Source organism: Salvia splendens, chromosome 2 (genome assembly GCF_004379255.2).
Source record: "Salvia splendens isolate huo1 chromosome 2, SspV2, whole genome shotgun sequence".
Taxonomy (NCBI): Eukaryota; Viridiplantae; Streptophyta; class Magnoliopsida; order Lamiales; family Lamiaceae; genus Salvia; species Salvia splendens.
This window is the reverse complement of record NC_056033.1, coordinates 35,773,933-35,844,895: the sequence shown is the minus strand read 5'-3', so window position 1 is coordinate 35,844,895 and position 70,963 is coordinate 35,773,933. Positions and strand designations below refer to the sequence as shown.

The following is a 70,963-nucleotide window of genomic DNA, read 5'->3' as shown; positions in this document are numbered from 1 at the left end:
AAGAGTTTGTAGTACCTGGACAAGAGAAAAAGGTATGCAAGCTCGTAAAGTCCCTATATGGATTGAAACAAGCGCCATTGCAATGGCACTTGAAGTTTGATAATGTGATGTTATCAAATGGGTTTAAAATCAACGAGTGCGACAAATGTGTCTACATCAAGAGCACTAATAACGGTCATGTTATAGTGTGTCTCTACGTTGATGATATGTTAATCTTGGGTAGCAACACTCAAGTAATTAACGATACAAAGGCCATGTTAAAGAGAAACTTTGACATGAAAGACATGGGTCTAGCCGATGTAATTCTTGGAATGAAGATTCTAAGAACGAATGATGGAATCATCTTAACACAATCACATTATGTTGAGAAGATATTGAATAAATTCAAAGCCTGTGATGGCGTGCCGGTTAAGACTCCAATTGAACTCGACGTTCACTTGAACAAAAATAAAGGCGAGCCCGTTGCACAAGAAGAGTATGCACGGGTCATCGGGTGCATTATGTACTTGACTAATTGCACTCGACCTGACATTGCTTGTGCCGTGAACAAGTTGAGTCGTTACACGAGCAATCCAAGCAAAGAGCATTGGAGAGCTCTTGTGAGGGTTTTGAGATATTTAAAACACACTCAAAATCTTGGGCTACACTTCTCGAGATACCCCCCGGTACTTGAAGGGTACTGTGATGCCAATTGGATATCCGATAATAGAGACTCACTTTCAACAAGTGGATATGTCTTTACTATTGGGGGTGGTGCTGTATCGTGGAAATCCACAAAACAGACCTGTATAGCCCGATCAACAATGGAATCGGAGTTCATTGCCTTGGATAAGGCTGGTGAGGAAGCCGAGTGGCTTAAGAACTTCCTTGAAGACATTTCATGTTGGTCTAAGCCAGTGCCACCAGTGCTGATCCACTGCGATAGCCAAGCGGCTATTGGAAGGGCAAACAATGGTTTCTATAAAGGTAAGTCTCGACATATACGTCGACGACATAACACCGTGAGACATTTGATCACAACAGGGGTGATTACAATTGACTATGTGAAGTCAATAGATAATCTAGCGGATCCGCTAACCAAAGGGTTAAACCGTGATCAAATGAACAAGTTGCTAGAGGGAATGGGTTTGAAATCCACAAACTAAAGAACTATTATAGTGGTAACCCAACCATGATGACTGTAGATCCCAAGAACTTGGTTCAAGGGGACAACTAAGCTATGAGAGTTCATGAGAAACACTCAACTATATCTATTCCCTAGAGAGCAATAGAGTGTTAGAACTTGCCTAGTGGTAAAGGCTAAGTCTATGACTTTTAATGGTTCTTAAGGATCTCAAAGAGATGGAGTTCTCAAAGAGACCAAGTATGGTAAGGTACTTGACTAAGAATCACCTATGTAAGTGTGAAGTGTGGTCGCTTCATAAAACACACTTATGAATCCAAAGTGGTGTCCAAGACCGCAATGGACACAAAACGTGAGAACGGATGAGGTTGAGGTGTTTAAGCGTTAACACCATTGTCTCGGTGCACGCCGTGGGGGATTAGTTCAAAGCATAGCGCTACTAAGCCGCCTGTGTATCCGATGGTGTCGACTATGGAGGGTTCAAAGTCAACAACTACATATCCTTATGCTTATATACCTCTCGAGGGTTGAGCTTGTGTCTGCATGCATATGCATTTGGCTATTTCCACTCATGTGGGGGATTGTAAAAATCATGGATTAAATATGCCCGGTCAATGGATTTTGACCAAATAATAAATGTGACGAGACATTTAATTTTGTGAAATTAAATGACATAGCGTCGATCTACATTTTACGTAGATAAATGTAGTATATTCACTTTCTCAAATCCGATTTCCGGTGAGTGAGAAATAGTGGATTAAAGTTGGGCATAATTAGCTTTTAAGTAAAGCTTGGAGTTTGAGCTTAGAGAATAATTAACTAGTGTTAATTATCCCACATTGGAGGATTAACACATCTTTTAATGTGTATAAATTAAGTGACTTTATGTTACTTAATAATTATAGTGGACCAAGATGGGTGAAAGAGCCCACATGCGCGCACACGCGCGCGCCGCCGCCGCCCGCCCGCCCGAGCCCGAGCCTGTGCTCGTGCACGTGCTCGCGCTCGCGGGCCGCGGGCCGCGAGCCCGGGCCCGGGCCCGATCCCGATCCCGATCCCGATCTTGATCTTGGACTTGGACTTGGATCTTGGCAATTGGTCTTTGGGTGGTCTTTGGGCTTGGGGCTTGGCCCAAACTATTCTTTTTGGACCACCGCCGAGTCAGCAATCCAAGTGGCTTGACACGTCGTCAAGCGAGGCACAGTCACGGCTGCCACGTGAGAAATCCACACGCTCCACACACGGGTGGCACACTCCAGCCACACGCCTGTAACCGACGTCGGTTACGAATTGCCATGATGAGCCTTCAATGGCTGGTTGACCCTGCATGGTGGCTTGGCCTATAAATAGGCTAGTCATACCACTGCATTAGGACACACATGTTGGGGTACAAACCCATCCCACATCGGATGAGTAGGGGAAGTTGGAAGGTGTATATAATTCCTGTCCAACCCCAATTAGTTAGAGGCCTTTTGGGAGCGACCCAAAAACAAATCCGTGCGGGCTTGACCCAAAGCGGACAATATCAAACTAATGTTGCAGTCGACGATCCTAACAAGTGGTATCAGAGCCCAGGTGGCTATGGGTTGTGCCTGGATGAGCCCCGGTTAGGGTCGGGCCCTGAAAGACTCGGGTTAGAGTCGGGCCCAGGATGACCCAGGGGCCAGGGCTGGAACGACTCATGTTCGTGTCGACTGCGTTCCCGATGTGGTCTCGGTTTGAGGGGAGGTTTGTTGGGGTACAAACCCATCCCACATCGGATGAGTAGGGGAAGTTGGAAGGTGTATATAATTCCTGTCCAACCCCAATTAGTTTGAGGCCTTTTGGGAGTGACCCAAAAACAAATCCGTGCGGGCTTGACCCAAAGCGGACAATATCAAACTAATGTTGCAGTCGACGATCCTAACAACACATACAAGCATTCTCTGCATAAGCTCTCTCCCTCTTTCTGCATTGTTCTTCTGTCGAAGCTCTGCCCTCTCCTCCATCCCGTTCGCCGGAGCTCTACTGATTGCGGTGCTGCATCAATAGAGACGTAGCCGTTTTACCTTTGGGGACGACACGCCAAACCGAATAGCACTACCGGGGCGTATCTCGTCTTGCGGGAAGATGCCTCCTCGACTCGGCTAATCATACTGGTTTAGTAGTTTCGATTCTACGTTGTAATTTTTAAGTTCAGTTCCTCCTTTTCCTTTCTTTTGGGTTGTATTACGCCCGGTTCTGTTATCTCTTGTAATCCAGAAACCAACAACAGTGAGAGTAACAAGATCGTTCTTGCTGCTGGATAGTAGCATTAGAGCGTTCAACCACATTGTCATCTACCCATAGTTTTATACAGTAATTCGCCTCCACCTTCTGTTGCTACTTGCTCATCATCCAATCGGTGAAATGATAGGTTTTCAAACAATAGTTTGTGTGCAGCAACACCACCGGCGTGGCTGCTATTTGCTTACCTTCAATCGGTCAAATAGTGTATGGGATACATAGGAGTACTACTTGCTAACCTTTTTAATATGTAAATATTAATAGTAGTGTTTTTTTTTCATTTCAAGGTAAAAAGATAGTTCAAATAGTTCAATGTGTAAAATCAAAACAAATTGAACATGAATGTGCTGTCATCAATTTCAAAATTTACGTGCAATTCATAAATTAAATAAAAATATTATATTCAAATGTGAATGTCACAAGATAGTATGGCAATGCTCGAAAGAAAAAACTGTCGCACAATAATATAAGAGCAACAACAGTGGTGCGGAATTCCCCACGGAATTTCTAAAAACACCTATTGCCATGTCATACGGACTTCCAACTGCACTGCCACGTCATACGGAATTCCCACTGCACAGTGGCGGAATTCCCGAAGGAATTCCCACAATAAAAAAAATTAACAAATTAAATAATTTTCGGAAGTAAGAAATTTACAGAATTAAATAGTCTACACAAATAGGGAAAAATATTCCATTAAAAAAAAAAAGAAAAGTACATTTCACCAAATTAAAAAATACATTTCAATAATGTTCACCCCCACATCAACGACGACCCCTCCGCTGCCATACTTTTTCAATAATATCGTTCTGGAGTCGAACATGGGCTTGTTTTTGGCGCATGTCGGCGAATGCACGAACTCGATCGACATCGTCGTGGGGTATCCCCATGCGGACATTGCCAGTGGCCACGTCGTGGCTTGGACCCGTAGCATCCGCGTCATCGATGGTCCAATCAGTTAGTGCTGGACCTTCATCTTCGACAATCATGTTGTGCATGATAATACATACGTACATGATGTCGGTGATGCTGTCAACATACCATAGCCTGTAGCACCCCGAATGCCCGCTCCACATCCTTGCGTGCTGCCTCCTAGCGACCCGCAAAATATATCTTCTTTTCATCTGCTGGGCACCTGATTGTCTTCACAAAGACGGGCCACATCGGGTATATCCCATCCGCCAAATAATAGCCCATGTTGTGCTGGTTGACGTTGGCGACGAAGTTGACGGCCGGACCAACTCCCATGCACTGGTCGTTGAAAAGGGGTGACGACTGGAGGACGTTGATGTCGTTGTTCGACCCGGCTACTCCAAAATAGGCATGCCAAATCCACATCCGGTAGTCAGCTACCGCTTCAAGGATCATCGTGGGATTCTTGGCCTTGAAACCAGTAGTGTACATCCCTTTCCAGGCAGCGGGGTAGTTCTTCCATTCCCAGTGCATACAATCTATGCTGCCTAACATCCCCGGAAACCCGTGCTGATTCCCGTGCATATCCAGCAGAGCCTGACAATCTTCGGGGGTAGGCTTCCGAAGAAACCTATCCCCGAATATCTCTCTAATGCCCTGACAAAAATACTTCAGGCAGTCGCGCGCAGTTGTCTCGCTGATGTGGAGGTACTCGTCGAACATGTTGGTCGAACCTCCATATGCCAACTGCCTAATTGCGGCAGTGCACTTCTGAATCGGCGTGTGGCCGGGTTTACCAGCCGCATCCTCCCGCACCCTAAAATACCTGTATTGACCCTCCAAAGCGCCCACGATACCCATAAAGAGTGGCCGATGCATCCTAAACCGTCGCCGGAATAGGTTCTCCTCAAACCATGGCTCCAGCGCAATGTAATCCTCGTACAACCGCCTGTGGGCAGCGAGGTGATCCCGGGTCACTATAGTGCGACGATGGATGGGTCGAGGCACCGCCGGCGCCGAGGCCGCTTGTTCCTCTGAAAGCGTAAGAAAGTAACAGAGAGGCTCTTTCGTACGTATGCACAGAAATTGATCAATGCAAGCGCTCGGTCAAGACACCATGCTTCTTAAGTCCACTGGAGCACAGGGTCCAGGAACTCAAGAGAACATACAGTGCTTCAGTCGTTGGGCACTCTCAACTCCCCTTTCAAAAAATAATATAAATCCCTCAACCCGAATACTATGAATTAGTATAGGGAAGTGGGGTCGATCCCACAGAGATGGACTCGCAAAGTAGTGCTCAGAGGCTTTGGACAAACAAATGGCTGCTGCCACGCAAAAGGGTTGAGAATTTTAAACTAACTCTAGACCTAGGCAGGAAATGTAAATGCTAGACCTAGGACATATTAAACTTGTAAATTCAGACTTCAACGGCAAGAAACATAACCACTTCCTAGACAGTGTAAACAACTACCTAATCTAGCTAAACAGAAGATAACTGAAAGTGGGGACCATAATTCCAAAAGTGGCAAGTACGGAAAAAAAACTGCAGATAACAAACTCTGACGCTAGCTCGCAGCGAAATGTATCCTCTCAACCGAATTAAACTTGCAGATGAACAAAACAGAGCACAAAGCGAGATTCGAACAGAATATAGAAATTTGGTCGTCGGAAACTTGCCACAAAACGGAAACACATCAGATCTGCGTACACTAGACGGAATGAAAGAAAAACTCGTAAACTAAGCATGAAAATCAGATCGAAACTACTCAGATTCACGTCAGAATACTTGATCCACTCCGGATCCAAGACATCCGAACCCAACAACCAACAAATCCAGCAAATCCAACCAAAGTTCTTCCACAATCCAACTCCAACTTCCCAGATCTGACCATTAACCTATAATAACTCAGAAAACAGCTGCGAAACGCATCCAACTCAGACAATTTAAAACACCAAAATCTCAATAAACGAAGCAATCAAACTAGAAATCAACACAATCACCATAACGGAAAATCAAACTTGCATTTAAACCAGAAACTATTTGGTGAAAACAGAGAACCGAGCTTCGAACAACGAAGCTCGGCAGAGTAAGTAAAATACGGAAAGCGGAAAATAAATTATTTCTTCGCTCCTAACAAGAGCGGTGTTACACCATATCGGAAGCTAAGATGAAACCCGAACGTGTGAACTGAGATCTCCTCAAACTAGTATCAAGTGTGTGTGTGTGGGAAAGTGAACTAGGCAACAAGCTGTGGTGAGGTCTCCACCGAGAAGATCCCTCCAGCTTGCATGCTTCTGCCTTTTATAGATGCGGACATAGCCCTTGAGTCTTCGTAGAAATCCCTATTCTACCCTTCAACTCTAGAGCTTCCTCCGTCGAGCAATTCTCTTCATAATCGTTCACTAAATCGCCAGTTCCTCGACCTTGTGATTTTTTGGTCTTCTTTCTTGGACCTGGCGAATTCCTTTACACACCTGGCTTAAAACGTGCGTTAGCCCCAGTAAAATCACGAATTAAATCCCTAGACCCATGCATGAAATTAGCCTTATCAAACTGCTCACACTTAAACCATGCTTGTCCTCAAGTATGAAAGACAAGAAAAAGAAATAAGGCGAATTTCAATGCACGGTCCCCCCAAGTACTATTCCACAAACAAAACAGGCTCCTAGACCTAGACAACTACAACACGAAACACATAAAAATCACAAAAGAAAAGAAAACACATAAGCGCATAAACTGGTATTTTTCTAGCAGCCATCCCCACAAGTTTAAGGTCAATCCAAGCGTTTACAGCCTCAGATTCCTCCCCCTCCCTTCTTCTGTCTAGTCAAGTTGTCAGTTCGTCAAGATAGCCTTTTGACTTCCCAATTGTTAGAATCACTCGATCACTCATTCCTCACCAGGGATGTTAGAATCGCTCCTCACCAGTTCGTCGGGTTATGAGAGTTTCTCCTTCCTACAATCCTCCTTGTACTTTTATTTCCTGGGTCAGGTTACTACTGCTTCCTGCCCCTTAAATTTTTTTTTTTTTTTTTTTCTCTGGACTTCGTCCAGCTTATACCTCCTTTTCCTGGACTTCGTCCAGCTTATACCTCCTTTTCCTGGACTTCGTCCAGCTTATACCTCCCTTTCCTGGACTTCGTCCAGCTTATACCTCCAGAACCCTATTCCCAATTTTTTCTCCTTCAGACTCTTCTCCCTAAACATCCAGTGGCGGCCCCCTTTTTATACCCGTTAGCTCAAAGTGTTTTGGCTTATAACTCACTTTTATAGTAGGGCTGCACAACTAGGTTATCTAAGGCATCCTCTATCGTTCTTACTTCATCCAACTGACTTTGATTTATTAAGAGAAAAGGATTCACAAATTAGCATGTATTTTCTCTTCAATTACTCTCCCTAAGGGGCTTTTGCTATTTATTATACCAGTTATGCAAACACAGAACCTAAAAAAAAAAACTGCAAACTCCTAGGCCTAACAGAATATGTACAAGACACTAACTACACTAACTGTTTCCCCCCCTCCCACTTCATCCATGCTTGACCCCAAGCAATCCCAATGAAGTGGAAAACAGGACAGTTAGTGGCGACATGAAACGAACACAACAAAACACAAACTTCTCACACTCAGACCAAGCATTGGGCTGAGTGGGAGAAGGGACAACATACAACACGAAACATGTTATGACATACAACCCCTTCTCACACTTAGACCAAAGATTGGGCTAAGTGTGGAAGGGTTCAACACGTATATACAGAACCTAGCATGCTGGCAGGTATAAACAGAAATAAAAACGAAAGCACTTTGAAAGAAAAGAAAAGAAAAAAGTTACTTGGGTTTGAGGGGAAATTTAATTCGGTGTCTGGCCCCCGCGGGAGCCAAACTTTGGTGGCACCGTCGGCTGGGTCACCTTTGCTTTCTTACTGGCCGGCATCTCCGGCTTCTCTGGTCTGTCATCAGTGGGTCGGGGTATGGCTGTTCTCAGGATCACGGGTCTAGCAGAAGAGGGGGTGGTGTGAGGCCTCGGGCCTTGCGATGGTTTCTGCGCGGATACACTTCCTGGACTCGGCGTTGTAATGTTGCCGCTAGACCCAGGAATAATTTCTGATGTATCCGGGAACTTTTTGTGCAGCCATTTCAGCATTGTCGTCATTAAAGCAACACCCTCCGCCATCTTGTTGGTTTGCTTAGTTGACGAAGCCACCCAATCGGTGATACGTCCCCTCAGGACTGCGGCCTCCTCCCTGCTTCTTCCGAATTCCCTTCGGATCTCGGTCATTTCCTTGCGTACCCCGTCGATTCCTTTCCTTTCCTCCTCAACTTCTTTCTGCACTCCCTGAACCATTAGCCTGACTTCGTCCTCAGCGGCTTGATCCTTTACCTCCACACCATCGGGTTCCTGCTTAATTTGTGCCTCTGACTTACCGACCTCATAAAAACACACCTCCTTCCCTCGGGCGATCAGCAACCCCTTGTTGAAAAAGAAGTCGAAATTGAAGACTTCCGGAGCTGAGCACATTTTTACTTCACGGCAGGCCTTGCTGATTTTGATTACAACGTTGCGCTGCAAATAGGCCCCGAGAAGATGGCACGTGTACAGATGCCTGGACGGGTTGGAGGTGACTTGATGGCAGGCCTGGGCTAACCAATAACCCAGATGAACTCGTACTCCTGTAGCCATGCACCACGTAAAATATAGGTCGGCGGTTGTCAGGGCGTTGTTGGCAGTGCCCATCAAGTTGTAGCTGACAAAAGTTTGGGCGAATCGCAGGACCCGATTCTCTATATGGTGTGCCTTCGAAAAACTTGTTTTAAATTGACCCACTCTTGAGTGAGTCAAGAACTCCCACGCGCCTTGTGCCTGAAATCCTGGCGTCAACTTCGGCGGACCAACCATTCTGTCGTTCCACAGGCCCTCATCATCTTCTGTTCTCGTTAGCAAGCCCATCCGCAAGGTCCACTCCCGGATACTCATCATATGTTCTTCATTAAAAAGCCTGAAAGTTATGGATTCCGTATCCAAGTCGGCAGTGGATTTGAACCGGAATGTGGAGAAGAATTCACGGGCCGCGTCAACCGGAACTTCGAAAGTGCTGTGCTTTAGTAACCAATCAAAACCGATTGCATCTATAAACCCCCTGAACTCATCGTTAGAGCTAATATGTTTGAGCTCCGCCGGGTGGTACATCTTACCGGACTTCGCAATCTTTCCCTCAGCACTCTTTTCCTTGTATACGGCCACACGTTTTGGATCGTCAAATTTTTTCATATCGTCTAGCAGCTCCCTTGTAACCCAAATTTCCGTCGGCTCAAAGTTCAGAACATCTTCTTCTTGCTCCTCCTCTGAATCACTGGACCTGGCAGGACTCTCGGGCTCTGTGGCGTATGGTACCTTGGCGGGTGGAGGAAGTGGAGATTCAGTAGATTTCCCCCTCGCCTTCTTGGTCGAGGAGGAAACAATTTGTTTCCCTTTCCTCTTCTTAGCCGTCGCGCGGCGCCCTTCCTCTTCACTCTCCCTACCACTCGGTCTGGGAGAGTCTTCCTGCTCAGACACGGCTGTCGCTAGGTCCAGCGTTTCCTTATCCTTTTGTTGTGCGGATTCGTCAATGTCATCAAGTATACTTCGACGTGTCCGTCTCCTTGTTCCCCTTAGATTTAGCTGCGAATCGGCCTCCTCATGGACCTCAGTTAGATCCACTATCATGTTGAGTCCTGCATCAACAGTTTCTTGAGCATCCTCAGAATCGAGTGCTCCACCTTCCTCTGCTAATAATGGGGTTGCCCCCGCGATATAAACAGGGGTTTCCAACCCCTTAAGATTTCCTTCAGGTTGGGCATCAGTGCCCACAGACTTGTCGGGAGTCCTTCCCGCAACAACATCTTCCTCAGCAATTTGGGCTTCATCGCCCTCAACTACTTCTAGGGTTTCCCCTTCCACATCCTTCTCAGAAATTAGGGCGGCTTCGCCCACTTGAACATCATCACCATCAACAACGGCATCTTTCTCAACAGACGCCTCCAGAACAGGGGTTCCCCCCTCAACATCCTTACTAACAGTGATAGCGGTGTCCTCAACTACCGCCACAAGAACATTTACCCCCTCAACAACACTCTCCACTAAGCCCACAACAGAAATATCATCACCTCCATCCTTTAAAACGGGGGTTTCCCTCTGAGAAGCAGAAACTAACCTGGGTTCACTTACGGCCAATAAATTCAGTCCCGCGGCCAGATCTGTCTCTACTTCGCGAATTTCCGCAATGGAAGGTTCTGGAACGGCGGGTACTGTAATGTCCTCCGGCCTGGTGGTGGTTTTTGGGACTGTGTCCTGTGCAGAGGTGGTTTCTTCTGGAATAATGGTAGCAGCCTCCGGTGCGGTTTCTTGTACAGCAGTGGGCGGTGTCTCGACAGCTTCCGGTTGTGTCACGGTGGTTGTTGGACCGACTGGCATGGTTTGTCCCATTGCGAACATCGCGAACGCCTGCATCGCTTTATCGGCCCCTCCGAACTTCTGAAATAGTTCATTCATAAACTCCGCCGCACTCTTCTCGGCGGATCCAGAGGCGCTGCTAGCTTCTTGTTTGTTATCCATGGTATTCTGCAGAAATTTTTGAAAAGAAATTTGTGCGAAATTTGCAGATTAGGGTTAGAAAGAGAGAGAGCGAAATTTGGGGTTTTTTTATTTGAGAGAGAGAATATTTGGAGAGAGAATGAGTAAAGAGAAGATAAGAATGCCAAAACCGATTATAGTGTAGGCATGGGAGAGGACATCTTTCTTTTGCAGGCGGTGGCAGGTGGTGACGCTAGCGACCGTACGCCTCCCCATAAAGTGCCATGTGAAATCCGAACCGGTGCCAATTCCCTCCAAAACTCCTTTACCCCACCATTCCTTGCTCAAGTAAATCCCTACTGCCAAAACACACTAAAAGAAAACATCAAACTAAAAAGAATGAAACGCCAAACTCCCCGGGCCTAGGATATGACAGCATCAAAATCATTCCCGATGGGTCTGGTGTTTCGAAAATATTTTTGAAAATTTTTTATTTATTATTTATTATTTTTTTTTAAAAGAAAGCAATTAAATATTTACAAAATTTGTTTTTAAGTGTTCTCAAAATTTCCTGGATCAGGGTATGGTCAAACTTTTAAGTGCTAGACCCAGGAGATATTCTAAGAACACTTCCTTCCTAGACTGGTTAGGTGATATCAAAGAGTGCGCGTAGTGGCACTTCGTCCACTACACACAACTCCGAGCTATCCCTAAAGACCTTTATCCTATGTCCATTGACAAGAAAGGGTATGGAATTTGGTGCACTTCCCTGGATTTCAACTGCTCCGTTTGCTCGAAGTCCCACGATGATGTAAGGCCCAATCCATTTAGACTTTAACTTTCCAGGCATCAACTTGAGCTTGGATTGAAACAAAAGGACTTTCTGTCCTACCCTGAGTTCCTTGCCCCGGAGATTTTTATCATGCCAAAGCTTAGTTTTTTCCTTATACCACATGGCAGATTCATAAGACTCAAGCCGTAACTCTTCCAGTTCCTGGAGCTGCATCTTCCTCTCTTCTTCACAAGCCTGCGGGTTCATGTTGATCTCTTTGACCGCCCAGTATGCTCTGTGTTCGATTCCCACGGGCAAGTGGCACATTTTTCCGAATACCAACCTATATGGTGACATACCAATAGGTGTCTTATAAGCTGTCCTATAAGCCCATAATGCATCATCCAGTCTCTTACTCCAATCCTTCCTAGACGGGTTCACCGTTTTTTCGAGAATGGCCTTTATCTCCCTATTTGATATTTCTGCCTGGCCGTTGGACTGAGGATGATAAGGTGTAGACAACCTATGGTGGACTCCGTATTTCTTCATGAGAGCCTCTATTGTACGGTTCTTAAAATGGGTTCCTTGGTCTGAGATAACAGCCCTAGGGATTCCGTACCTGTTGAAAATGTTAGATCGCAGAAATTTGGCTACTTCTACAGCTTCGCAGGAGGTCGTAGCTTTTGCCTCTATCCATTTCGAAACGTAGTCCACCGCCACAAGTATGTATGTATTCCCATATGAAGATGGAAATGGACCCATAAAGTCCATACCCCAAACATCGAAAATCTCACAAACAATCACCGGGACTTGTGGCATTTCGTCCCTTCTAGAAATTCCTCCGGTCTGCTGACACCTTTCGCAATTCTGGCAGAATTCGAATGCATCCTTGTGTAATGTCGGCCAGTAGAAACCACTGTCTAAAACCTTCCTTGCAGTCTTCCTAGGTCCAAAGTGACCCCCACAAGCTAGAGCATGGCAATGATTCAGCACATCCCTTTGCTCCCACTCCGGAATGCATCTCCTAATTACCTGGTCAGCTCCCATTTTCCACAAATACGGATCGTCCCAAAAGTAGTATTTGGCTTCACTTTTTAATTTCATCTTCTGGGCCCGGGAAATTTCGTCGGAGCTGGGCACTTCTTTAGTGACCAAGTAATTTGCTAGGTCAGCGAACCATGGTTCTGCATTCGTCTGGCATTTCCCTTTTTCAGCACCTCCTGGACCTGTCGCTGCCATTACTTCTTCAAAATCGATAGGTCTAGGAGAATCGTTAAGATAATAAAGATGTTCTTCCGGGAACGCATCAGGTATTGCTTCATCCGTCTCACCTTGGTGAATGCGACTCAAGTGATCAGCCACCTTGTTCTCCGTTCTCTTCTTGTCTCTGACTTCCCAGTTAAACTCCTGTAACAGTAACACCCAACGGATCAACCTTGGCTTAGACTCCTTCTTTGCCAGTAAGTACTTTATCGCAGCGTGATCTGTGAAGACTATCACCCTTGACCCGAGCAGATATGGTCGGAATTTTTCAAAAGAGTACACGACTGCCAACATTTCCTTCTCCGTGGTGTCGTAATTTTTCTGGGCTTGATTTAGCGTTTTTGACGCATAGAAAATCACGTAACTTTTTCCGTCAACTCTTTGACCTAGCACCGCCCCTACTGCATAGTCACTCGCATCGCACATGATTTCAAACGGCAAACCCCAATCAGGTGCTCTGATGATGGGGGCAGATACTAATCTGTCCTTCAGCAGCTGAAAAGCCTTAATGCACTCCTCATTAAAAACAAACTCAACATCGTTGTGCAACAGATGAGTGAGTGGCTGAGCAATTTTGGCAAAATCCTTTATGAATCTCCTGTAGAATCCTGCGTGACCTAGGAATCCCCTTACCTCCTTTTGATTTGTCGGGTGGGGCAGTTTTGATATCACGTCCACTTTTGCTTGGTCCACCTGTATGCCCTTTTCCGATACTACATGCCCTAGGACAATTCCTTCAGGGACCATGAAGTGGCATTTCTCGAAATTCAAGACCAAGTGCTTCTCTTGACATCTTTTCAGTACTACATCCAAGCTCGCCAGACATGAATCAAATGAATCCCCGTATACAGTGAAGTCATCCATAAAGATTTCAATGCAATCTTCCAGCAGGTCTGAGAAAATACTCATCATACACCGTTGAAAAGTGCCTGGTGCATTGCAAAGGCCAAACGGCATTCTCCGATATGCATACGTTCCGAACGGACACGTGAAAGTTGTCTTCTCCTGGTCCTCGGGGTCCACGTAAATTTGGAAATACCCACTGTATCCGTCCAAGAAACAGAAATATTGCTTGCCTGCTAATCTCTCCAGCATCTGGTCAATGAACGGAAGGGGAAAATGGTCTTTCTTGGTTGCCTCGTTCAATTTTCTGTAGTCAATGCACATCCTCCAACCGGTGACTAGCCTGGTCGGTACCAACTCATTCTTGTCATTCTTGACAACCTGGATTCCCGACTTTTTGGGTACCATATGTACTGGGCTAACCCATTCACTGTCTGGTATGGAATAAATGATTCCTAGGGATAGCAGCTTCAATACCTCCTTCAACACCTCTTCCCTCATATTGGGATTCAATTTGCGTTGAGGGTCTCTGCAGGGTTTCGCTCCTTCATTTAGTCGAATGTGATGCATGCACAGATCAGGGCTAATCCCCACCAAGTCAGAAAGTGTCCAACCAATAGCGTTCTTGTTCCTTCGGATGACTTTCAGCAGCTCCTCTTCCTGTTCCTTGATCAAGTTGCTGTTGATAATCACCGGAAAAGTCTCATTCGCCTCAAGGTAAGCATACTTTAGGCCTGGCGGAAGTGTTTTCAACTCCTTCTTGGGAACATCTTTTTCCTGAGGCAAGGGGTTCTTTTCTGCTGCTCCAGTCGTCGTCCCCTTAGTCGATCCAGGAAGATCTTCCTTGCTTGCCCCATAAAGTGTCTCCCTCGATCTGGTTAGCTCGGGCTTGGTGCAAAACTCCAGAATTGCTTCTGCTAGCTCTTCATCCGACAACTTGCTCGTATTCATTGCTTGGCACCAACTGGCCACTTCCCTATCAACAGCATGACTCATCTCTGAGTTCTCAATCTGTCCCTGCATTAATTCAGTCTCGAGGTATTCCTGGACCAAGGGGTTAATGACATCTACGGAATGCAAATTTTCAACATCAAGTGGCTTCTTCATTGCCTCATCTATGCTGAATGTATATTTATCCCCATTGTAATCGAGACAGATAGTACCATCAAAGACATCAATGATAGTCTTAGCGGTTCGCAAGAAAGGTCTCCCCAATAATACTCCGCCAGACTCTTCAGACTCATTATCGCTCATCTTAATCACATGGAAGTCAGCCGGGTACAGGAAGTCGTGTACCTTGACTATTACGTTCTCGAGCACTCCTTCAGGGCAGATGCATGACCTGTCCGCCAATTGGATCACAACCTTCGTATCCACCATACCTACTCCCACTAACCTCTTGTATATGGACAGGGGTAACACATTTATGGATGCTCCCAAGTCACACATAGCATGCTCAATTTTTACATCGCCGATAGAAATGGGCAAAGTGAACATACCCGGGTCATTGCACTTCGAGGGCATCCTCCGCTTCTGAATCACCGCGGACACATTCTCGCCTATCAAGATTTTTCCACTAGGTCGAGCCTTCCCAGCTATAAACTCCTTGATGAATTTGCTGAAAACTGGCATTTTCAAAGCCTGTAAGAAGGGTAGATTTATCTCCAGTTTCCCGAAAATATCCATAAGATCCATTGGCTCATCCCTCTTTTTCTTTGCCTCTCCTCGGTTCGGGAAAGGTTTTGGTCGTTTCCCGGTTCCGGAACATTCACCTGCTGAAGATTTATCAACTCCTCTGTTCTCTACCAATTCCGGCTCTGGATCTAGGAAAAAGGGTTCGATTGTCCTGGGCAACTGTTTCTCTAAATCTTCTGCCCGAAGTTCATCTCTAACCGCAGGGTTGCTCTCAACCGAGTCCCTTGATTCAGTGGTTGTATCCTCTATTCCCTTATCCTTAATGGGGGTCGTGACCTCTCTGTACCTCATGACCGGCCCTTCGTACTCCTTCCCAGATCTTAGTGTGATCTGGCTAATATTGGCTCTGTCAGGTGGTCTTACCGATGCAGGAATCTTGCCCTCGTTTCCCCGCATATCACTCAAGGAAGTAGCTATTTGAGACAACTGTTTGGCCAACATATCCATTGCTGCCTTCTGTTCTTGCTGCGCATCCTGAAGCTTGTAGACCACATCATTGTTCGACTGTAAATTGTTCTGAATGTGCTGCTGGGAACTGACGAGGTCGTGAACCATCTCATCAAGGTTCCTTGGTCTAGAGCTTGGCTGACTGGGACCTGGCCCTATATTCTGGATTGTTCCACTTCCTTGGCCTGGGCGAATGTGCCCTTGACCTCCTGGATTGTTGTTGAAATTACTTCCTTGACCTGGGTAAGGTGCTTTGGCATTCCTTTGATGTGGTGGTACATAAGAGTTCCCTTGATAATTCTGATTCTTGTCTCCCCAGGTCGAGTGATCTCCTTGGTTACGGTTATTCCAATTTCCTTGCCCCTCATGATTTCTCCAGTTACCCTGCCTCTCGGGCTGCGGTGCGGACTGTATACTCAATTGGGGTGCTGGCTGGCTTTGCTCATTTTCAGACCATCTAAAGTTCGGGTGATTTCTCCAGGGTGCATCTCTTTGTCTTCCTTGGTTCCAACTTCCATCAGGATTCCAACTTCCCATCGCGTTCGCCTGGGCCTGGTAATCACCTTCCTGAGGTCCGTAATATTGCTGGAGTTGATTATCTCCTGGACCTAACATCTTAGCCGTTTCCTTTAGTGCGGCTGTATTAGTCCTTTCGATAGCATTCAGCAAGGCTTTCTCCAGCCTATCAATCCTTGCTTCAACTTTGTCATCCTCCAGCTCCCTCAATGCATTCGCTGAGCCTCTTCTCACAGCATTCCTCGTGCTGTCATACGCCTTCTTGGCGTCGATTAATCTTCCCAAAATCTCTCTTGCCTCGCTTCCTCTCTTCCTTGTAAAATTCCCCCCGCTCGAGGAGTTCATCAAATCCTTAGACTCGGGAGTTGCCCCTTCATAAAACAGAGAGTATGTCTCCGCCTCTATCATCCGATGATTCGGGCACGCGTCCAGCAATCCCTTGAACCTTGACCAGTATTGGCTCAATGACTCATCGTAATCCTGCTTGCATTCCACTATCTCCTTCTTCAGAGCGTTCGTCTTGTTGGATGGAAAGAAGTAATCTAGGAATTCCAATTTAAAGTCCCTCCAGGTGCGGATAGAATCAGGGGGTAATCTCAACAACCATGCATTTGCCTCCCCCTTTAGAGTGAAAGGAATCGCGCGCAAGCGATAGTCCTCCTCTGTCGCATCATTAGGCCTCTTTTGAATGCCACACAACTTGCTAAACTCGTTCAAAAACTCGTACGGGCATTCACTCCTTCGCCCAGAAAATGTTGGCAAGACGCCTAACACATTCGTTTTGATCTCAATAGATTTCTGACGTGGGTTCATCACTATTGCATGCGCTGGCTCTCCATCGAGATGAGCCGTTAGTGACCCTATTTCTGGATCTGGGTCTGCTACGTGCGCCATCTCAACTTCCTCTTCCTCCCCTGTTTCCGACTCTGTTTCTGATTCTGGTGGGGACTCCGGATCCTTTCGTCCTGAAGATTCCCAGGATTCGTCACTCAAAAACTCAGTCGGGAACGGATCTCCCGTCGTGAACCCTGATCTGGTAGTTACGGTGGAGGCTGTATCCTTGATCTTCCAAACGGACTGACCGTGTTTCCAACCAGACGAGTTACTCCGGTAGAAGCTCCTGCTCATGCACTACAAAGAAAACGAAAAAAAAAAACAGTAAATTAAAATTATTCGTACCAACTACTCTAAGCACTAACACAAAGTACGCCATCCATCCCCGGCAACGGCGCCATTTGAAAGCGTAAGAAAGTAACAGAGAGGCTCTTTCGTACGTATGCACAGAAATTGATCAATGCAAGCGCTCGGTCAAGACACCATGCTTCTTAAGTCCACTGGAGCACAGGGTCCAGGAACTCAAGAGAACATACAGTGCTTCAGTCGTTGGGCACTCTCAACTCCCCTTTCAAAAAATAATATAAATCCCTCAACCCGAATACTATGAATTAGTATAGGGAAGTGGGGTCGATCCCACAGAGATGGACTCGCAAAGTAGTGCTCAGAGGCTTTGGACAAACAAATGGCTGCTGCCACGCAAAAGGGTTGAGAATTTTAAACTAACTCTAGACCTAGGCAGGAAATGTAAATGCTAGACCTAGGACATATTAAACTTGTAAATTCAGACTTCAACAGCAAGAAACATAACCACTTCCTAGACAGTGTAAACAACTACCTAATCTAGCTAAACAGAAGATAACTGAAAGTGGGGACCATAATTCCAAAAGTGGCAAGTACGGAAAAAAAAACTGCAGATAACAAACTCTGACGCTAGCTCGCAGCGAAATGTATCCTCTCAACCGAATTAAACTTGCAGATGAACAAAACAGAGCACAAAGCGAGATTCGAACAGAATATAGAAATTTGGTCGTCGGAAACTTGCCACAAAACGGAAACACATCAGATCTGCGTACACTAGACGGAATGAAAGAAAAACTCGTAAACTAAGCATGAAAATCAGATCGAAACTACTCAGATTCACGTCAGAATACTTGATCCACTCCGGATCCAAGACATCCGAACCCAACAACCAACAAATCCAGCAAATCCAACCAAAGTTCTTCCACAATCCAACTCCAACTTCCCAGATCTGACCATTAACCTATAATAACTCAGAAAACAGCTGCGAAACGCATCCAACTCAGACAATTTAAAACACCAAAATCTCAATAAACGAAGCAATCAAACTAGAAATCAACACAATCACCATAACGGAAAATCAAACTTGCATTTAAACCAGAAACTATTTGGTGAAAACAGAGAACCGAGCTTCGAACAACGAAGCTCGGCAGAGTAAGTAAAATACGGAAAGCGGAAAATAAATTGTTTCTTCGCTCCTAACAAGAGCGGTGTTACACCATATCGGAAGCTAAGATGAAACCCGAACGTGTGAACTGAGATCTCCTCAAACTAGTATCAAGTGTGTGTGTGTGGGAAAGTGAACTAGGCAACAAGCTGTGGTGAGGTCTCCACCGAGAAGATCCCTCCAGCTTGCATGCTTCTGCCTTTTATAGATGCGGACATAGCCCTTGAGTCTTCGTAGAAATCCCTATTCTACCCTTCAACTCTAGAGCTTCCTCCGTCGAGCAATTCTCTTCATAATCGTTCACTAAATCGCTAGTTCCTCGACCTTGTGATTTTTTGGTCTTCTTTCTTGGACCTGGCGAATTCCTTTACACACCTGGCTTAAAACGTGCGTTAGCCCCAGTAAAATCACGAATTAAATCCCTAGACCCATGCATGAAATTAGCCTTATCATCCTCCCTCTCCGCGGCCTCCCGCACACGTGCGTGTATCATCCGAGTCATGTGTTCATAATGCCCACCACCACTACCACTACCACTACCACCACCACTACCACTACCACTACGGGCCATTACGGATATATAAAAGAAATTTAGAGAGAGAGAAACTTGTTAATACAAGTGGTGCGAATGAAATGAAGTTCAACGGGATATATATAGGAACCGAAAAAAACATTTAATGCATCAAACGGAAATTCTGCGCGGAATTCCACGGGCGTCAACGCAATGGCGGACGTCCGCACGGAATTCCGCGGAACGCCGCTGAACTGCGAATTCCTTCGCGGAATTCCGTATCCGTGAAAGGAACGCACAATGCGGACATCCGCCACGAAATTCCAGCACGCCGGTGAAAATTCCGCGTGGACGTCTGCCATTGCTGATGCTCTAAGGACATGTTCACCTTCCGAGAAATACCAAGAATTAAGCTTATATATGGGAATTTCATAGTGTTTGGTTTAAAAGAAATCATTTCAATTATAAAACGTGACTTACTTTATAAGAGCAACAAACTTCATAATATAGATATTTTCTACATTTAGCTTGAAATACAAAAATAGAAAATGTTTACAATCACATAATCAGAGTATTGAACTATTGATTACATAATGAACTTATTTAACGCGGATAATCCAAAGCTATGGACAATTACAATAATACCCCTGTTCAGCCCATGAAGCTCCAAACAACATTTCTATAAAAAATGCCCTTAGGGCTTGGCCACCAAAAACCCAAAGAAAAATTGGAAAGTGAGGAAATTCAAGTGCGAGAAAAAGATTTACGGCAAATTCGGAAAATCGCCGGCCATCAGATCGATCCGGGGGGCTTCGATATCGCGCCAAATATCCCAAAGTTTTCTGGATGAGAGAATGGTTTGATGCGATTTTAGGCGGAAGAATATATGTGAGGATGCGTGCCCTTCAATGCGGGACATGTGTCGTAGGCGTTGTAATTTAATTTTTGGGATCGGAATTGCAGCACGACAACGTTTTGTCTTTGTAGCAACGGTTCAATTGCCGCAAAGGACATTTCACCTGTTCACTGCGAGTAATTGAATTTTTTTTTGTGATTTTCTTGGTTTCTCTTTGGGGGAGATCTAAGGTGTTTGCTGAAATTGCTGAGCTCAAGGGTGTGTTCTGCGGAATCTGTTGTCTCTACAGGCAGTGGCTTCGAGACAACGGTGTTTGATTTTTCAGGCATTCGAAGGGTGGGGGTTGGGTGAAACGTATTCTTTGCTATAGAGGTGCGCCATCTCTTCAGTGAGCTTTTGGGTGAATTTCTCGCATGCAATCCGGTGGTGGGCCCCAACAGGGCGGAGGCGGCGGCGGCCATGGCAGGAGTAATGCCGCTTCGGCCTCTGCTTCTCTGTCCCCATCGTCCTCCGCCGGGTCCGCATTTGATCAGCAGCAACAGCAGAGGCAGCAGAGACAGGTCTAAACCCACGTCCTTCTTTCTTCCATTGGAATTTGTTTAAATTATTAACGCGAAGTAATTTTCAGTTCTCTTTATTGATGACGATTCTAAACCAACCTATTTATGTGTCAGCCCCCTGTTTACCGACATATCTTTTGCTGCCAGTCACGACTTTCTATCTGATACCGAGAATTGATTGGTTCGTTTTAGTGTGTTTAGAAGAGGGTTTTTCCTGTAGTTTGTCTTTATTCATTTCTCTTCTGTTTGGATGTATTTATAACATATTTATTTCCGTAGGCTAGTTGACACTTATTCAAGAAAGCAAATGAAACATATTTATTGGCTAAAAGTTTTCGTGAAGTAGATGCAAACGATTTATTGTACACTTGAGAAATTTAAAAGAATTTATTTGCTGAAGTTATATTATGACTTAAGTTTCCCAAGCACATTTTTTCTGCCCATCCAATTGATAAAATTCTACCACTTCTTTTTCGGTTAGAGTGACTAAAACTAAAATTTATTCGTCTTCAGGGTTAATGTATTTGTTGTTGGTTTGGCAATTTATGCTTCTATAGTGTCTTGTCAAGCTAAACTTTTCAGCTTCTTGGGCACTGGTTCTTTTTATGGGTTCCTTGCAATGTTCTCAAGCTGCAAGACTGCCTTTTTATATGCTCTAGAGTTTTAACTTAAAATAGGTTTTTATTGGTCTATATCTCTGTGTAAGTACGTGTTGAGCTAATTCTTGAGGCGGTCTTTACTTGTTTCTGTTGTATAGCTTTTCATAAATTCTAGATGTATATGACCAACTTTGAATGTCATTGCAGTCAATGGCTCAACAGTTTATGAAGAGACCTGAAGGGAATGACGCCCTTCTAGCATACCAAGCTGGCACAATACATGGACCCCTGGGGGTGGGTAATTTTTCTACAGCATCTGGCTCCATGCAACTGCCCCAACAGCCCAGGAAGTTCATTGATTTGGGCCAGCAGCATGGTTCCCCAAATAATCCGGATCAAAGTCATAATAGAAGTCAAGGTGTTGAGCTACAAATGATGAATCCGATGCAACAAGCTTATATGCAATATGCATTTCAGTCATCCCAACAGAAATCGACATTGGGGATGCAATCACAGCAGCAGGTGAGGCCAGCAATGTTTGGTTCTCTTGGCAAAGATCAAGAAATGAGGATGGCAAACATGAAAATGCATGAGCTCATGTCCATGCAAGGAGCAAATCAGTCTCAGGGTTCCTCCTCCAAGAAACCCTCCGAGCAGGTTGCTCAGAGTGACAAACATGCAGATAACAGTCATCGCCCTATGCTCGATCAGAGAAGTGATACCAAACCGAACTATCCTCCATTAGGTGGTCAGGGAATCCAACCTGCACCTATGCAAGCTCCACAATCTCAGCAAAATATCATGAGCATGACAAACAATCAGATGGCTATGGCTGCACAGATGCAGTCAATGCAGGCACTGGCTCTTGAGCGTAATATTGATCTGTCAAATCCTGCAAATGCAAATGTGGTTGCACAGCTTATTCCACTAATGCAGTCCAGGATGGCTGCTCAGCAAAAAGCTAATGAAAATAGTACTGGTGTGCCTTCTGTATCTTTTAATAAACAGCATGTTACCTCACCGCCAGTTGGAAACGAAAGTTCTCCCCATGGTAATTCCTCAAGTGATGTGTCAGGACAATCTGGGTCATCTAAAGCTAGGCAGGCAGTTTCACCTAGTACTCTTGGTGTGAATTCCAATGCAGCTCCACCTAACAATTCTAGCACCATTTCCGCCCAACAGTTCTCTGTGCAGCATTTGCCCCATAGGCAGCAATCCTCCCTTGGTCATGGAATGCCTCCTATGCAGCCTTCACAGTCACCAGGGAATCCGAACGAAGGGGTTGATAGTTTTCTTGCAAAAACTTCGGTAGCAAAATCTTCTCAGGCGCAAAATGCCAGACAGCCTAATCGGTCTCCTCAATCTGCAACTCCATCTAATGAAGGGGATGTGGGTAATCCATCAACATCTCAGGGTGGACCCAGTTCACAGTTGAAGCAATTGCACACTGGTTTTACCAAGCAGCAGCTGCATGTTCTTAAAGCACAGATACTTGCATTTAGGCGTCTGAAGGTTAGAAATCTGTATGTGATTTTCATATAGTTTGCTCTGAATTGTTTTTAAAAATCTGTATATGATTATATGTTCATATATCTCTCTGATTCTTTCGTGGACACTTACACAGTTACACTGACACATCAAGTTCTCTCTTTGCTTTCTTAGCAGAAAGGTGATGTAACTTTGCCACGTGAACTGCTCCAAGCTATTGCTCCTCCACCACTTGATTTACAGATGCAACAGGTGCTTTCGCCTCCTGCAAATGCTGTCAAGGACAAATTATCTGGAGGAAATGTAGAGGAGCGGGCTCAGGATGCAAAATCAGTAGCTGGAGTAGTTAATATGAAAACTGATGGTTCAGGAGATGATAGGACTGCTGCTGCAACTGCGAGCATGCAGAACTCTGTTTCTGCAGCAAAGGAGCAGAGGTTTGTGGGTCCTCCTGGAAAAGAAGAGCCGCAATATATTGGTAGTTCTGGGAAATGCGAACAGGAGTCTGAACCGGGCAATCAGAAAACTCCTGTCAGAAATGATGTTGCTGCAGACAGGGGTAAAGGAATTGCAACACAGTCAAGTGCTTCAGATCCAGTGCAGGCTAAGAAACCCATTCAAGCAAGTAATACACCCCAACCTAAGGATGCTGGTTCAACACGAAAATATCATGGGCCGTTATTTGATTTCCCCATTTTCACTAGAAAACATGAGACCCTTGGATCCTCTATGATGAACAACAATAGTAACTTGACTTTAGGTTATGATATCAAAGATCTTTTTGTTGATGAAGGCAGAGAGATCCACAAAAGGAAAAGGGCAGAAAGAATTGGGAAAATTGATAAAATACTTGGTGTTAACTTAGAGAGGAAGAGAATCAAACCAGATCTTGTTACTCGGCTACAAATTGAGTCAAAAAAACTTCAGCTTGCTGAGTGCCAGGCACGCTTGAGGGATGAGATTGAGCAACAGCAACAGGAAATAATGGCTATGCCCGATAGACCATATCGGAAATTCGTTCGACTGTGTGAACGTCAGCGACAGGATCTTAACAGGCAATCACAGGCCAATCAGAAGGCAACTAGGGAGAAGCAACTAAAATCCATTTTCCATTGGCGCAAAAAGCTTCTTGAGGCACATTGGGCTTTCCGTGATGCTCGAACTGCCAGGAATAGGGGAGTACATAAGTATCATGAAAAGATGTTGAGGGAGTTCTCCAAACTGAAGGATGATGACCATAATAAAAGGATGGAAGCCTTGAAAAATAATGATGTGGAAAGATATAGAGAGATGCTTCTGGAACAACAAACTAATGTACCTGGGGAGGCTGCAGAAAGATACGCTGTTCTCTCATCATTCTTAAGTCAAACTGAGGAGTATCTTCACAAATTGGGTAGTAAAATAACAGCCACTAAAAATCAGCAGGAAGTTGAGGAGGCAGCTCATGCAGCTGCTGCTGCTGCACGTGCCCAGGCATTCTCTCTACTCTTCTCTCCATTGCTCTTCAGTACTAAACATATTTTTGGACTAATGTAGTATCGTCTTCACTTGAAAAACAACAATTAAAAAGGATTCTATTCCGTGTTTGCTATGTATTATAAAACATCATAGTTGATAATGCTTCATCTATAAAATTTTCTTCAAAGAAGATGTCAATATGGTTGATGCTTAAATTATGGCAGTTCACATCATCTGTACATACAAGAGATGAAGAGAATGAAATTCTCACCCTTCTTTACGAATTATCTTTGGAAAAGTGGGAAGATGCAACCAAAAATATATCAATCTTGTACAGAGTACACCAAACTATTTTGACAATGCATTTTCTCACTGCATAGTCCATAATGGCCTTTACGAGGTTTGCTAGTTCTGTTCTTTATATAAAAGTTTAATTGCACATGTTGATGATTTCTATACAAAAGATCAAGGATAATGGGATTGAGTTTCTTGTTGGCCTGTATCTCTGAATACCTTCTTTTAACCACTGTCGTCCTGTAATTTATGTATTTTATCCTATATTTATGTTTGTTATCTATTAGCTTGTGGCTTCAGATATACTTCATTATTCTCATTTATGTCTTTTCTGGATAAAAGGGTCTCTCAGAAGAAGAAGTTAGAGCTGCTGCTGCTTGTGCGAGAGAAGAAGTCTCGATAAGGAACCGGTTTTCGGAGATGAATGCACCAAGAGATAGTCAATCCGTTAACAAGTAAGCTAGCTTATTTTTATTTCATTTCTCATAATACATGGATGCGTTAGAGAACAATTTTGGACCAAATGTTATAATTTTATTGTTTTTCCCTTGAATTATTACCATATGCTTAATGTTTCTTCTATACAAATTGGACAGACCATGTGGATGCTGTCTGTATCTTTCTGCAGTTTATGACCTAAAACATCTTCCTGTCATACTTAATTTAGCTTTTAGCATAAAATCATCTTACATCCCCCCCCTTCGTGCTTTCTGCCAGGTACTACAATCTGGCACATGCTGTGAATGAAAGGGTCATAAGACAGCCTTCAATGCTACGAGCTGGAACTCTACGAGACTATCAACTTGTTAGTTTGTTTAGTTTGAACTTTGAACTGTGTGCTTGACCCTCAATTGATCAGCTCTACATGTAAGTTTTTCTGCACATTGCCAGTATTTATTGACCTGGATCCACTCAATGATGCAGGTTGGTCTGCAGTGGATGCTATCATTATACAATAACAAATTAAATGGAATTTTGGCAGATGAGATGGGTCTTGGCAAAACTGTGCAGGTGAGATAGTTCTGATTAATATTGATTAAAAAGTTTGAGTCTCACAAGATATTACTATAGCTTTCTGGAGCTTATAACCTGGGAATGAGCTGAGTTGAGGCTGTTGAGCTGATGAGTAGGACTACAGTAGACTCAATCTTGTTCAAGCTTGATTTTCTAGCTTTTAAAGTCAAGTTGATTTGGGTTTGTAAATGACTCATTTATCAACTTTAATGAGCTATGCATGAGCTTGGCTCACTTAGTATAATAGAAGATAGTTGAGTTCAGGCTCCAGAATCCAGATTGTAAGTATATAATCTTATCGATATGAGTTTATTAAGAATACAAAATGGAATCAAACCCAAATGAATTTTATAAGTTTGAACCTATGGATAGGCTCAAAAGCATATAAACTAAATTAACTAATGGAACTTAAACTCAAGCGCTGTTAGAGGCTCACAAACATCAAGTCTGAGAAATAACAGGTTGAATACTTCGGGGCTCAAGCTTATCTTTGATACTTTTCAAGCTCAAAATATGTCTCATTCTGCATTTATTGAAAGGTTGAACTCTGGTTCAGGATTCTTTTTTATTATAATTCTTTTCCCCTGAATCAAGATACATGAAGCACATTAATGGACCTGTTCATTTATTGCCTTCAAACTTCCTTATGTCCTTTTGACAAACAACCGTACTTATTTGTGTTTGTGGAATTTCATGATTCGAGACCTAAGCAAATTTATATTTGTGCAGGTGATGGCCTTGATTGCTCATTTGATGGAGTTCAAAGGAAATTATGGCCCTCATCTTATTATTGTTCCCAATGCTGTGCTTGTCAACTGGAAGGTAAGGGTTCATTGTGGTACCTATTTCAATTCTTATAAGCGTCTAACTTTAACATCTCTGGTTTTTGTCTTAAGAGTGAATTGCATACTTGGCTTCCTAGCGTTTCCTGTATATATTATGTTGGTGGGAAAGACCAAAGGGCGAAATTGTTTTCTCAAGTAAGAAAAGAAGAATCTCATAGTTTAACTCTTTGCTTCATAAATATTCTTCTGTGTTATCAATTCCGTTGGTTTCATTGTGTAGGAAGTTCTAGCCATGAAGTTTAATGTCCTTGTGACAACCTATGAGTTCATCATGTATGATCGTTCAAAACTTTCAAAAATTGATTGGAAATATATCGTAATTGATGAAGCACAACGGATGAAGGACAGAGAGTCAGTATTAGCTCGTGACCTTGATAGGTATCGCTGCCAAAGGCGTTTGCTTCTTACAGGGACACCATTGCAGGTGTGATTTTGTATGTTTGTGCTAATCTTTTGTGGACTACAATGATGTTATTTCCTTGAGTTTTGTATCATTTCAAATAATACATTCAATTTTACTGTGCCATGGACTCTTTTTCTGGTTGTACTTCATCTGGGAAAGTATTTTTTTTTACTGGATATGGAGTTTTAAGAAAAGATGAATGAAGGGTTGAAAGTTGAAGACCAGTAGTTAAGAGTTGATATTGTCCAATTAGGAATTTTAGGAAGGAAGGTTTTTTTCTGAAAAATGCCTTGAGAAAATGACGTGTTAACATGGGATAGAAGGGTGTGATTCAATTCTATTATCTTGACAATATGTCTCATTGAACTGTAGCATCAATCTGCTGCATATAAGCATGTACACAACTATGATGTGAGTACTAGTCAACTTTTATTGTTATCGAATACCCATAATTTACAGCAGCCGTAACTGAAACATGTTTCTTACAACAAAATTCACAACAAAACTGAAACATGTTTCTTACCTCGAATTGCTCTTTCTTGTGTTTTATCAGAACGACCTTAAGGAGCTTTGGTCTCTTTTAAACCTACTGCTCCCAGAAGTTTTTGATAATAGAAAAGCATTTCATGATTGGTTCTCTCAACCATTCCAAAAGGAAGGGCCTGCACATGAAGATGACTGGCTTGAGACAGAGAAGAAGGTGATAATAATCCACAGGCTACATCAAATATTGGAACCATTTATGCTTCGGCGGCGTGTTGAAGATGTAGAAGGATCACTTCCTCCAAAGGTATGTTGTTACAATTATAATGTTGTGTTGTTGCATATATTGATTCTAACTAAATTTTGAAATGCAGGTCTCGATTGTTTTGAAATGTCGAATGTCTGCAATACAGGGTGCCATTTATGATTGGATCAAATCAACCGGCACTCTCAGGGTTGACCCTGAAGATGAACATCGCAAGTGTCAAAAGAACCAAAATTATCAGGCTAAAACTTACAAAACTTTAAATAATAGATGCATGGAGCTAAGGAAAGCTTGCAACCATCCATTGCTAAACTACCCGTATTTCAGTGACTTCTCACAGGATTTCCTTGTGAGGTCTTGTGGAAAATTGTGGGTTCTGGATAGAGTTTTGGTGAAGCTTCAGAGAACGGGACACAGGGTACTGCTCTTTAGTACCATGACCAAACTTCTTGATATAATGGAGGAATATTTGCAGTGGCGAAGGCTTGTTTTCAGAAGAATTGATGGGATGACTAGCTTGGAAGACCGTGAAAGTGCTATCGTTGAGTTTAATCGACCAGACACCGATTGTTTTATCTTCTTACTTAGCATTCGTGCTGCTGGACGGGGTCTCAATCTTCAGTCTGCTGACACAGTGATCATATATGATCCAGATCCAAACCCAAAAAATGAGGAACAGGCTGTTGCTCGTGCCCACCGTATTGGGCAGACGAGGGAGGTGAAAGTCATCTACATGGAAGCTGTGGTTGGAAAAATATCCAGCCATCAGAAAGAGGATGAATTCAGGAGTGGAGGAGTAGTTGACTCTGATGATGACCTTGCTGGAAAGGACCGGTATGTGGGTTCAATTGAGAGCTTGATTCGGAATAATATTCAACAGTATAAGATTGACATGGCTGATGAAGTTATAAATGCTGGGCGGTTTGACCAGAGGACTACACATGAAGAGAGGCGGCTAACTTTAGAAACACTTTTGCATGATGAAGAAAGATACCAAGAAACAGTTCACGACGTTCCTTCTCTTCATGAGGTAAACCGTATGATTGCTAGGAGTGAAGAAGAAGTGGAGCTTTTTGATCAAATGGATGAAGAACTTGACTGGGCAGAGGACATGACTCGATATGATCAGGTCCCTGATTGGCTTCGTGCTAATACACAAGAAGTAAATACCACCATTGCTAAGTTATCAAAGAAGCCATCAAAGAATGCTGTATATGGTGGAATGCAGCCTCCTGTGGAAGCAGCTTCTGAGATTTCTGAGAGGAGGAGAGGGCGGCCTAAGGGAAAGACTCCTATTTATACTGAATTAGATGATGAAAATGGAGAATTTTCTGAAGCAAGCTCCAATGATAGAAATGGATATTCTGTTCAAGAAGAAGAAGACGGAGACATTGGGGAGTTTGAAGATGATGAATCCACTGAAGCACCTGGAGTTAATAAAGATCAATCAGAAGAAGATGCTCCCGTTTCTGCTGATGGATATGAATACCAAAGAGCTTTGGATAACGTCAGAAATAATAGCATACTTGAAGAAGCTGGCTCTTCTGGGTCCTCTTCACATAGTAGGAAGTTAATGCGCATGGTCTCACCTTCCGTGTCTTCTCAAAAGTTTGGATCACTTTCTGCATTAGATGGCAGGCCCGGCTCCCGATCAAAGAAACTGGTATGTCAGACAATTGCTTTATGATTTAGTATAATGCTATTGGTTTTCAACATTGTTATCTTACATACTTTTTTATTTTTCAGGCAGATGAATTAGAAGAAGGTGAGATTGCTGTATCTGGAGATTCTCCTATGAATCAGCAGCATTCTGGTAGCTGGATCCAAGATCGTGATGAAGGTGAAGATGAACAGGTCTTGCAACCTAAGATAAAACGAAAACGGAGTATTCGGCTTCGCCCACGGCCTGTTAGGGCTGAAGAGAAGCCCAGTGACAGGTCATCTTTTCGTCGTGGTGATCCTACTATGTTACCAGTACACATGGATAATAAATACAAGATTCAAGCAAGTGATGACCGTTCCCATAAAGTTCTTGGAGATACTAGTTCGATGAAATCAGAGAAAATTGATTCATCTATCAAGAACAAAAGAAATCTACCATCAAGGAGAAATACCGCTAATGTGCAAAGTACTCTTAGATCTGGGAGAGTGAACTATGGGTCTGCTGTTGCATATGATTCCTCTGAACATCTTACAGAAAACTTGGACACTAAAGTTGTGAAGGGGCCTAAAACTAGTGGCCCTAAGATGTCCGAGGTCGTTCTGAGAAAGGTATGCTTCTGTTACTCTTTGTATTTTTGTATCAGTCAATTTGATTATGTTACTTGTTTACTGAATAGAAAGAAATACTTGCTTATATGTGGATTAGCAATGACTCTGATCCAGGCAATGTAAAATTTGATTCACTTTGTTTATTGTGTAAAGTTAAACCAAATGCTTAGGCTGTTTTTTTAATCCAAGTTTTAATCCAACATCCCTCTCTCTCCCCCTCCGCGCGCTCACACACACACACACTTAGTTTTGCCTTCCAGCTTTCTGTTTCTGGATTAAGATCTATTTTAACATAATTTTGTTACAGTGCAAGACTGTTATAAGCAAGCTCCAGAGAAGAATAGATTATGAAGGTCATCAAATAATACCACAGCTAACTGAACTGTGGAAAAGAAATGATTATGCCAGTGGAGATGGTGATTGCCTTTTGGATTTGAGAAAGATTCACAACCGTGTTGACAAATCTGAGTACAGTGGAGTCATGGGGTTTGTGTCTGATGTGCAGCTTATGTTGAAGTCTAGCATGCAGTATTTCGGTTTTTCATATGAGGTATGAAGTTCTTCTCCCAATCCTTCCCTGTCCGCAGATTCTTCGCAAAATGTCCATGTTCATACTCGACTCAACAGCAACCCACCCTGATAGTTACAAAGTAGTAATTAATAAGTCCGTAGGAAGCTTTTGTGAACATGCCGGTGTCAAGATCCCTTTGCCTTTTTTGTCCCCCTGTACTGGATATCAATGTTGCGTTTTTAGGTATAACTGCATAGAATTAAGACTTGGATAAATTCTAGGTGATATTTTGTATGCCTTTGTGTTTCTTTCAGAATCATTATTTGCATCGCATGAAATTTGTGATTTACTTCTATGAGTAATTAAACTGCCTTAATAGTTTGAGTAAAATCTGTCGCCATTTATGCATTTTTTAACAAACTAGATATGTGGACTGTACAATTCAATGCAACAGGTGAGGTCGGAGGCGAAGAAAGTCCATGATCTCTTTTTCGATATAATTGGGGTAGCATTCTCAGATACTGATTTTCGAGAAGCCAGAAGTTCCATGTCTTTCACTGCTCCTGTTTCTACGCCAGCCACCGGTCCATCTTCACGACAGTTTCCTTCTGCTCAGGGGAAGCGCCAGACATTAGTCAAAGACGTGGATTCAGAAAATACTCCTTTCCCTAAGACACAGACCCGCACGCCCATTCATGCTGTCGAGAGTTCTAAAGCCAGGAACTTGATGCCTCACAAGGAGTCGAGGCTTGGAAGCGGCAGCAGTCGGGATCTTGGCCAACCAGATGACACTCGCCCTTTCACTCACCCTGGGGATCTCGTTATCTGCAAAAAGAAGAGGAAAGACAGGGAAAAGTCGGGTACGAAGTCTGGAAACGGTTCAGCAGGTCCATTGTCACCTACATGCATCGGACGTGGGATGAAGAGTCCAGGGTCAATCTCAGGCGCTAAAGATATTGGCTCGAGCCAACATGGCTGGGGGCCCCTTTCCCCTCAACAAGGGAACAGCAGCGGCGGCTCTGTCGGCTGGGCGAATCCTGTAAAGAGAATGAGAACTGACGCTGGAAGGCGGCGGCCTAGCCATTTGTGAGAATTGAACTATGTAGCAGTTTCATTTATTGCTCGTATCCTTCTCTGTTCAAATGAAATGATATGATGAAATGCAAATATGATCTGTAATGTGATGATATCTTCAATTCTGATAGTTTCTTCATATTCATGGCCTCTACCATTATTATGGCAAGCTTAGTAGTTTCTATATTTATATTATCTGTTGTCCTTTTGCATAGATGTTTTACTAAGTTGCAGAATTGGAAAAAGGCTTCATTTTTTACAAATTTTGATCTTATTTTGGTTTCTGCGACATTTTGTTCATTATTGCAATAAAGCACTCCTTTTCAATTTTTAACAAAATAGATGAGGGGAATTTATAACTCTTAAAATGTGATTATATTGCTACGAAACGAAAAGTAGTTATATTGTTTCTTCAATTTAACCACACAAAAGATGTGAATATTTCAGTATTTGGCCACATGCTGAAAACTACTTAGAGAAGACTCGTTCTGAGATAATTGGTAGTATAATCCATGTACATGAAGCAGCTTCAAGAAGCACATTTAAGTCATTTTGAATCCATTCCAATGAATAGTTATTGCTATATGTGATTACATTATAATTGTGAGAGAGAAAAGCAACATGCATGCTTACAGTTACAGACATAGAGAAGGCTAAGGATCCACAGGCCCCAAAACACCATCGTCGCTCGATTTCTCTTCCGGGACAGCCCCCGCATCTTCCTCCTTGGCGTATTTCAGACAGTATTCTAGAATACAAACAGTAAAGTGTGTCATAATCGCGTTACAGTATAACCCTGAGGATTGCCTATAGGGAAGTAATGTTTATGGGAAGCAGTCTGTGTACCTTTAACTCTGTGTTCATATGCAGTTGTGTCGCGCATCAGCCTCCCCGTTCAAAGGGTCTGATGGATTTGGATACAAAAGTAGCTGAGGTAAAAAGACCTCAAACACATTAACCAGGTCTGCAAAAATCGTTGTTAAAGAATTTGAGACTCTAATCAGATTTTGCTTGACCAAAAAGTAGACTGGTCTATTACCAAACATGTGGCTCCAGGTCTGGTTAATGACATCTAGACAAACTGAACCCGACCTGAAATTTGAAAACATGGATAAATGATTGCCAATGTATGCTAACACGACATAAGAGAAAGCATTTCGCAATTGAAACTCACATTTCATCCACATTGGGGTGATATAGCTTGTTAGTATATCCTATGGAAGGAGACTTGTAGGATAGGCATCAGGAAGCTCGACTCTTACCTTCCACACACCGCCATGATACGGACCTATCGTGTTACATTGGAACATCAAGACAGAAAGTTAACTCCAAGTATCAAGTAGAATGTAGTTTTTTAACTTCAATTTTACAGTAATAAATAATGTGGAATAGAGAATTTACAGTTTCATTAAGTCTATCTCTCGCCTCTTGCTTGGGGAAGACATGGTTACAATTTCTTATGGAATTGTCTTCTTCTTTCTTTATATCTTCCCTGATTTTGCACATGTGAAGGAAAAAGATGCCCGAATGGAGCTACTTTTTGAACTCTATGAGAAAGAGGTAAAGCACAGTATGAAGATAACAAGTTTTGTGTGAAATTATTACAGCCCTATTTGGCTATTTCACACACCATATCTGATTATCATCAAAATACTAGTAGGTTTCCACTTTCCATTACCAAGATTCCTCACCTAATTATTCTCTCTATCTATAAGTTATTAGATACGGAATTAAATGAACACGCTTAATAAAAAAATCCGTCGTATAAATTATTGCGGAATCAAGATAAGAATATTTTAGTCACAATGGAAATTATATAATTCATGCATTTAAATTTTAAAATTTATCATTTTCTCTCTTTAAAAAATTATTTGGAAATTTAATTTCACATAAATCTTACAATTTAAATTAATATTTTTAAGCAAAAAATATGGTACCCGGCTATCATTTAATTGCAGTTTAAAGTTTAAACCACTGGATTTCACAAAAAAAAAATGCAATTTAAAAATTACCAATCTTAACGACGTAGTGTCAATTTTTTTTTTTGCAGTGACACATTTTAATGCCCAAAAAATGATAGTAGCTGTAGCACTTAATCTTACATAACACGACAGTTTCATTCACAAAATTAGGACCGATTGTTCGAATTGCATAACCACAGAATACAGTCACAGATTATATAATCAACATAGCAATTTTTGTGTCTGATTAAATTTACAAATTAAACCTAGTGTTTTTTATTAAAAAAAAACTAGTAATTGTGTGCATATATTTACCAGGTGTGTTTAGACAGAATAATATGAGTTCCTATTTCGCCTCATAAATTCCCTCAAATATATATTCGCATTATACTATGGATTAGATTAGATTTTATACTAAGGTAATGCTCGGTTTCCTAGATAAAATAATACCATTAAGATATAATTTAGGATTAAGTTGTGGGATTATTTTAGTTATAGGGGTTAGCTATGACTAATTATTCCATGATTATGGATTGAGTTGTGAGATTTAATCACACGAACCAAACACATTACATATTTAATCTATGATACAATCTTGTAAACCTAACACCCCTAAGCAGTGGCGGAGCCACATGGGAGCAAGGGGTACGACTGTACCCCCAAACGTTTCGGTCATTATGTATTTAGATGTAGCCATTAGCAATGCACATACTTGGTCCAGTGGTATTATTCTAAACTTCTTCAGCAGAAGAAGCCCGTGTTCGATTCCTCTCAACGGCAGCATTAATGTTTTACCCAATTTCAAATCTTTGCTTTGTTACCCTTTTCTTTTTATTAATTTTGTATATCTTCATTTTTTATTAATTTTGTATATCTTCATTTTTTATTAATTTTGTATATCTTCATTTTTATTTTGTGAAACACATCTAATGCATAGATATATATTTTCTGTTTTATTAAATCTTATGTATTTTTATATTTTCACTTTTTGTTTTTTAAAAAAATTTGTAAATCTTTCCAATTTTTTCAAATCTTTGAAAGCATTTTTGATATCTTCAACATTTTAGTTTTTTAAATATTCTAATGTATTTAATTATATATTGTTTCATCATAATATATATTCCCTCTGTTCCATGTTAACTTTCCTCTTTCACTTTTTACCATAAATATTAAATATGTTATATATTTCATTAACTCATTATATTCACATTTTATTATAAACCTAATATATATAAAAATGGACTCACATCCCATTAACTTTTTCAACCCACCTTCCTTTACATTTCTTAAAATTTGTGCCAAAATCGAAGTGGACAATTATAGGGAGAGGAAGTGAGTAATTAGTTTTTTTAAGAAAAAGAAAAAGAATTGGTTTTTGAGGTTCCGAGTCAGTCACTATAAGTAATTTTCCGTACCCCCGAAAGAAAAATCCGGTATCAGCCACTGCCCCTAAGAACACTAAACAGTACAGTATATTAATATACTCCGTATATGATAAGTGTGTAAACTGTAATTGTCACGACCGCATTTTCTAAGGATAGAAAACACGGTTGATCGCGACTAGGGGAGGATTAAAGAAGCGGGGAAGAAAGGGGAAAACACAAATCGACCATAGCTCGAAACAAATGAGAATAGCTCGAAATAAAATCTGAATTTTGAACAAAATAGACTTGAGTCTTTTAAGATGCACAACAGAAGCAAATGAATGCGGTTCCATGTATGAAGACATGAACCTCCGAGAGTCACAATCTGACTGAATTAAATGTCTTGTCTCAATAGCACTTCCTCCACCACTTCGCTGCTCAACCTGCACATTTAGAAATATATGCAGGGTTGAGTACAAAAAGTACTTAGTGAACACATTGCCGAAAATTACACATATACATTTGAAAATATTGTCAAGCCATCATCACAGTAACACTCAGGGGTTTATTGAAAAGGCCCGAGCTTACTAAAAATATTCACATTGGACTGCAGTCCCTTTTTCCTGTACTTAGCCATATCTGATCACATTGTGCCGTCGAGATGGTGTTCTCGCACGGTCACCTTACATACATGTGCCGGGAAGGTGGCCACCTTCCACGGTCACCTTCTCTGCCCAACATGTCAGAGGTATCCTTGTGCCGGGAAGGTGGCCACCTTCCTCGGTCACCTGCCCTGCCCATCATGACAGAGGTAGCTTGTGTACACTAGTCCGAGCGGGGACACCACCCTCACTGGGACCCGAATTCGACTTATATCATCATTCATAATTCATTTGGCCTTAGCCAAACAGATAGGCATCATACACAAAACATTTATGGCAAGACAACATCTTTAAAAAAATCACAAACATGTGTTCATGTTTTCATAAAAATACGATTTGTATTTTTAGTATAAGAAAGCTCACCTTGATCGTTTAGTTCCCTTAACTTGAATCTTTCGTTCCGACTCCACCCTTAACTCACGGAGATGGCCTTTTGAAAACAAACAACGTACTTAATAGAAATTCACATACTTATAGAAATGCATGCCCCTACTTTATTTCTTTTATCATTTGTTCACCGTTAGAAAATTTTAGAAGCTTGCATATTAATTAAATTGGGAAATTTAATTAATAGCACTTCTTTATTAAATTTAATTATTTCTGTGACTTGAGAACGTCGTCTCCCTCTTTCTTTCCATTTCCTTAGGGGCCGCCCGAGGCGTCGATTGCGACGCCGGTCGGTCACTTATGCCTAAAATTTCTCCGTTGGCTCCTCGTATTTTCAACCACGATGTCGAATTAAAATTCCAAAATTAGAAAAGTACATAATTAAATTATCGCGACCATTTCCCTTCGAAAATATATTTATTTCAGACTTAGGATAAAATTATTCATCCTTTGAAATATTTCGGGATTATTTAAATAATTCATCACAATTAATTATCGACCCAAAACTTAATTAGAAGCCCCAAAGCTTAATTATTTCCCCACTTTATATCTCTAATTAAAAGTTTAAAGCCCAAAATAAAATAAATGGAGTCCAACTAAACAAAATCCAATTTGATTTATAAGGCCCCATTTCTCTCTTCTTCTTTTTTTAAAAAAAAAACAGACAAAGGCCCAAGTCTGTAAAAACACAAATGGCCCAATATTAACTCCCACCACCTCCACGCTTCTCTCTCTCTCTCTAATCGACCAAACCGGTACTACTCTCTCCCAATTTCCGTCGGCTTTCTCCAATTCACCCCACGACGCCGTCGATCGTTCCTCCGTTGCACGTCGTCTCTAATATTCCTTCGACTCTATCTCAGATTACAACAATCCATTCGATTTCCAAACGCCCAATTCCAGAATTCGTCGTGGCTCGCCGGCGGTCAGCCTGTTCGTCGCCTCCGATTTAGATAGCAACGGACCTCGCCGTGCATCGCCGTCGCTGCTGTTCGCCGACGGTCGCTGCTGTGAAATCGCCGTCGTTCGGCGCCGGGAGACGCTGCTGCCGCGCGTCCAGACCCTCCACCATCGCGCCAACCCCCACGCCGGCGGCCTCTGCTCGTCGGTCAGCTACTGCTCACCCCTCCGTCGCACGCCACGTGGGGTCACCGCTGACGTACAGCAGCGCCAAGTTCGGCGCCTGCTATCGCTGCCCTTGTTGTTGTCCGGTGGCTGCTCGATGGTCCCCGAACAGCTCCGAAACGACACCGCTCAGCCCCGAAACCAACCCGAACCACCCCGCAAGTAAAGTTCTTACGTTGATTTCGTGAAATTAAAGTTCGATTCTTTGATTCGGTTTTGTTTTGGTTACTAGATTATTGGATTGGTTACATAGCTATGAGATGCACAAAATTGAGGCTATTGTAGAGGAATTGAGGTACCTTTGGAGATGAGAAACACGCACCGACGGGACCCCAGATTTCCGACGAGATGGTGGCGAATCCGCCAGAGGAGAAAGGACACCGCCTCTGAATTCTTCGAATTGAGAATTGGTGAAAAAGAAGTTAGTAGGGAAAGAGCTCGTCGCCGGAGGAGCAGTAGATGGCTGTCTTGGGGGAGTCCACCTCCTTCCCAACATTACGTGTATTTGTATGTTTAGAAAGAGAGTGGGGAGATGTTCAGAGGGAGAGATATTTAGTGTGTGTATGTGTGTGGCGGTGTAGAAGTGGGAGTTGAAAGTGTGTAGATGGTTCCCGTAAATGGGAGAGAAATGGATAAAGATCTAATTCAATTTTCCAATTTCTTTTTCTATTTATTTAAATCACTTTTTTTTTCTTTTTTTTTTTAAATTCTTTCTCTATGTAGGGAACATTGGTGATACATCGGGCTTCCTTGGGAATATACTACGACCATCGAACTGGTTATTCGGCACTCGCACGTTTCTCCCCAATTGATTTAGATTAGGATTTGATAAATTGGTATCATAAGACTTTTTCGAACTTCCGATGGATATGCTGGGCATTAACAACTTTTATTTTGGATTTATTCTATGGATATTCATCGAAAATAATTGCTAAATAACGCACAAAAGTTATAAGTTTCCTTGTCTAGATTCTCCTCACTTGACGTAAGATTATTTAAAACTTTAGTGCTGCCTTGAAAAATCTCAGTATCAGCTGTACCGTGCTTTTATTTGATCTCGTAAAAACCCCTTATAAAATTCTGGGTTGTTACATTCTACCCTCCTTAAAAGAAATTTCGTCCCGAAATTTAGGAAGTATTTAGACAAAAAGCTTGGGATATTGCTCCTTCATTTTCTCTTCTAGTTCCCACGTTGCCTCTTCATGTCCGTGGGTTTTTTTTTTCAGCGGTCAATGTCTTGCATTCCTTGAGGGTCTCGCGCGAGTAAATTTTGAGGTGGTCTAACAGTTTTAACTTTGATAGGAATCGAATTTGGGATTCAAAGAGAATCATTCGAATGGTTTTTACTCTGGGAGGCTCCAAGGTCACCATGGAAACAAACGACTTAATTAGTTCGATTACGTGAGTAATTTGGTTCATCACAAACTCTCACCGATAGCTCGCAATAAAATTTTCATGAAGTGCAAAGACTATGCTCAATTGGGCTCATTATGCTCACTCCCAGAAAAGAAAAGATACAACTTTAAAGGGCTTGACCTATACCCATAGAGCTTGAAAATTTTATTGTGGGAAGAGCTTGCCAGATGGAATAAATTGCAAAAGTGGGGTATGATGAATAGAATGCAGATGTCAATGATATGTTGCAAATAAAATAATCAAAATGAACAGTGAGGTAGAAAAGTTTCCAGTATCTCCAGCTGATAACAGGAAGACCTGAGATGGTGGGTTACAAATGGATTTGAAAAGAATAGAAAAAACAAACAATTGCAATTTGCTCAACAACACTGTGATAGAATATCATATCAACGAAATGTTTAGAGTTTATAAGCAATCCAGGGAAACTAACTAATAAAGAGAGCAACAAGAGGAAACTAGCCAAGGGAGAAGCAATGTGCCAGCTTTAACATGGAGCTTGCAGAAAAGCTCAAATCAAGAGACAATAGTCATATTTGAATTCAGAAGATGAGAGTACTCATGTAAAACAAAGAGCTTGTCAATAAGTATGTCTGAAAACACAAAGGGTCAAATTAAAAGGTTTAAGGTCTCACCAGATGGCTGCTCCAATATACTAAGACTGAAAATGATTGGTCTCAAGTGGATTTAAGAATAGGAATAACAAGGAACTACCCTTTTGGGTCAACAATATCGTGATACTATACCACGTTAATGAATTCACAAAGTTTATAACCAAATCATGGAAATTAACTAGTAGAGAAGACAACCAGAGCAAACTAGTTCAGGGGAAAAACAAATTGCTAGACTTGGAGTTGCTGAAGAGCTCAAAGCATGATGGAATAATTGTAGTGGAATTAATAAGAGGGAAATACTTATATAAAATAAAGAGCTTGTCAAGAAGCACTTTTGAAAACACAAAGGTCCAGTAATGATCTTTGAAGAATATATTATCATTGAAGAGACAATAGTTTAGGAAAACATGTTCATCCTGAAGGCTATAAATAAAGCAGCTCCTAGTATAGGAGTTTGGTGGCAAGAATTCAGAGAGTCAAAGTATTGCTTTTATACAGATTGAGTAAAGAAGGACCGTAATCACTGGAGGTTATCAGAAAACATGAGGGAGCAAGCTCAAAACTGAAAGTGATTCACAACCTTGACATAGAAGAGGGAAAATAATGACACATTACCTTGCAAAGGAAGTCATTTAAGATCTTAATTCAACAAAAGTATTTTGATCAGGGGAATTCGAGAAAATGAAATTCATAGGAATCTAAGTAAGCGTTGCTGATGAATCTTCTTGGTTAACTACAATGGTGATACTCCCTTGTTTAATTCTTCATAGAGAATGGTAACTGAGTTATGAGAAACTTTGGTCACAAGCTATTTTCACTTTACGATCACGTCAGATGACCATATGTGGCGATTACGACTCTCTGGTACTCTCGGTTCATCATAACGCTCATCCTCGTAACACGTCGTTTCTGCTTACTTATATGGTAGAGCTAGGTTCTTTATTCACATTGTAATCATATTCTCTTGTTATGTATGTGTACATCGCTTAGCTGGATCAAGGGTATGATCCTTTGGAGTGATTGGATTGTCAAGAAAGACAATGGCTAACCCAGATTATTCATGTCATTGGTACGTAGAAAATGGCATATAAACCCCTACCATCTTTCTAGAAACATCGTTTTGTTCTATGTTGGATTGCTTTTCTCGTGACGAAGTTTCTTTCTTATCGCGTCCTTTTCTTTTCGTCGCTCGGGAAAGCGAGAAATGTTCATACTGTACTTCTAAGTTCGAGTTCATATTGTGTTCTAGAAGGAACGCATAACTATGTATTCTAAGTTTTTGGAAATTTCGATTTCCCCATACTAGCAACATGATTCAATGACTAACTCAAAAAGAGATGTCATTTCACCAATTGGTACCAGATTCGTATACTTTATACTTTCATATTTCAGTACCTTTTTCCATTCAGGAAAGTTACTTCTTTTATTCATGCATTCACAGTCTTTAGCCAAGAAAAGCATACTAACTCTTTCTTTTATCATGCTACCAAATCAAGAAACATCAACTCTTTCTTTAAACATAGTATTTTCATCTGTTCACTCAAATTAACTGCATGAGTTATTTCCCCATTTCAAACTTTCAAACATCTTGATTTTCTTTTGAAAAAGAACAAGTTACCTTTTTCCTCATTGAGCGCGATTGGTGGGAGTGCTAAGAGCATTTTCATTAGACAGTCTAGTGGAACAAGGCTAGACCAAGATTTTCAAAGAAGACTCTCTGGTTCAGAGCGAGAAAGAATGCTCTGATACCACTCTGTCACGACCGCATTTTCTAAGGATAGAAAACACGGTTGATCGCGACTAGGGGAGGATTAAAGAAGCGGGGAAGAAAGGGGAAAACACAAATCGACCATAGCTCGAAACAAATGGGAATAGCTCGAAATAAAATCAGAATTTTGAACAAAATAGACTTGAGTCTTTTAAGATGCACAACGGAAGCAAATGAATGCGGTTCCATGTATGAAGACATGAACCTCCGAGAGTCACAATCTGACTGAATTAAATGTCTTGTCTCAATAGCACTTCCTCCACCACTTCGCTGCTCAACCTGCACATTTAGAAATATATGCAGGGCTGAGTACAAAAAGTACTCAGTGAACACATTGCCGAAAATTACACATATACATTTGAAAATATTGTCAAGCCATCATCACAGTAACACTCAGGGGTTTATTGAAAAGGCCCGAGCTTACTAAAAATATTCACATTGGACTGCAGTCCCTTTTTCCTGTACTTAGCCATATCTGATCACATTGTGCCGTCGAGATGGTGTTCTCGCACGGTCACCTTACATACATGTGCCGGGAAGGTGGCCACCTTCCACGGTCACCTTCTCTGCCCAACATGTCAGAGGTATCCTTGTGCCGGGAAGGTGGCCACCTTCCTCGGTCACCTGCTCTGCCCATCATGACAGAGGTAGCTTGTGTACACTAGTCCGAGCGGGGACACCGCCCTCACTGGGACCCGAATTCGACTTATATCATCATTCATAATTCATTTGGCCTTAGCCAAACAGATAGGCATCATACACAAAACATTTATGGCAAGACAACATCTTTAAAAAAATCACAAACATGTGTTCATGTTTTCATAAAAATACGATTTGTATTTTTAGTATAAGGAAGCTCACCTTGATCGTTTAGTTCCCTTAACTTGAATCTTTCATTCCGACTCCACCCTTAACTCACGGAGATGGCCTTTTGAAAACAAACAACGTACTTAATAGAAATTCACATACTTATAGAAATGCATGCCCCTACTTTATTTCTTTTATCATTTGTTCACCGTTAGAAAATTTTAGAAGCTTGCATATTAATTAAATTGGGAAATTTAATTAATAGCACTTCTTTATTAAATTTAATTATTTCTGTGACTTGAGAACGTCGTCTCCCTCTTTCTTTCCATTTCCTTAGGGGCCGCCCGAGGCGTCGATTGCGACGCCGGTCGGTCACTTATGCCTAAAATTTCTCCGTTGGCTCCTCGTATTTTCAACCACGATGTCGAATTAAAATTCCAAAATTAGAAAAGTACATAATTAAATTATCGCGACCATTTCCCTTCGAAAATATATTTATTTCGGACTTAGGATAAAATTATTCATCCTTTGAAATATTTCGGGATTATTTAAATAATTCATCACAATTAATTATCGACCCAAAACTTAATTAGAAGCCCCAAAGCTTAATTATTTCCCCACTTTATATCTCTAATTAAAAGTTTAAAGCCCAAAATAAAATAAATGGAGTCCAACTAAACAAAATCCAATTTGATTTATAAGGCCCCATTTCTCTCTTCTTCTTTTTTTTAAAAAAAAACAGACAAAGGCCCAAGTCTGTAAAAACACAAATGGCCCAATATTAACTCCCACCACCTCCACGCTTCTCGGGAAAATTCGAAGAAAGGAAGCCATGCAAAAATGTATCCGCCATTTGGACCCTGAAAAACAAAGTTTCCAGACATGGTATAGACGCGAGAAGCTCTCGCGTGTTTAAATAAACACGCATGAAGCTCTTGCGTGTTTTAACTAAACACGCATCAGGATATCGCGTGTTTAACTAAACACGCGACACGCTCTCGCGTGTTTCGCGTAGACACGCGACACACTCTCGCGTGTTTCAGCTAAACACAAATTCTGGTCCAGACGGCAGAGACCTCACTTTCTACTCGTCCAGCTCGCTCAATCTCTCACTCTCAGCGACGGCCAACGTTTCTAGCCGGCGAAAATCGAAGTGAATCCGTGATTTTGTTGCTCTAATTCCTATTTTAAGTGGTGTTAGGTAATTATTGACTATTAATTTCAATTATCATTGCTATATGTTAGTTAGGTATAGATTTAGGGTTTATGGCATTGAACTTGGTATTGAATTTTCGATTTTAATGTTGTTCAATATTTATCTAAGTATGTTGAATTTGTAGTATATGATGTTATGTCGCACTTATTTTGCAGGTTTAATGGTGTTTGTGAGTTTATATTGGGATGGGAAAATTATTCAGCTCCCAGGTTTGGGTGTTGCTTATGATCCCCCTCGTGCAAATTCATTTATTATATTGAATGAAAAGATATCATATTATCAGCTTGTATCAATGATATGTGAAAAAATTGGAATTGAGTTGGATGCACATACGATTGATTTAACATGGAGGCATCCTGTGGTTTTTAGTGGAGTGGTGAATTATATAGCTACACCAGTGGATGCTAATTTGTTGGAGTATATGTTTGGTGAAAATCCACGTCAAATTGAACTTTTTATTGAATATACTCCTGTTACCACTGCGTTGCAATTTGAACCACCTATCACTCATCATGATGTTGGAACGTCTAGGAGAGATGGTTATCCTAGTTTTGATGTCGGGACATCTAGGAGGGATGATGAATATCATAGCTTTGAATTCAACACATCTGGGAGAGAGGTTGATGAACCACTAGATGTACCAAATTTGACATGTGATGGTTATGATGGTTCTGATAATGGTGATGGTGCAGGTGGTTCTGATAATTGTGATGGTGCAGATAATGTTGGTGGTGCAGATGACTCTGATTGTGATGGTTCCGATGGTTCTCAACCAAGTGATTTTGATTATAGTGCAGAATCGTGTGAAGATTCTACAGACGATGAGGCACTTGATATGATGGTTGAGAAGTATGTACAACCATCTGTTCGTGGGGAGCAATCTGTTCCCAACTATGTGCCTGAAGGGTTACCATTTTTTCGATCATTGCCATGTGAAGGCAGCCGAGGTTACTTTTCAGAAGACCATGGATTGGTTGATGAAGATATGTGGTATTGGGATGAGGATAATCCGAGACATATAGATGTGGGAACAAAATTTGATAGCAAATTGCAGTTGAAAACTGCTATCACATTATGGCACGTGGGAACAGGTCGGATGTATGAGGTTATGGATAGTCATTCAAGAAGATGGCATGCAGTTTGTAGGGACCCCTTTGGTCCGAAAAGAAGAGGCAGGGACCTTGGGCAACGCTACCCATGTAATTGGGAGGTTAAAGCAACGTTTAAGAAACGTGATGGTAGCTGGTCTATCAACTCATGGGTTGATCGTCATTGCTGTATGGGAGATCACGATCCAAGTGAACATGTTAATCTTACATCATCCATGATTGCTCTCTGCATTCGAAGTCAAATTGAAAACGATGCAGCATTCAAGCCTTCTGCAGTACGTACATATATCAAAGATAAATTTCACGTGAAAATCAGCTACAAGAAAGCATGGTACTCTCGCAGAAAAGCTATTGAGCTTGTATATGGTGGGTGGGAGGGGTCCTTCAGACAACTCCCCAGCTACCTGACTGAGTTGCAAACTCAAAATCCGGGGACAATCGTTGAGTGGTTGCATGACCCTGTATTGAGTCAAGGTAATACAAAGGTGTTCCGCTACGTATTTTGGGCATTTGGGCCAGCAATAGAGGCGTTCCAAGTAGCAAAGCCGGTCTTATCAGTTGATGGGACTCACCTGCGTGGAAGATTGAAAGGTAAACTACTTGCTGCAGTAGGTTACGATGCAAATAAGAATTGTTTGCCTGTTGCTTTTGCTATTGTCGATGAAGAAACAAACGAGAGTTGGCTTTGGTTTTTGAATCTTGTGAGAGTGCATATTATAAAGCATGACCAGGAAGTGTGCATAATAAGTGACAGACATCAAGGCATTATAAATGCCATGAAGGCTGATGTGTGGAAAGAGGCACCAGTTGGTTATCATCGATTCTGTTTAATTCACGTTAGATCGAATGTGTTACAAAGACACAAAGTCCCCGGAGTGAAGAAATGGGTATGGATAATGGGTGAAGTGAGTGAGGAGCGGAGATATTGGACTGCAAGGCGTGAATTAGAAAAGGTGAGTCCAGAAGCTCTGAGGTATCTCGAAACCACCATAGATAGATCGCAATGGACTATGGCACACGATGAATTTCGTCGATGGGGTGAGACATCTACTAACATGGCCGAGTGTTATAATAATGTGTTGTTAGCTGCGAGGGAACTCCCAATTAGAGCTATCGTTGATATTACATTCTGGCGGACCATCAACTGGTTTGTTAACCGAACGACTCTAGCCAAACAATGTCAGACGCCTTTGACACCGTGGGCTTGGGAGTTATTTCAGAAGAATGACCAACGAGGGAGACGTCATCATGTTAGGACTACAAGCATAGCACGTGGCATCTATGATGTGCTAACCTATCACAGAGGTCCGGGTAGAGGCCATAATATACATGTTGTAGATTACCGTGAAAAGATATGCTCATGTGGAAAGTGGCAGACCTGGAGAATGCCTTGCTCTCACGCTGTTGCGGTGCTGAGAGAACGCAGTGATGACATCTTTAGTCATGTTGATACACGATACCACACAAGTGTTTGGATTCACCAGTACGCAGGTATGTTGTTTAAATACTTTGTATTCTTTCAATTTTATCATGTCTTACATCTGCACGTTTATGCAGCTGTGTTCCGTCCACTCAGACACCAGGATTATTGGTATGAACCTGAATGGACACTTGAATGTTCACCAGCACGGCTACTTCCTCGTTCACGTGGGCGATACAACAGAAGGAGGATACAAAACCAAATGGATGAGCGCGAAGAAGATGCGCCAAGAGCGCCTCCTCGATGCCGCATTTGTGGGGAGACCGGCCATAATAGAAGAAAGTGCACTTTAGGACGTGTTGTGTAGTTATTTTATGTATCAGAATCGTGATTGAGGGTTGGATTTTATTATGTGTTTGAACCAAGATTAAGCCTGAAATGACATTGTTAAGTAATATTGTTTACAAAAAATTCGACAGAGTTTACTTTATTTATTGATCAATCCACCTGTAATAAACAAACAGTACATCTCAAATCAACCAACATATAATAACTCAACAGTACATCTCAAATCTACCAACATATAATAAGTCAAAAGTACATCTCACATCAATCCACCAGTAATAAATATACAATACATCTAATGATATTATTCTACTTAAATGACGAAGGTGTATATTTACTCGGGCCTTTTCCTCTGTTGTCACGGCTAGACCTTCTACGTGGGAACATACCCATAATTGTCTGAGACAAACTTGGTCTGGAGCGTTCCTTATCGGGACGGGATGTATGTGAACTGCTACTAGGTCGATCGAGTTGAACACTACTCCTAGGAGGGTCAATATGCTCTCTCCTCGTGGGGCGCTCTATGTAGGCACTACTCCTAGGAGCAACATCATCATCATCTTCATCATCATCATCATCATTATCATCATCATCAGCAGCATCATCATCATCATCATTTGTCGGAGAGTGCACGATACGGACATCTGAAAAGAATGAATCCTGTGTAGTAGGATTCCATGGTAGCCCAGCTCTATCTAATGGAGTCACCCAACTAGACTGTGGCGCGTCTGACCAAGTAGGAAACCAACTAGAGGGATCTGGTGCTGGTGGATTTTGCATTTCGGGCTCACCAGCAAAATTGTCGATGAGTGCATCCAAATCTATGTTGTCATCTGAATTAATATTTTCTTCATTTGCTGCTTGTGATGACCCTGGCATGTCTTGGGACATTCTGAAATGCCGTGAATAACCATGCCCGCCTGTTCGGATACCTCTCTGGCCAATACCGCGAGCTCTTCGGATAAACCCCCGGGACATATCCACATCAGTGCGCTGTGTGGAAGGTATGATCGTGCGTTCACTCTCACCGCACTCGGTGAGGCAGTTAAGAGCAAGACTGTTAATCTCGTGCAACAATCCTACAGCGTCTGCTGGGTCAAAACCGCGTGACATATGAACTATACGTGCCAATGTCTCCGCCTGTAACAAATAAAACATGCATATTTAATAACATACATACTTTTAAAATGAAACAACAAATATAAAAATACAATACTTACCTGGACTGTAGATGCTGATGCAACAGTGTTCATCCCTACTTCTGGAAGCCTACCCGGCTGCGTGATATATGTAATGGTAATTTTAAAATACCACTCCATGTATTGTCGAGTCCTCATCACCTGCACGTGGTCTGCAAGAGGCTCCATGTAAGCGTTAGTAACGAACTCAGACCTTCTCTCCCAATATTGGATGTAGGCCTTGTTCTGCACAGCCCAGTTCGTCTTAGCCTTTCCACGCCGATTGGTTTTGAAGTGAGTTTCATTGAAACCCCAATCACGCAATTCCGGGATGAACGGCGTGCCTCCAAATTGTCTAACCACGCGTTCAGGTTCATGTGCTTCTACAATAGCCCAACACACAATGTACGTCACAGATCTCCAACTGTTGTTCATATCGAGGCAGGAGTCTGGCAATTGTCGGTCCACGTAGGGCATCCAAATAAACTACAATAACAAGTTTATATTAAAATTACCCAAATATATATCAAACATTATTCATTTTACCTGGCTATTTTGGAGTAATGACAACTGTTCACGATAATGTCGAACCGAATGTTTGGGGGCTCTGTTTATCATATAGGAGCCAGTCCACCTACAATAAAAAAAGTTGTCAATTAAATATGTTGTCATTAAATACACAAATGAGAGGAAACAACAAACTTACATTAAGGCACATGGAGTGTTGTTTGTATGTAGACGTGCCGCTACAAAATCCGGTCTCAAAGTGGGCATTCTCTCCCACACCCAAAGTTGTAGGAGCACCGTCGGACCTCCAATGTCTGTCCTTTTGCCCATAGACGCCTCACACAGATTATGGTATAATGTAGCAAGTGCAGCACTCGCCCAACTAATCATAGAGGCAGCCTCTACATCTCGAAGTTGGGTCAACCACATGAGAGGTATCTTACACCCTGAGCCGTCGGGTAAGATCAACCCTCCCAATAGCACAAGCACAATCATACGTGCCCGTTGAATGTAGGCTTCGTCTTCGAGACCATCTCCTAACGGTTCAATCGCCATCCTATGTATTAGCGCGGATGCCAAGATACCGTTTTCCTTCATCTCGCTTTGAAGGGGATAGAAGCCCAAGAGCTCTTCACATAAACCCCTCCACCCAGATTCACAAAACCCATTTCCAGTGAAGGGTACTCCATCAACACGTAATGCCCATAATATTTGTACGTCTTGTAATGTAATGGTAGTTTCCCCTACGGGAAGATGGAATGTATGTGTCTCTGGCCTCCAGCGCTCAACCAAAGCTGTGATCAACGCATGATCTACATCCAGAGCCTTACCACAGAAAAGTATTCCACCAAAACCAAATCTACAGACATAATCAATCACGCGTCTGTGATGATTATCGATTTCCCAGAAATGTCCTTCAAAGCGCCAAATATTGAAAGAGGTTGTTTCCTGCCCTGCCCACGCCTTGCGCGATATATGACTGTGCTGATAATGCAAAACAGAAGGATCTTCTGGTCCATATCGGGACATCCTAATATAATCAAAATTTAACATGTTTAAGTATAAACCAAATGGTATAAAAAAAATTTAACTTAATAAATTCACTCAAATTCAACCATGTTCAATAATTCACAACCAAATTCAATAATTCAAAACCTAAATATCAACCACATTCAACAAATCAACACCAAATTCAACAAATTAACACCATATTCAACCATATTCAATAATTCAACAATAATTCAACCAAATTCAATAATTCATAACCAAATCAATAATTCAAAACCAAAGTCAATAATTCAACAAAATATCAATCACATTCACCAAATTAACATCAAATGCAACAAAATAACACCAAATTCAACAAAGTAACACCTTATTCAACTGTATTCAACACTTCAACAAAACATCAACCAAATTGAATAATTCAACATCAAATACAACCAATTTCAACATAAAATCAACAAATTCAATAATTCAACACCAAATTCAACTAAATTGAACCAAAATACTTTCTAACCCATGAACCCTAACTATTATACCCACCTAAAAAATACCAATAAAATTCGAAAATAAGGGTTCAAACTTACCTAACAACACTTCAAATTGGAATGGGAGAGCTAAATATGGGATTTTCGCCGCTGCTTTCGCCGATTTTCGCTGCTTTCGGATCTGCGTCGCGTGTTTGGGGTCTGTTCTGCCTTCTGGACGTATTTTGGAAGCAAGAGAGACACGCGAGAGCGTGTCGCGTGTTTGCTTTAAACACGCGAGAGCGTGTCGCGTGTTTGCTTTAAACACGCGAGAAGAAGACGCGTCTTTCTTTTAATACACGCGAGAGGAATATGCGTGTTTCAATTTAAAACACGCGAGAGCTTCTCGCGTCTATACCATGGCTGGAAAGTTTTATTTTCAGGGTCCAAATGGCGGATACATTTTGTCATGAACTCCTTTCTTGGAATTTTGCCCACGCTTCTCTCTCTCTCTAATCGACCAAACCGGTACTACTCTCTCCCAATTTCCGTCGGCTTTCTCCAATTCACCCCACGACGCCGTCGATCGTTCCTCCGTTGCACGTCGTCTCTAATATTCCTTCGACTCTATCTCAGATTACAACAATCCATTCGATTTCCAAACGCCCAATTCCAGAATTCGTCGTGGCTCGCCGGCGGTCAGCCTGTTCGTCGCCTCCGATTTAGATAGCAACGGACCTCGCCGTGCATCGCCGTCGCTGCTGTTCGCCGACGGTCGCTGCTGTGAAATCGCCGTCGTTCGGCGCCGGGAGACGCTGCTGCCGCGCGTCCAGACCCTCCACCATCGCGCCAACCCCCACGCCGGCGGCCTCTGCTCGTCGGTCAGCTACTGCTCACCCCTCCGTCGCACGCCACGTGGGGTCACCGCTGACGTACAGCAGCGCCAAGTTCGGCGCCTGCTATCGCTGCCCTTGTTGTTGTCCGGTGGCTGCTCGATGGTCCCCGAACAGCTCCGAAACGACACCGCTCAGCCCCGAAACCAACCCGAACCACCCCGCAAGTAAAGTTCTTACGTTGATTTCGTGAAATTAAAGTTCGATTCTTTGATTCGGTTTTGTTTTGGTTACTAGATTATTGGATTGGTTACATAGCTATGAGATGCACAAAATTGAGGCTATTGTAGAGGAATTGAGGTACCTTTGGAGATGAGAAACACGCACCGACGGGACCCCAGATTTCCGACGAGATGGTGGCGAATCCGCCAGAGGAGAAAGGACGCCGCCTCTGAATTCTTCGAATTGAGAATCGGTGAAAAAGAAGTTAGTAGGGAAAGAGCTCGTCGCCGGAGGAGCAGTAGATGGCTGTCTTGGGGGAGTCCACCTCCTTCCCAACATTACGTGTATTTGTATGTTTAGAAAGAGAGTGGGGAGATGTTCAGAGGGAGAGATATTTAGTGTGTGTATGTGTGTGGCGGTGTAGAAGTGGGAGTTGAAAGTGTGTAGATGGTTCCCGTAAATGGGAGAGAAATGGATAAAGATCTCATTCAATTTTCCAATTTCTTTTTCTATTTATTTAAATCACTTTTTTTTTCTTTTTTTTTTAAATTCTTTCTCTATGTAGGGAACATTGGTGATACATCGGGCTTCCTTGGGAATATACTACAACCATCGAACTGGTTATTCGGCACTCGCACGTTTCTCCCCAATTGATTTAGATTAGGATTCGATAAATTGGTATCATAAGACTTTTTCGAACTTCCGATGGATATGCTGGGCATTAACAACTTTTATTTTGGATTTATTCTATGGATATTCATCGAAAATAATTGCTAAATAACGCACAAAAGTTATAAGTTGCCTTGTCTAGATTCTCCTCACTTGACGTAAGATTATTTAAAACTTTAGTGCTGCCTTGAAAAATCTCAGTATCAGCTGTACCGTGCTTTTATTTGATCTCGTAAAAACCCCTTATAAAATTCTGGGTTGTTACAGTAATCCAATGAACATAATAAATAAGTTAATTACTAATAGGGCCTTGCATCATTACGTCATGAATTTAAATAATTGCCACAGTTGAATTCGAACCATATTATAACATTGCTAAATAGATAAGACAAATAGCAACAGTATAAAATATAGACTCATTTAATTTAAAATATAGGAAAACATGTATTTTTCGGCTCTATTTAATTTGACAACCTATTTTATTAAATTCAAGTAGTCTTCCCTCCGGCTCACCAAAATAAAGTAACTTTGCAAATGCAAATCGAAGAAGTTCGTGGCTTGCGACTTCTCGGAAATAAACTTAAATATGCATTATTATACAAAGACCACTATAGTTGCATTCTTAAGATAACATATGTAAATTTGAATTTGTCTGGTAGGGATAGAGTTTGGCAGACTCAGTCACTCAGACTCCAACATGAATATTAAATAAAGAACATAAGACAAGATATTAAAAAGTAAAAAAATCATCTCTAATCTTCTTCCAACTTATTAGTAGTAGTATATTTTTTGAACCATTTATATGCATGTGTTTTTTTACTCTTTCCATTTCATTAGTGTTAAGGTGTTTCTTTTGGATACGAAAAATTAGATGAATAAATAAAAAGAGAGAGAATAAATTAGAGCTATATCACTTTGGCTGACTTACATTAAATATATCACCATGTAGATTCCAAACAAGAATTAAACATCCAATAAGGAACTAAATCTCACTTTACGAGCTAAAAAAATTACTCCTACTTTTAATTGTTTCACTATAAAATGGAAGTCTCTGGGCTCCATTGTCAACTGTTAATATTTGCTGATTTGTGGCTTAGTAAGCTGTCGGTTGTTATTTTGTTAATCAAATATCCAATTCGTACCAAGAAAATGCAATAATCTAAATTAAACATGCCGAATTAACTTGCTAGCCAAAACATAAAAAAAGAACGTTAATATGACGAAGAAGCAAATAGGAACTTAACAAAAAAAGCTAGTTCTTGATATTCATAATCATAATGAATTTGAAAGATGATAAATTTTTGGACATACCAAAAAGAGAAATTAGCGCTTGAAAAGTATTGTGGTAACCTTGTTACTAACTGTATGTTTCCACTGCTTCTGACTGTGCTTCAACTATCATATTCAGCCATCTGTACACCTGAAACAGGGCGTGTCTGACTGCAAAACCAAAATGAGCTTTATCGAACCAAAAAACTGCGATTTACACACCTCGAATCAACAACCTATCTGCTACTCGTATGTGGTTTCTTTGGGGAACAAAAAATCGAACCAGCACCAAACCTATTAGTAACCGGCCCATATTCTGACTCCTCGTCATCACTGTCAATGTTGATCGGGCTGGTTCTGTTCTGGATGGCTCTACGTTGGAGCAGGAACACGTTGAAGTAGTAGCTCACCAATGCTTCCCTTCCCTTCTTCGGGAATTGCTTGAAAAGTTCGTTCCAAAAGTATTTTTCTAACGAGAGACGGTTGGACTGCACTGTATGCTGGAACTTGTTCTGGTCTTCTTTTGTCCATGAGAATGCGACGTCCTCTCCAATCATGTCGAGTTTCCATAGATAGAAAGCGGAGCCAAGTTCAAGCTTCACTTTCAGCCTCTTTTCTCTAATATGGAACCTCACACATTCGAAAGATCCAACAAACTGACAGCCACAACATTCTTGCCTTCCCTTTCCGATACGGTCCCTTTCGATTAGACTTTTCTTATTTTGTTCTGCTTTATCCAAAGGCCAGATTTTGGTACCTAACCATTTAGCTTCGCTTTCATAATCCTCACCTTGGAACTCAGGCAAATCTGCTTGATGATTTGAGCCTATGGGGATTCGTTTCTTCCTGCAGTTGCTCAAATAGATTGGGGAGTCAGCATCAGACTGTTTGTCAGCATTATCCTCGTCGGTCTGAAAATCTGAGGAAGATGATTCAGCTCCACCCCGGTCTCTCGACTTCCGATCCTTGGAGGAGAGGAGCCTCTGACTGCATCTTAACCCTTCATCATCATACATGCTCGGGTGTATCTTTTGCTTCTTCTGCAAAGTACGAAGAAATTGTTAGAATTAAGAAACTTATATGTTCCAAGCCAAGTTGTTAAGTAAGCAGAGATGATATATGAGATACCATGTAATGGATAAATATATGATGCTTTCATGGATTTTTGTTTTGTCAATTCAATTATATTTATCAGTCATGAGATCTTTTCTTTAACTCAACAAGCGCGTTTAAAGAATGTCTGGCCTCTATAATGCATGCAAGTCACTGTTGACAACACATGGCTCTACACATGGGGTTTGCAAATCTATACATAGAACACAAATGCACAGATGGAAGTTCTATCACTGGAAGCTGGCTATCGGAGTAAACTTACCAGGTTGCCCTTTTCAGAGACATAAGCAAATCAGAGAAGATATAACTAAAAGTACTGGCTGCATTTGCTAAAAATTAAGAGATAATAGAATGGAATGTCAGCTTGAGCATATTTCCCACTTAAATGATTTCTGGGAAATCAACATATTAGTCTTTTTATAAGAAAACACACGCAACTAACAACTTTTCAGAACATAAAGATCCTTGACAGAGGACAAAATGAAATAGTGGTGATGTGCTCAGCACATGAAGATGCAAACCGACACACACACTTATAGGCAACACGGTGGATACTTCTATTGTCAATCGTGCACATGAACAATAAATGAATATCTCGATACCATAAAAAAATTGACTATCATAAGTCAAATTCGGTGGGGCTGAGTTTTATAGCCCTAGATTGAGGCTAAGATATAATACAAAGAACATGTTAATATACTGATCCCACTTGATATAAGAACTCGGCCCACGAAAGATCAAAGATGAAGGCATTAAACTTCTTACTATTTGATTGGATACATCATCAACCATAGATGTTAGATTACAGCATATCATGCATCTTAAAACTGGTCATGTTGCAGATATATATCATATTCATGACCAGATATATATCATATTCATCAACAGGAACCAAGCATGGGAGTAATAAAATGCAGACCTGCCAAACAGATCGTTGAGACCCTGCATCGACATTCTTTTTCAAAAGCATCGCCTCTCGAATAGTGAGAATTTGCTTCCACGGCAGCTCTCTCCCATAACAGTTCCACTTCTGCATTTCAGGTAAAGGCTCAACAGCAGGCCCGTTAGGATCTTTTCCAACATTCCGTATCCAGTTCAGCAAGCCTGTGTAGCACTCCCGTTTCCTTTTCTTACTAACAGAGCCCTGATCCACTCTCAGATCATCACCATCACCGCCCTTGTCAACAGATTGCTCCTTACCAATATTCACACCATCACTAACGCCATTTTCATCGCTCCCCTTCTCATCAGAACCCTCAACATCAATATTTAACTCCACAAACACTTGATTTCCATCAACAACTTCAAATTCAGTCTTCTTCAACTCCACAAACCCATCATCTCTCTCAATTTTACTCGATACGAAAACCTTCGGACCCAACTCCAACCCCATCAAAAACCGAGTAAAATCGAAACACCTTTCCTCACTCACTCCGTCCTCTCTATATTTCTCAATCTTCCTCAACCATCTATCCAACGCATCCAAATACTTGACAAATACCAACTTCAAAGCAGCTGAAAACCTCGAATCAAGCCCACAATCAGCTGCTACCGAGCTCCACAGCCTATTTTCCGACACTCCGCAATATCCACCTCTCTTCCTCACAGCAATCTTAAGCTTAAGCAAATCAACAACCTGCCCCTCACCAACAACCGGCGGCAGCGGCCTCAGGCAAGAACTGCCGTAAACATGTTCCAGAAAAGCCTTGAGAAATTCCGTGAACGACCATTTAACCTCCGCACCGACATTTTCTTCTATTCGAGCACCATTCTCACTCTCCAACCATCCTGCCATTGTTTTTATTTTTTTCTATGTTTTCAGACCCTAAAACAAATCAAATCCATTTCGCACTGATACATAAACACGTACACAAAATACCGCAAATAAATCGAAACCAGAAAGACAAAGCGACGGTGCATGTGTGTGTGTTAAACTCCAGATAACAAAAAAATAAAATTAAAAGCAAAGCAAATCGAAAAAAAAAAAAGAGAATTTCCGGACCTCCGATTTTGAGATGGGTTTTGGGCGGGACGAAGCGAAAATGGCAAAGGTGTGCGGAAATTTGGAATTTTGTTTTTTGCGGTCCTATGAAAAAAGAAAAGTTTTTTTTGTGTGTGTGAGTGAAGTCCCGCTCTTTTTTTCTCTCTAGAATAGTGAAAGAGAGAAAGGAATGGGCAGGTTTTGAATAGTTTGTACAGAAACAGGGGCTTGTGTAGCAAAACCCCTAAAACTTAAATGTGGAAATAAATGTATGGAGGGGTCATTGGGAAGAGAGAGACGTACCAGTAAACCAATTTTCAATCAAGGTATTAGGGTATCCACAATGGTGATAGCCCAGCAATAGCCCAGCCATAGCCCAGCCACAAACTCCTCCTGCCATATCATCAATACTAAAAATTCTCTTGCCACATCAGAAAAAGCTCAGCCATAGCCTAGCCATATCATAAATAGGGATGTCAATCGGGCCAACCCGTTCGGGTTGTCGGGCCATTCGGGTACGGGCTATTCGGGTTATGATTTTTTCGGGTTATAAAAGTTCGACCCTAACCCTAACCCTAACCCTTCGGGTTTCGGGCTAACCCACCGGGTTATTCGGGCCAATGCGTATTTTTAATTCTTTTAATATTTTCAAAAAATAATACGTATTTTAAATTTTCTTTAATTATATACATATTTTTAATTAATCATTCAATAATGAAATACATATTTTTAATTTTCTTTAATATTTTTAAAAAAGATTAAGTTATTTAAATTTAAATAACTTATTCATTACATAATTATTTACAAAATATCTATCAATAGTATGTTTATGTTTATGTATTTAAAACATAAATCAACACTTTGTTTCAAAATTCAAACATAAATCAATTCGTAGAAAATTAAATAAAATTTTCATAACGTGAGAGGTGCATCGTAGATGTAACAAAAATATTTTGAATTGTTAAAGAGTGAATTATCAAGATGCTACCTAATTGGAGTAACTCTAAGAATCATCAAAGTACGCATAATTCAATGACGAAGCGACGTCAAAACACTTTGCACTATTATATTGGAAATATACTAAAAGAAAGCTTTTATATACGCGTATTTATGAATCCATGAACCACATGGTGATTTTTTTTGTGATCTTATATAGTCGGTTGACGTATTTGGGTTTTGCATAGTTTTAGAGGGTTGTCTTGGATGATTTTGATTATATTTCTATATTTTGGTATGTTTACATGTTTGTTGAGAAATGATAGAAAATTGATTAGAAAATGTACACAAAATATGTGGATGTGCAGCAGCCTTGTTTGAGTCAATGTTTCTCGCGATTTTGAAGTCTGATAAACCTCTAATACATATCATTCTCTTCGTATTCGAAAGAGCTTCGCGTGGATATATTGTACGCCTCAATCGGAGCTTTGTAGAGAAAGTTATGACCGTTACAAAAACTGCTCGCTGTGCAGAAACCTTCAACCCGACGGGCCGACCCGTAACCCGAACGGATCAGCCCGCCTAACCCGACAACCCGAACGGGTCAGCCCGAATGGCCCGATTTTAAATTCGGGCTGCGAAATTACAACCCTAACCCTGTATTTTTATCGGGTTATTCGGGCCGGCCCACGGGTTCGGGTTACATTGACATCCCTAATCATAAATAGCCCAGCCACATCAATAGTCACATCACTAATAACACAATATACGGAATTTAATTTACGAGACATATACGGGAAACATTAATAATACTATTTTAATTTTAAAAAAAGTACAATAAATTAAAAAAGTACAATAAATTTAAAAAAGTACTAAAATTTTAAAAAAGTACATTAATAATAAAAATTACATTAAAAAAAGTACATTTTACAAAATTACATAAATAAAAAAAACTAACTCCGAGCAGTCCTCCGCGCCCATAACTCTTCAATTAAATCCTTTTGGAGTCGAATATGAGCTTCCGTTTGGCGCATGTCGGCATGTGCTTGGAGGAGGCCGGCTTCATCGTGAGGTACCCCACTCCGTGCGTTGGGGACGGCCACGCCGTGGCTTGGACCGGCTTAATTTCTCGGTGTTGATCTTGTATAGAAATTAAGATAGAGAGAGTACTCGTTAATACAAGTGGTGCGAATGAAAATGAAGTGCAAATCGCGTATATATAGTGTCTCGAAAATTTTTAAAAAAAAAACAAAAAAACCGTTGGGCGATGCGCTGGGCGATCCCGACGCTATAATGGCGCCGAGCGGATCGCCCAGCGCCCGTCGACCGCCTAGCGCTAGGCGATTTTTAATTCCGAAAAACCGCTCGGCGGTTTTCGGAAGCTGCAATGGTTCGCCTAGCGACCGCCTAGCGCCGGCGCTCGGCTAGGCGGTGCGCTAGGCGCCATTGTGGATAGCCTTAGGGATTTGGGGATGGCTCTTCTTATTCTTCAATTCTTGACCCCCTCCTTTTTCTCTTTCTTTTCTTTGCCTTCCAAAATTTGGACAATAGCAATAGATCAGTCATAGGCCAGTCATAGTCTAGCCACAAACTCCTCATGTCACATCATCTATACTAAAAACTTCTCACGTCATATCATCAGGACAAGCAACTGGACAAGCAATAGGCTAGCCACAATAAACAAAATTATAAAAAAACATATAATTAACACTCACACAAAATATGGAATTAAATTTATGACACAAATACGGGAAAATTTAATAATAATATTTAATTTTTTAAAAAAGTACATTAAGTAAAAAAAATTACATAATTAAAAAAAAGTAGATTAAAAAAATTACATAATTAAAAAAAAAACTAACGCCGTGCAGTCATCCGCGCCCACAACTCTTCAAGTAAATCCTTTTGGAGTCGAATATGAGCATCCACTTGGCGCATGTCGGCATGTGCTTGGAGGCGGTCAGCTTCATCGTGAGGTACCCCGCTTCGTACTTTGGGGGCGGCCACGCCGTGGCTTGGACCGACTTCATTATCATCGTTGGCCCAACTAGTTAGTTGTACACCTTCATCTTCGACAATCATGTTGTGCATGATAATACAGGCGTACATTATATCAGCAATGCAGTCGACATGCCACAAACGCGTTGGACCCCTAATTGCCTCCCATCGAGACTGGAGCACACCAAATGCACGTTCCACGTCTTTGCGCGCCGACTCCTGCCGTTCCACAAAGTAGGCCTTCCTCTCATCTGATGCGCATCTAATCTTCTTCACAAAGACGGGTCACCTAGGGTATATCCCATCCGCCAAGTAGTAGCTCATATCATGCTGGTTGCCGTTGGCGACAAAACTGATGGCAAGACCGACGCCCTGGCACTGCTCGTTGAAAATGGGCGACGAGTTGAGGACGTTGAGGTTGTTGTTCGACCCGGCTACCCCAAAATACGCATGCCAAATCCACAGCCGGTAATCAGCTACGGCCTCGAGGATCATCGTGAGATTCTTTCCCTTGTAGTCGGTCGTGTAGAACCCCTTCTAGGCAGCGGGACAGTTCTTCCACTCCCAATGCATACAATCTATGTTGCCTAACATACCCGGAAACCCATGCTTCTCCCCGTGCATCTGCATCAGCTCTTGGCAGTCTTCGGGGGTAGGGCTTCGAAAGTACTGATCACGGAATATTTCAACCACGCCCTGACAGAAATACTTCATACATTCAATGACAGTCGTCTCACCGATGTGGAGGTACTCGTCCCAAATGTCTGCCGCGCCTCCGTAGGCCAACTGCCTGATTGTCGCAGTGCACTTTTGAATAGGTGTGTGGCCGGGTCTGCCAGCCGCATCGTGCCTGAAGCGAAAACACAGATATCGATGCTCCAAAGCGTCAACACTACGCATAAACAAGGCTCTGCTCATCCTAAAACGCCGCCTGAAAGGGTTGGCGTTAAACCGCTGCTCATGTGCGAAGTAGTCTTCATATAGCCGCTGATGTGCAGCTACGTGATCCCGTTCAATCACTGCTCGGCGGTAGACAACGGGTCGAGGTCGAGGTACCGCCAGCTGCAAGGCCCTTTGTATCAACCGGTTTATCTCACTGGACGTATAGGCCTCCAACTCTTCGTTCATTTGCCGTTCGTACTCCTCAGCATCCCTACCACTACCACCACTACTACCACCCGAGTTACTCATTTCGCGTTATTGATCTTGTACAAAAATTAAGATAGAGAGAAAACTCGTTAAAACAAGTGATGTGAATGAAAATGAAGGCAAATCAAGTATATATAGTGTTTCGAAAATTAAATAAATAAAAAAAAATTAGGCTGGCCGATCGCTCGCCGATCGGAAGCCTGCAATGGCGGCCAGCTGACCGGCGAGCGGATCGGCCAGCGCCCGAAAATCGGCGTGCGCTCGCCGATTTTCTCGCCGAATTGCAGCTCGCCGCCTGCAATGGTTCGGCGAGCGAACCGGCCAGCGCTGGGAATCGGCTAGCCGGTCCGCTTGCCGCCATTGTGGATTCTCTTATGCTTCACAAACACTTCACCTTTATACTAGGGTAGGCCAGGTGGGGTAGGGGGATGGTGGTGAGAGGTGGGGTAGGGTGTGAGATGGAGAAATTGAGTTATAAGGTTAAGGTTTGAGGGGTAGTATCTTTGCTTTTACTCTCATTCATTGATTTTTGGGTAGGGGTAAGAGCATCCGCAACGGCTCCCGTCCTGGCGGACGTCCGACCGGCGTGCTGGACGTCCGAGCGGGACGTCCGCCATTGTGCAAGGGTGACGCGGATACGGACGTCCGCTACGGACATCGGAGTTCCGTGGCGTTCCCGGGACGTCCGTCGCGACGTCCTTGAGGACGTCCGCCATTGCGTTGACCCCACAGACATCTAGATTATTTGATTATTATTTTTTTGGAAAATTCTATAAATATGGCCTGAAACGAAACATCGCGTCTCTTCATGAAGCATTGCGTCTCTTCCATTTCTTAACTGAATTTAACAGTTTTTTAAGGAGTTTCAAAAATTGCAAATCAGTCCTTTGACTATCAGAAATTATATTTTCGGATGAATTTTCTACACAGCTCAACCCCGGCCAGGGGCTCTGCCCCTTGGACCCCGCAACTCGGGGGCGCTGCCCCCGAACCCCTGTCTAATCACAATGAATTCAAACAACCGTGCACTTCGCACTTCCAAACTTATATGGTGTCTCATTATGATAATATTGATCAATCAAGTTAATCCTATTACAATAAAATAACCAACAATATCTCTCTCTCTTTAAATACTTTTAATAATTATGTATGTTTTTTTGGTACTATGTATGTTTTTTAAAATAAAGTGGTAGCAATTTCTCCGTTTTTTGTGTCGCAATTTTAATTCCGTAAATTGTTTAGTTTGGTGAATTTGTGGGAAGTCCATTGGGATGTCCTTGGGGATATCCGTCACTGTGCAGTGTGAAATCCTTATGACGTGACAGTGCAATGAGAAGTCCTTATGACGTGGCAGTAGGTGTTTTTGGGATATCCGTCGGGACATCCGCACCACTGCGGATGCCCTAAGAAGGAGATTTGGGGACTGGTTGGGGGTGTGAATTGATTTATTGAGAGATTGCTTATTAGGGTTGTAAAAGGAGATGACTAAGCATTGGTTTTATGAAATTCTTTTTGAAAGATTAGATATATGAGTTGGAAAATAGGAAGGTATTATTATACTATCTTATTATATGATTGGTGTGGGGCTCACATTAGGTAATTGTAGTTAAGCTATACTTTGCTTGGTCATGCAAAGTTGTTCCATGGATTAGCAAAGATATAAGACTATAATTATTAGAGTGAATTTAAAAAATGATATCTAATTTTTGTGTTTTTGCATAAAAATAGTATTTTATATTTTTTATATCATTTTTTATATCTAAAAATTATATTTTTGGTACCGGTTGCTGAAAGGTCTTTAAAAAAATGCATTTTCATATTTTTGCCATGAAGCACGTTATTGAACATGGATGAAAAAGACCTAAAATGATGTTATAAAATTGGTCTCTTTCTCTCTTATTAATCATCCCTAATTCATTTCTCTCTCTTCCCTAATTCATCTCCTGTCTCTTCAGTATCCTTTGTTGGCCGCTCATTTCCACTCTCCTCAATCATATTCAAATCTTTTCATTTTGAAATTCAATTTACGGGTCTCTCCTCAAGATCCATTTATCTTGTTCCTTGAAATCTATAATTTATTTTTGTTTGGCCTTTTATGATTGCAAATGAAGTTGTAGAAGTGAAGATGGCCTAGAAACAGAATTTAAATTACAGGATTTACAATAAGAAAAAATAAAAATAAATTAAAAAGGATTAGTCTTTTTACAATCTTTAGCTTCCCGAAATATATCCCATCATTTCGAGCTCATTATATCACACTAAAAAAGAAAGAATAAATGGAAGAATATAAATTGGAGAAGAAAAAAAGAAGAAGAAAGGAAGATAAAGAGGAGATCAAAATTGAAGAAAGAAGAAAAATATCAAATGTTTGATACCATTTAATTAAATTTCCAAAAAAACCTTCCATGGCCCAAAAATCACATGTTATGATTTTTTTTCACCAGATACCAAAACCGATATAAAAAAAGTTTAGATTAACATTTTTGTGCAAAACACAAAGATCAGGTTCCATTTTTGAAGTTCAATATTTACTCAAAAACAAAAAATGGGATTGATTTTGGAGTACATTTGGAGCTAGCTAGTTTTCCTGCTCCATTTTAGGTTTTAGCGTACCACAGGAGATGGTTTAAGCTCTCAGATCATGCATCATGCAATCTTTACCATATACTTGCTTAGTCTTATCCCTCCGCTACTTGTTGTGATTAAACATAAAAAATTCGAGTAGTCTTTATTTTTTATTGTTATATAGGTTCTTTGGTAGGTAAAGAGTATTTGACAAAACAAATAACTACAAATAAAAAATCTCAAGCAAAGCACAAATGAACTCCACTTTTTATTCAAGACACTTTGACCTTATTCTAGATATTTTGTCTAATTTCAACTTGTTTTTCAAACCTTTGATTTTTCTTTTCTAAACAAGCTTCTCTTTTTCTCTCTTTTTTTATTAGTAGAAAACTAAAATCTATAAATATGAATCAAAGTAGGAAATTTATTTACTAATAAAAAATCAGGACACTTATTCATAGAGAAATGGACTTCTTATTTAAATCTCAAATTATAAGCTTTGCATGTATATTTCGAGCTCTATTATTTGCCTCTCAAAAATCAAATCCTTGACATAGCCCGCATGATACACTGCATGTAAAATATTAAGACAATTTAAAATTCAAAATATCATAAATAAAAATGGAAAATATAAAAATAAAGATAACCATACATGAATTAAAATAAATTTTGAAGAGCATAACTGATTACGTGACAAGTTTTTTAATGTGGCCGCGCAAGTAATTTATAGTATCAACCAATTTAAGCCATCACCATATGACATTTTTTTAGTATATTCTTAGGTACTATACAAGATAATAGCTTGAGATTCTACTGTTATTTTTCAAAATTTATGATATACCATTATTATGAATGAAATTAATAATTTTTTTTTTGTTTGTTGTGTGCTAAATCATGGAGTGTCGTGTTGACTAGAATGAATAAATGAAATCAACTTTCATCCACACACACTACCCATACCATTAGCTCCTTTTACATGACTTTAATTTGAGTTTTAGGTATATTATCATAAATTGGCACATGCGTCCATTGGTATTATCTTTCTCTGAATATTAAACTGCTTATTCATCTAAAATATCACTTCACATTTAAATAACATTAAGAGCATCTCCAGTGGGCGGATGTCCCACTCGGACATCCCGAAAACACCTCCCGCCACGGCACTAGGACTTCCCATCCCACTAAATTACTTTCCAATTTTATAGATTTGCCTGAATCTGCAACTACTCTAATGCCTTATATGAAAAAACTCAAACACCAAAACTATCAAAAACTCATATCCGATGGGTGCATGAAAGAATCTTGACCTGTGGAACGTTCGCACACAAGACTCTCGATTAGAAAACTGTGCCCCTTTTCGAGCAAATTTCACTCTCACAATTCTTGTTTCTTTCGGAAGTATAAAAGTAATCCACACAATCATCATCTAATCTCCAATTTTCTTCAATGTGAATGATGTGTTTCTTGTTAGCATGATAGAGATCATGCAACACAAGATGGTTAGCTTTGTTCTCCACACAATCAGCAGTAGAATTAGGATTTGTAGAAAGTCTCAAATATCATCCCCATCCAAATTTTCTGCATCAATGCTACAATGTGAGAGAGACAAGTGTGGACCTATAACGTCGTAACAAGTGAGATTAATGAAAGCAGCCAGATCTTGCCCTCCTCCTCCAATGGAAACTCCTGCAAGAACAAAGTCAGTTCGTCGTAAGAATTTTAAGTCGCATAGATTAGCAGAAAACCTGATATGACTGGCTGAGTGAAGTTGAGCACCATGGCCAAATAGGGAGATAGGACAAATCCCCTACTACTTTCTTAATCGGCTTGCTGTTGGTGAAAAGGATGGGAAACCTGTTATGCAAAACAACCCTATGAGGAGGGATTTGAAGATGGTCACATGGACAGAGAACTTAGGAGCCCTCGACACACAAATGCGGTAAAAAAAAATTTGATTGATTTGCAAGACAAGTTCAAATATGGGATTATTATCAACCTGTGGCCCAAAAAATCACGTGTTGCACAAATGTCCCAACCTTCATAGAAATGGAAAAATATGGAAAAAAGCTTTCAAGTTTCAACACCTTCCGAAAAGAAAGTTTCACCAGATCGAATTTTCCATCTTTGCTCATCAGATTCAGAGTCCCGCAAGAAAATTTGTGTTTACTTCTAAAATGGATTTATACGCATTGGAAAAATGTTGATGCATATTTTGAAAAGTCTTGACATCATTGCAAAGTGAACCAAAACACAGGCCATAAGTTGGTAATAAGTAATAACCCATAGAAAGAGTGAGGCACACTCCGGTGCATCACCTAGCTAAATCCTCACTGTGATTTATGAACCCTAATTGTGGGGTGGATGCATATACATCTAAATGTATGCAAGTGTGTTTTATTGATAATCCCTTATTGCTACATTAACTCCAATGAATAGCATGCCTTCCCATCCATATCATGCTTATACACAAATTTAAGTTCTTTACTTAGCTTCAGCTAAATTTCAAGCAAAGAATCAATTCTTGATAAACAGAGATGAAGTGTTCTTACCAAATGGAAAGGGATCTGATGCCAGCACAGGATCCTTGAATGAAGTACCTGATCTCCAAGCAAAGCATGATGGCAGAAGAGAGATTTTTTCAGAAAATCAGACAACGGTCTCTTGATTTCTATGGAAACCAAGGTTGAAGTCGATTTTCATGAAGATGTTGATGTTGAAGAGGGTGAGCCATTGCTGTTCAATGCTACTCCTCCAGCATTTTCCGTAACCCAAATATCTTTGAAATTTTCCCTCCTGTATGATATTTCCTGTCAAAATACTGTTGAGAAATTTGTAAAAGAGTCAATCTTTTAAAAAATCTGCTTGAATTTCTTGCGCATGTTTCCCTTTGTTGCGAATATATATGTTTTTATTATCTTACTACCCATTGATCAAGAAATACTTACAAGCCTTAATTATATTTTTTAACTGTAAAAGAACGAACATAAAAGCATCTTCAGCAGAAGCTAAATAGCAGGAAGGAGAAATATATAAACATCAACAAAGCTGTAGCAGATCACCTAGTCTACCATCTCTCCATCTGCCGGTAGTTATCGTTGTCGTCGCCATGTTCACAGCATGTCTCACCAGCTTCTTGAAGAGTGTAGTTCATCCTATGTGACACCAGTGGTAAAGGGTCGGCGAACGATCGAGTCTTTCAAGCATAAACGGATAAGCCCTAGTGAAGCAATGAACCTTGATAAGTACATCTTTAAATTGTTATCAGTAGGTTGATTCTCAACCTATGCTAACACGAGAGAAATTATTGTGACGATTTGGAATCTTTCGAGTCCATGGAGATCGAGGTGTTAGCATCAAAACTGCCAGCATCCTGCTGTGGAACCCTTCTTCCGGAATCAGGCAGGACGCCTTGAAAGGACTCACCGGATACTAATGCTTGCAGCAGCTTCGGAGGTGGTGGAATGGTCACCTCCACCACACCTTCCAGCATTTTCACTACCATCCCCATCGAAGGTCTAGTAGATTCATCATCCTGTATGCACCAAACGGCAACTAAGCCAAGACGCATTGCCTCTGCCTCATTATAAACATGCGAAAGCTTCTTATCCACGACTGCTGCAACATTTCCTTCAATAATCTGGCGTGCCGCCCAGGGAGGGAAAAACCACTTCTCTTTCTCATTCTCTCCGCCTCCACCGGCAGAAGGTGGCCCCTCCACGTTGCGCCTGCCGCCTATCAACTCCAATAATGTCATTCCATAGCTATACACATCAGCTTTCGATGTGATTGCAACACCAGAGATCCACTCTGGTGCAACATACCCCCATGTACCTCGCATGGTTGCCAGAACCCTGCTAAAGTCTCTGCCAATCAACTTAGCCAACCCAAAATCCGACACCTTAGCTGAGAAATCTTCATCTAATAGGATGTTCTCAGGCTTTATATCACAATGTATAATGCAGTTTCGACACCCTTCATGTAAATAAGCAATACCTCTTGCTGTCCCAACAGCAATCCTAAACCTTACATCCCAACTCAGACTCTGACTAGTGTGTTTCAGGTACATGCTAAGAGGTCCGTTTGGCATATAGTCGTAAACCAAGAGACGATGAGAGTTTTCAGAACAAAATCCTCTTAGCCTCACCAAATTAACATGCTGAATGTTTCCTATAGTGCACACCTCTGCTCTGAATTCCTTCTCACCGCCACCAGGCCTTTCTAACCTCTTCACAGCCACGGCAGCAGTATTCGACAGCACACCTTGAAAAACTGCCCCAAACCCTCCATGACCTAGCTTCACCGAGAAACCCCTAGTTGCAGCATGAAGCTCTTTATAGGAGAACACCCTTAGATTCGAAACTTGAAACCCACTGTCGTCTTCTCCCCTCCTTCTCATAATCTTTCTCCTTCTCCAGTACAAGTGTACGGTTCCCACACTCAAAATCACAAGAATCCCACATATCATTCCGATCAAAAGAGCCGTCTCCTTGCTCTTCTTCTTTTTGTCACCGCCCCTGGACTCCACCCTCACATACAAGTTATCCTTCATTGTATTATCAGAAGTAGCATTACGCAAGTTCAGAAGCGAACCATACAAATTGTTGCACGAGTTACTATCTGAATTATGAAAAAAACCTACGCAAGAACAATTCTTCAAGCACGTACTCTCACACTCACTCCTACTCCCACTGAACGAAAAAACCATTGCCCTGTCATGGCTCACACCTCCAACCTCCTTAAACTCATCATTCTCACTACAACTAGCATCACCTTCCCGCGAACAACCCTCCGCAAAATCATCCTTACTCCATGAAACACTACTCAATGGCCTAAAACCATTAAAGCATTGACAAGGACTCAAAGGGTTTCCATTACACAGCCCCAAATTCCCACACAATGCATAAACTCTACAGATATTATCAGGCTGAGACCAAAAAGTGTTCCACACTTGACTCTGTTGGGACCACGTAAACTGCTTCAGCTGCCCCATATGATCAAGGACAAACCTCGTCAACGGAAGCCCACTCTCCAAGGGCACCTCCGTGTACCCGAATGTCGCCATTGGAGTAAAAGGGTCAACGAAGTTAAACTTATATATGTATGGAATCGTCATTTGAGGCACACCAGCAAATGCATTTCCACTCCAATTTCCAGTAGTCCAATACGTAAAAGGATTGTTCATACCCACACTAATATCATTATTCTTACTACTGTAAACAAGTGCAAGTTCACCATAATAAGGTGGATTCAGCCGCAGAGAATACCTGCCCGGAGCAGGATCAACTGAGCTCCTCCAAGCAGTCAGCTGCCGCTCCGCCGTCAAATTCATACCTGGAAGCCACGTGTCCGTCGGAAAATCGAAGCTCCGCCACACAATCCGGCCGTCGCTGCTCAACAGAAGCAAATCCCCTTGCTCTAACAGCCTCAAATCACTTCCTTCTTCGACATTGTTCGATTCCCACACGATGTTCCTTGAATCGTGGTCTACTATGGCCAACTTACCGTCGCCGGTGATCTCCGCAGCTGCTGACGATAAGTTGTTGATAGGATTTTCGCGGTTTGCTACCCAGATATACGCCGGAATCGGGATTGAAGCATACCAAATCCCGAAATACCAATATTCATCATTCGGGGTGAAAAAACCCACTTTGAATGTCTTGTTTTCGCTTGAAATTGTGGCGTTTCCATTCAGAACCACCTGAAAAGATTCCAACTTTTTGCTAGAATCGGTGGAATTTTGAACTTTCTTGAATGTTTGAGCTGAATTTGCATCCAGGCCGACGTGAATTCTCACTGATTCGATTTCTGAGGCAATAATATACGATGATAAGAGAAAAACTAGAATAAATTTGACTTGTAAATACATTTTATCAGGGGATATTTTCCAACCAGTCTGAAGTAAAACTAAAAGAATTCTAGGCTACAAGTTTGAGACGGCATTTTTTGTTCTTCAAATCGCGGGTAGGTGGAAGAAAATAGAGGGCAAGAATCCTCAGCTGTCAGCGAACCAAAACGGCGCCGTTCGCATTACCTTTTTGCCCTTTAGGTGCCTTATTCAAAAAATCAACTCTGTTTAGATCAATCATTTTCTTAGAGTTGTTTTTTTATGATAGTTTATTGCTTAGATAATCATTTTAATTTTAGAATTGATTAAATATATTTAATTTTAAACGCATAAATAGATTTTTTATTAATGTAATTGGATTTTATAACATTTTTAACAATTAATGCAATTAGATTTTATAACTATGGGAAATAAATTGAAAATAAAAATGATTAACTAAATATAGGATAATTATATCCTTATATAACGATTATTTTTTTTATTTGGATTACTTTAAGAAAAGTAAAATAAAGTATAATAAGAATATAAAAATAAAAATGGCATCATTTTGGTGCATATAAAAATAAAATAATAATCAACCATAAACTAGAATAGTATTATTCTTTTTAATATTTTTTATTAATGTAGATACTTAAATAAAAGAAGATAAAATAGTTATGGAAACAGAGCACTTTTGTGCACGGTAAGGTTTGTTGTGGAATGTGGATGCTCCACAGCAGACGATTCTTTCCCGAGAAAATAGTTTGATTTCAATTTTATTTTTATATTTTGTGAGCTTTTTTATTTCCACGAGAAAATAGTGTGATTTTAATTTTAGTTTACTATATTTTCATATGTGATTTTTCAAAAATTTTGTAAGACATCCCACTATTTGAAAAGCAGCCGCTCATGGACAAAAAAGATAAAACAGAGGTGAGAGGGGTTACAATTACATATGTACCCTTGTTTTTCTATACCGTTTTTAATTCGTGTGATGTGTTTCGTGGATTTGTGAGGATAATATAGTAATTTGATGGGTACTCAAATAATAGAATATCTTGACTATTGTTCATGCAGAGATCTTGGAATCCCAACCTCCCACACAATTTTGACTTTGCTCAACACAATGATGTTTATTTAATTATTTCTCTGCTTATTCTATGGCCTTTCAATAAAGTTCTGAGAAAGGATCATAATATCATAATTACATAATAGAATACTAACATTAAAGTTATGAGCATACAATGTTTTAAAAACCGGACCGGACCGGCCGGTTCGACCGGTCGGCGAACCGGTAGGTAGTCCGGTCCGGTTCACCCCTTTAAACCACCATTGCATTGAACCGACGTGAACCGGTGGAACCGGCCGGTCGGACCGGTTGGACCGTGAACCGGAAACTGGTTTTTTATTTTTTTTTCAAAATTTTTTAAAATTTGTTGTTGGTAGAGGTTGAACTCATGACCTCTCTTCTAGTTAAGAAGACCTCTATCACTCCACCACATGTGCTCATTGAACAATTTGAACATTAAATATTTTTATACATTAACCATTAATTTTATCTACAAAAACTAATAATTCATTTTAATTTTATTATTCTTTAATATAATTGTTAATTATAATATATATAATTATCATCCTTTATATTTTAATGATGCTCTACTTACCACCTATATTATTATTAGTACCATATTAGATTCATTATTTACTATAAATAAAATTTTTATATTACATACTTAATTTATATACCCTAGCTATTGACATTAATGAATAATCTTATCTAAACTAATTACTAAGTACTTAATTCGTATTTAATTATATATTATTTTACGAAATAAATTTTCTTAAATTAATATAAATATTATCTATTTTAATACATGAAATATTAAATTTTTTATCTAGACTAACTAATATTAAATATATATATATCTGAATATATTTACTAAATTTTAATATTATTTATATTTATATATCACTAATTATCTATAAGGTTTAATGTTTTGTGATATATTATTAATTATAAATCTTTTACTAAATTTAATATATTTTTATATATATTTGCAACAGTAAAACGGTTAGACCGGTAGTTCGACCGGTTGGACCGGTTGAACCGTGAACCAGTAACGTCGCCGGTTCGCTTGCCGGTCCGGTTTTTAAAACATTGGTTTTAGCAGTTGCCATATCTTTGGCAGCATTATGCATAATAATAAAGCATTTATATCAATATTTTAAACTATAATTTACACTCGTAGTTCATTGTTACTATCGTAATTAATATTGATTTATCATCTAAATCCAGATTGCATAATCTAAACTTCTTTACAATTTAATTTATTTCTCGTATTTAAAATATCCTATGTCTATTAATTAATAGTGTTGTTGCTAGCTTAATATAATTAAATTCTTTTTTGAAAGTGCGCTATAAATTCTGAAATGACATTATATTGTTTTAGGATAAATTTAACTAGCTAGATTTTTGAATAACAATATTGATCAGAATATCTCATGTGGACTATATCAATTCTATCAAAGCCAATGCACGATTTTATAAAGTAACAATACTAGCTCTTTTAATTATTCTCAATTAAGCTAAAATATTTCTTTTAGGCACAAGATTAATAATTATGTTAAATAGATCAATTGGAGATAAAATAAAATAGGAGAAAGAATACCATATGAGAGACAAAAAAGAGTAAAATATTATACAAAACAAAATAAACGTTATTAGATATTTTGTTTCTTGCCAGGGGACGGAGCCAAAAATTTATATAGAGAGGGGCAAAATTATACATATGTACAGAAAAAAAAGACTTATTAATTTGGAAATAAATCCAATGCGCATATACACGGTTTCAAAAAAATTTATGCAAAGTGTGAGTATTTAAAAAATTATTCAATACTTTCAAACAAATTAAATCTAGTCCCAATTCATGATTTTGGGAGAGTCTATTATAAAAAAATAGAATGACAATATATACAATTCAAATGTAAAATGCCATCAACATCAATAAATTTATCTACATAGTAGTAGTATTATATTTGTTCAAACATTTTTATATGCACAAAAACTACAAAAATTGTTCTCCCCGCTAACTCAACCTGTACGTTTCTCTGCAGTTAATTGATTCTACGCCTCCCCACCACTATTTTTCCATTCTTTCTTGCTCATACCAGACGGCCAGCACCTACATGATCCAGACTAGCCGCCTCGAGTTTTCCGTCGAGCCCTTGCAGCATAGCATGGCTGATCTTGCAAAGTTTTTGTAATTCAGCTTTCAAGTTTTGATAGGGCTGGTGATATTGGTTTGGTATATCTATGTCCTGGGCGTTGTTTGGAGCAATATATATTTATTGTGATTCAGTAATAGATATTAAAACACCATCTAATAACCTGAAAATTTCTGAAGACTCAAGATAGAGAGGAACTTGCAACATACAAAGTGGAAATAGGACATAATCTTATGTTGATGTATATTTTACTAGAAATCAAGTCACCTGAACTGGAAAGGTAATTGCAGTTAATCTAAGATAAGCTTATAATGTCCATAACATACATAATGTCTAGTTTTGTTGAATAGTGGAGTACTTGTTTATTTTTCACTAAAAGATGTGTTTTTTGTCACCATTCTTTTAGCAAAAGTAGTGAAATTTTATTTATTTGTTTTTTGTGGGGTTGGAGGATATGATGAAATTATATCACTCATATTTATGCGTGTTTTAGATATGTATCGTCGCCGCGGTGA

The 70,963-nt window shown here is 40.8% G+C and overlaps 5 protein-coding genes and 1 pseudogene across 13 annotated transcripts; 2 read left to right on the top strand and 4 right to left on the bottom strand.

The window, feature by feature from the left end:
- The first annotated feature begins 19,906 nt into the window (after positions 1-19,906).
- LOC121792444 (ATP-dependent helicase BRM-like) lies at positions 19,907-31,509 on the top strand. 2 transcript variants are annotated; one of them, XM_042190394.1, is made up of 14 exons: positions 19,907-20,614; positions 21,421-22,725; positions 22,879-24,174; positions 24,796-24,908; positions 25,171-25,258; positions 25,378-25,464; positions 26,197-26,289; positions 26,364-26,447; positions 26,533-26,736; positions 27,269-27,505; positions 27,573-29,126; positions 29,210-29,734; positions 30,042-30,284; positions 30,700-31,509. In XM_042190394.1, the coding sequence occupies exons 1-14, from the start codon at positions 20,468-20,470 to the stop codon at positions 31,333-31,335; spliced, it is 6,612 nt and encodes a 2,203-aa protein (XP_042046328.1). In that variant the 5' UTR covers positions 19,907-20,467; the 3' UTR covers positions 31,336-31,509. The 2 variants fall into 2 exon arrangements, with proteins under 2 accessions (XP_042046328.1, XP_042046327.1); XM_042190393.1 differs by having other exon boundaries at positions 22,876-24,174.
- Positions 31,510-31,855: 346 nt separating this feature from the next.
- On the bottom strand, positions 31,856-32,629 carry LOC121779157 (annotated as a pseudogene).
- A 10,299-nt stretch (positions 32,630-42,928) lies between these two features.
- On the top strand, positions 42,929-45,532 carry LOC121779148. Its single transcript, XM_042176485.1, has 3 exons — positions 42,929-43,053; positions 43,168-45,236; positions 45,303-45,532. The coding sequence occupies exons 1-3, from the start codon at positions 42,929-42,931 to the stop codon at positions 45,530-45,532; spliced, it is 2,424 nt and encodes an 807-aa protein (XP_042032419.1).
- A 146-nt stretch (positions 45,533-45,678) lies between these two features.
- LOC121792443 (serine/threonine-protein phosphatase 7 long form homolog) lies at positions 45,679-50,180 on the bottom strand. 2 transcript variants are annotated; one of them, XM_042190391.1, is made up of 5 exons: positions 49,862-50,180; positions 47,395-48,225; positions 47,235-47,322; positions 46,731-47,174; positions 45,679-46,650 (listed from the first exon to the last, which is right to left on the bottom strand). In XM_042190391.1, the coding sequence occupies exons 1-5, from the start codon at positions 50,056-50,058 to the stop codon at positions 45,820-45,822; spliced, it is 2,391 nt and encodes a 796-aa protein (XP_042046325.1). In that variant the 5' UTR covers positions 50,059-50,180; the 3' UTR covers positions 45,679-45,819. The 2 variants fall into 2 exon arrangements, with proteins under 2 accessions (XP_042046325.1, XP_042046326.1); XM_042190392.1 differs by lacking the exon at positions 49,862-50,180 and adding an exon at positions 48,785-49,836.
- A 1,391-nt stretch (positions 50,181-51,571) lies between these two features.
- On the bottom strand, positions 51,572-54,932 carry LOC121765550 (AT-rich interactive domain-containing protein 1-like). 3 transcript variants are annotated; one of them, XM_042161750.1, is made up of 3 exons: positions 53,690-54,932; positions 51,880-52,697; positions 51,572-51,808 (listed from the first exon to the last, which is right to left on the bottom strand). In XM_042161750.1, exons 1-2 carry the CDS (start codon positions 54,563-54,565, stop codon positions 51,894-51,896), a joined length of 1,680 nt encoding a protein of 559 aa, XP_042017684.1. In that variant the 5' UTR covers positions 54,566-54,932; the 3' UTR covers positions 51,572-51,808; positions 51,880-51,893. The 3 variants fall into 3 exon arrangements, with proteins under 3 accessions (XP_042017684.1, XP_042017699.1, XP_042017691.1); XM_042161765.1 differs by having other exon boundaries at positions 51,572-51,800; XM_042161757.1 differs by having other exon boundaries at positions 51,572-52,697; positions 53,690-54,595; positions 54,773-54,932.
- A 7,637-nt stretch (positions 54,933-62,569) lies between these two features.
- LOC121792441 (G-type lectin S-receptor-like serine/threonine-protein kinase SD2-2) lies at positions 62,570-67,374 on the bottom strand. Of its 5 annotated transcripts, none has more exons than XM_042190386.1 (4): positions 64,459-67,374; positions 63,949-64,217; positions 63,145-63,253; positions 62,570-63,085 (listed from the first exon to the last, which is right to left on the bottom strand). In XM_042190386.1, the coding sequence occupies exon 1, from the start codon at positions 67,263-67,265 to the stop codon at positions 64,701-64,703; it is 2,565 nt and encodes an 854-aa protein (XP_042046320.1). In that variant the 5' UTR covers positions 67,266-67,374; the 3' UTR covers positions 62,570-63,085; positions 63,145-63,253; positions 63,949-64,217; positions 64,459-64,700. The 5 variants fall into 5 exon arrangements, with proteins under 5 accessions (XP_042046320.1, XP_042046323.1, XP_042046322.1 ...); XM_042190389.1 differs by having other exon boundaries at positions 63,176-63,253; XM_042190388.1 differs by having other exon boundaries at positions 63,949-64,206.
- Between the last annotated feature and the right edge of the window lie 3,589 nt (positions 67,375-70,963).

Bases quoted from the DNA above. Each gene is read 5' to 3' on its own strand.
- LOC121779148 (XM_042176485.1), top strand. From the start codon at position 42,929: ATGATATGTGAAAAAATTGGAATTGAGTTGGATGCACATACGATTGAT. The intron at 43,054-43,167 runs GTATATGTTTGG...TGGAACGTCTAG, and splicing joins GTGGATGCTAATTTGTTGGA to GAGAGATGGTTATCCTAGTT. The intron at 45,237-45,302 runs GTATGTTGTTTA...ACGTTTATGCAG, and splicing joins TTGGATTCACCAGTACGCAG to CTGTGTTCCGTCCACTCAGA.
- LOC121792443 (XM_042190391.1), bottom strand. From the start codon at position 50,058: ATGTTGGGAAGGAGGTGGACTCCCCCAAGACAGCCATCTACTGCTCCT. The intron at 47,323-47,394 runs GTAAGTTTGTTG...TTTTTATTGTAG, and splicing joins AACACTCCATGTGCCTTAAT to GTGGACTGGCTCCTATATGA. The intron at 47,175-47,234 runs GTAAAATGAATA...TTGTTATTGTAG, and splicing joins CATTACTCCAAAATAGCCAG to TTTATTTGGATGCCCTACGT.
- LOC121792441 (XM_042190386.1), bottom strand. From the start codon at position 67,265: ATGTATTTACAAGTCAAATTTATTCTAGTTTTTCTCTTATCATCGTAT.
- LOC121792444 (XM_042190393.1), top strand. From the start codon at position 20,468: ATGCAATCCGGTGGTGGGCCCCAACAGGGCGGAGGCGGCGGCGGCCAT. The intron at 25,465-26,196 runs GTGAGATAGTTC...ATATTTGTGCAG, and splicing joins GTCTTGGCAAAACTGTGCAG to GTGATGGCCTTGATTGCTCA. The intron at 27,506-27,572 runs GTATGTTGTTAC...TTTGAAATGCAG, and splicing joins AAGGATCACTTCCTCCAAAG to GTCTCGATTGTTTTGAAATG.
- LOC121765550 (XM_042161750.1), bottom strand. From the start codon at position 54,565: ATGGCAGGATGGTTGGAGAGTGAGAATGGTGCTCGAATAGAAGAAAAT. The intron at 52,698-53,689 runs GTCTGCATTTTA...CGTACTTTGCAG, and splicing joins CTCAACGATCTGTTTGGCAG to AAGAAGCAAAAGATACACCC.